This window comes from Lycium barbarum, chromosome 9 (assembly GCF_019175385.1).
Source record: "Lycium barbarum isolate Lr01 chromosome 9, ASM1917538v2, whole genome shotgun sequence".
Taxonomy (NCBI): Eukaryota; Viridiplantae; Streptophyta; class Magnoliopsida; order Solanales; family Solanaceae; genus Lycium; species Lycium barbarum.
The window spans coordinates 35,878,791-35,950,879 of NC_083345.1; the positions used below are offsets into that span (position 1 = coordinate 35,878,791).

Below are 72,089 nucleotides of genomic sequence, written 5' to 3' on the forward strand. Positions count from 1 at the left end.
CAGCGCCTATAACTCACCGCACGATACCAATACACCGCCTTGTCCCATCAATGGCCGACAACCCCCCAAGACCTGCGCCACCGCCGGCCTACTACGGGCAAGCAGCGGGTCGTCATCGGCGTTATTCGTGAGAACACGCTGGTTTCTAAGCATGGACAAGCCATGCTAGAGAATCATACAAAACCCATACAACCCCAATGTGCACATTCTAGTGTACAACTCATCTAATGCATTCACAAATGACTTATAAGTCAAGCGGGATTACCCACTAAGTTTAAGCATATTAATAAGGAGAGCTCTCAACCAGAGGAAACTCTAGTGGAGGCCCGCAGCGATACTAACGTGCAAATTGTTCGTCTGACTTGGGTATAGGGGCGAAAGACTAATCGAACCGTCTAGTAGTTGGTTACCTCCGAAGTTTCCCTCAAGATAGCTAGAGCTCGCGTGCGAGTTCAATCGGGTAAAGCCAATGATTAGAGGCCTCGGGGGCGCAACGCCCTTGACCTATTCTCAAACTTTAAATAGGTTGGACGGTGCGGCTGATTTGTTGAGCCGTGCCACAGAATCAAGAGCACCAAGTGGGCCATTTTTGGTAAGCAGAACTGGCGATGCGGGAAAACCGGAAGCTGGGTTACTGTGCCAAACTGCGCGCTAAACTAGATCCCACAAAGGGTGTTGGTCGATTAAGACAGCAGAATGGTGGTCATAGAAGTCAAAATCCTCTAAGGAGTGTGTAACAACTCACCTGTCGAATCAACTAGCCCCGAAAATGGATGGCACTTAAGTGCACGACCTACACCCGACAGTCGGGGCAAGTACCAGGCCCCAATGAGTAGGAGGGCGCGACGGTCGCTGCAAAACCTTGGGCGTGAGCCTAGACAGAGCGGCCGTCGGGGCAGATCTTGGTAGTAGTAGCAAATATTCAAATGAGAACTTTGAACGCTGAATAGGGGAAAGGTTCCATGTGAATGGCACTGGAACATGGGTTAGTCGATCCTAAGGGTCAGGGGAACCCCAACAGATAGCGCATTTCACGCGTACTCTGAAAAGGAATAGGGTTAAAATTCTTGAACCGGGATATGGCGATTGACGGCAATGTTAGGAAGTCTGGAGACGTTAGTGCGAGCCTTGGGAAAAGTTGCCTTTTCTGTTTAACAGCCTACCCACCCTGGAAATGGCTCAGCCACAGGTAGGGTCCAGTGGCTGGAAGAGCACCGCACGTCGCGTGGTGTCCAGTGCGCTCTCGGTAGCCCTTAAAAATCTAGAGGACCGAGTACCGTCCACGCCGGGTCGTACTCATAACCTCATCAGGTCTCCAAGGTAAACAACCTCACACCAATGACATCAAATGTTGCGCGTTGCTGCCCATGCCAACATCGCAAGGCCAAATAAAAAACGTAGCGCCACTTCCACCACTGCTGCCCCCATCTCATCACGTCCCATCGAAAGAATGGAGTGTAAAGCATTGAAAATCATAGGAGAGAACGAAGAATTAATGGCTTCGTTCTTTCCCACACTTTTCTTCACAAAATTAATCCAAAACGCCGCTAAAGGTACAATCCCTGCATTTTTTTTCTTCAATTTATAGTTGTTAAGATGTAAACAAAGCCGTTGATTCTATTTTCCTTTGATCATGACCATTTAAAGTTTAGATCTGAGTGAGACTTGTGAAAAATCGTGAGTTCCACATCGGTTGCTCAGGGATTAGATTGCATTTTGGGGTTTTATAAATAGAACCCTATGTTTTACACAAAAAAAAGGGAAAGCGATGGAAAACCAATATCAAAAGCTAAGATTGAGTTTACTCGAAATTGAAGCTTTTACTAGTATAATTTTAAATTAAGAGGGTTTAAAACCCTTTTTAGTCAAAATTTTATTTTCTTTGTGTCTTTTCTTGTATTCTGTGGATCGAGTTTGAGGTTTGGAAGCAAAAGAGGGCTCTAAGTTCAATTCTTGATTCGGCTGCGCATACAAAAGGTAATTTCCTATCTTGTTGTTAACTTTTTATTTTTAGTAATTTCTATGAGTTATTTGTGATGTTATATGGTTAATTTTCTATTAATGTTATTATGTTAGTCATAATTTCTTAATTCTTTAAGTGTTTGGTAATTTATGTTATTTATGTGATCCTTTCTGGTTAATGCTATTATAATTTAGGATCATCATGCCTTAATCTTGTTTAGCTTAGATCAGTTTTTTCTTTACAGTTTAATTCTATGTTATATAGTGTTAGTATAGATCTATATTGGGTGTTTGGGGCTGCATTGATTAGCTATATGTTCAATCTTAGAATGGTAGTCTTATTAACCCCTTTTGTGTGAATAATTCTGTTTAAATGATTAGTTTAGTCCATGAGAGTTCGTTTTTACCCTGGTGTAAGGGATCGTGTGCATTTCCATTCTATAATTGCCTAAGTATGAGCTACATGTTTAATGATGACTAATTGTCTGCTAGTTCAGACTTGTAATGGCATAAATATGCTATATATGCCCATTATAGCCTAATCATGTATCAACTAGGTAATATTTCATTTAATCATACCTTTGAATGCTAACTATGTGAAAACCTTGATCCACCATGTGCTGCAGTGTTATTTGATCCAAATTAGTTTTGCCTTAAGCCTGATCTTGCGATGCTGTGCTATGCAAGTTTGATACAATACTACATTTAACTACCTATAGTCCATACAATTAGCCTTTGGGCCAGTCTCAATAATGTAGTATATTAATCCGGTCTGCATGATCAATTTTGTCTATGATTAGTCAAATCCATGGGGTTTAATCTTGCCTTTGTATGGTCAGTCTTGTGCTATTCCACCTGTGATTACCTAAGTATGGCTTACATGTTGATAAATGGTCAGTTATGTGTTGGTTTAGGTCTTCATTTGTTTAATTGTGCTACACATGCTCAGTCTTAACTAATTTATGTGCCCATGAGCTTGTACTTTGCTTGATCATACCTCTGAATGCCAGCCATGCAATAGTCTAGGCTCATTGGACTCATGTGACACTGTTAGTTGATGTCTGATTATCACTAAAGTTCAGCATTGTCATGTCTGGTTGTTTTAAAGGCTTTTCCAATTCAAATTTTGTTTGGTAAATGTGACTTTGTGTGAATATGTGTCCTGCTTCAAGTTTGGAGTCTCTTTATTCCTGTCTAATGTGAGTATATTTGCATCTAAATGATATTTTGGGGTTGATAAATTTAGCGTTAATGTCATCTTTAATACAAGTTCCACCACACACTTAGGCCAAATAATGGTTTGTATGCAACTACAAGAACATAGGATTAGGTAAAAGATAAAATATGATTTTGAAGTGTTAGTTGTGTTTACTATTTTTCCACTGGTTGATTGATGAGGAACGAAATTAGGAGTGTTCTAACACAAACTCTAAGCCACATGACTTAAGGAAGCCTTTTTAAAAGGCACCTTGGGGTGACGATTAGGGAGATCAAGGAAACTTAGATCACAACACCCTTTCCTCCAAATAAGAGGTGCCATGGCATGCCTTGTGGTCTGTGAGACATGTGAATTGCATTGTACATTTCTCTGTTTCTCTCTACCATCAATTATTAAATGACTGGAAATCATGGGGAAAACCTTTTGAGTTCCTCATATTGCCACCTCTGTCTCAGGATTCTGCCTTTATTTAGGAATATAGTTGTTGTTTCCCTTTCTATGTTTTATTACCCTGGCATCAAATCATGATCTTACTTCTTGTCCACCCATGGCTATGAGTTATGATCCTTCCTTTGTTGTTTCATGACCATTATGCAACTGCTCTTTGTCTACCTTGACTATATGACTTGTCTCTGCTTACTTCATATCCATGTACTGTGGTTGTTCTCTGTCTACCTTGTGGTCATGTGTTTTAGCTCTTGCCTCTACTTACACTATACTTGTTACTTCTACTTGCTGATAGTCACACTGTATGACAATTTATGTTAGTTTTCTTAGAGGTCCTATGTTATCCCTTCCTCCCCTTCTGGTTATGGTGGTTTGGGAGTAAAAGCAGTTATTTGAGGCCTAGTCTTAGCCCTTCCCTGGTGTCCTGCCATGCGGGAGGTTCACGAAACCTCTTGGATCTTGTGTGGCATCAGGCATATAGGGGGTGACAACTTTCCCCTTTTACTACTTAAATTCCTACCAATAAAAGCCCAGTGGCAGATAGGAATATGATAGCTACATGACTTGTAGAATAATTTCGTGTGTACATATGCACTTGTATAGTTATAAATATGGTAAGTTCAGTAAATATAAACTAACCGGGTCCATTTTTCCTTTTCTCCCTCCTCACCGCATGACCACTCGGGTCAAGATCAGCCTACCTATTGGGCCCCAGGCCCAATAGAAAAATTCTTTTTTTTGAAGCTATTGAGTCTGTAAAGATGGAATTAAATAGCTGGCGCACAGAAGGCCCAGTCATGGGTGAAAATGGCCAACTAGGGGCTTGGTACGCCCGTAGTCTTCCTCTATCCTTTGTTTTGTTCAATCTTCTTAATTTGAGCCTTGCTTGTATTTGTACAAAACTTGTAAACAACTCATATTATACTAGTGGAATCTTTATGTTTATGAACTAGCCGTCTTAGGATAACGTTACACATGCTGTTTAGATGACTTTAGGTCCCCAAACGACTTTTAAATCACAATTAGTATAAACTTTTTCCAAACCCGAGTGTGTGATAAAATAAAATGGTTTTTGACATCAGTTTTATAAATACTAATAAAGGGACGAAAAGGATTTTTAAAAGGGGATTTCATTATTTACAAGTATTATGACACTTTTATCTCAATCAGCCCTTTTAAAACAAAACTTACAAAGATTTAAGAATTGAATTTTGAATTGGACTAAAGATTTGGTATCAAAAACAGGTTTAAAGATATAAAAGGAGATTTTGGGTTGAGGCCCACTTAAATGAAAACTGGTTTAAAAAAGTGAATTTTTCAGAAAAAACTTAGAATTCTCTTTGGGACATGGCTGGGCAGACTTTCTTGTTGTCATAAGGCTAATGTTATAATTTCAAAGTTAAATTCAAGACCAAGTCTTCAAGTTTGTAATAATAAAATGCACCTTCTTAAAAACAAATACATTTCAAACAAAAAATGTTTGTATATGCTAAGTCTTAGACAATGCATTCTAAACGCATTAAACAGACCAGCCCAAACCAAGTATAAGTTAAGAATGGACCAAAATTATGTATACTTAAACATAACAATTTTACATTCTTTATAGATAACATGTATAAAAGGACAAACTTTTATACTCTCTGTACAAATAAATTATACCATCCTTATATATAAAGGGAGGTTATTCTTATCCGGATATTATACATCTGAATCTAAGTACCCTATATATAAAGGGAATAAGTTCAAACTCTATTTCTCAAAATGATATGCAAAAAATGACAGATTTTCAAAATGGGGGAATAAACACTAAATAAACAGTTCATGCAAATACTCATACATTGGAATTCGAAGGCCAACCGTATAGTACGGATCCTTAATACTGGGGTGCCTAACACCTTCCCCAGGGGATCATCAGAACCTTTACCTAGAACTCTGGGTTACGAAGGATTTTTCACTGTATTTGAATAAACCCTTCACCCTCGGTTTTCCTAATTTCCTAAAAAATTAGGTGGCGACTCTTTTAAAACAAAGTCCGAAAGAGCACCAACAAGTTCTTAGTAGCTTTATGAGCGCTAACCCCACCTGCGAAAAGTGAACCATAACAATGGGTATCATTAGTCTCCATTTCTGATATAGAATGCATTGTTCAATAGACTTCAAATGTTCGAAAACTATACGGAAGGGTAAGGCTCGTGTTGGATAGTTCGTTGCATCCACTCGATATCGAGGTAGGTTACATTTTACCTTTCAGTTAGACTCTAATTAGTCTGATACTCCACATAGATGACATATTTGATCGGCTTCTGGGTGTGTCGGCTTTCTCTAAGATCGACTTTAGGTCAGGGTATCACCAGTTGAAGATTCGAGCAGAGGATATTCTAAAGATAGCCTTTAGGACCCGTTATGGTCATTATGAGTTTCTGGTTATGTCTTTCGGGCTTACTAATTCCCCCACAACGTTTAAGGATTTAATGAATCAGATCTTCAAGCCGTATTTGGATTCGTTCGTGATTGTATTCATCGATGACATCGTTGTTTATTCATTAAGTAAGGAAGATCATGAGAAGCACTTGAGATCTTGCTTGGTCTATGAAAGGAAAAAAAGTTGTATGCCAAGTTTTCTAAGTGTGAGTTTTGGTTTAGTTCTATGGCATTTCTGGGCCATATTGTGTCTAAGAACAGGATTATGGTTTATCCCAAGAAGATCGAGGCTATTAGGGATTGAGCAAGGCCTATTTTAGTTATTGAGATTCGTAGTTTCATGGGCCTTGCGAGTTATTATCGTCGGTTTGTGCAAGGGTTTTCATCAATTGATTCACATTTGACTTGGTTGACTCAGAAGAATATTCCTTTCCAGTGGTCCGACGAGTGTGAAGAGAGCTTCCAAAAGCTTAAGGCTCTGTTGACTTCAACCCTGATTTTGACATTGCCCGTGGAGGGTAAGGACGGATCGTAAATTGTGATGCGTAGAGGGCAAAGCAATCGCATATTCTTTGAGAAAATTGAAGATTCATGAGAAGAACTACTCTACTCATGATTTGGCGTTGGCAGCAGTAGTCTTTGCGTTCAAAAATTGGAGGCATTATTTGTATAGGGTTCATTGTGAGTTGTTCACCGATCACCGCCGTCTTCAGCACGTATTTAATCAGAGAGATCTCAGTTCGAGGCAGCTTAGATGGATGGAGTTTCTTAAGGATTATGATATCACCATTTTTTACCATCCGGGCAAGGCAAATGTGATATTTGATGCATTGAGATGGAAGGCGGTGAGTATACGTAGCTTACCTCGTTTGGTTGTTGAGGAGCGTCTTTAAGCCACGGAGGTTCAGAATTTGGCTAATATCTTTGTGAGATTGGATATTTCGGAACCTGGTAAGGTTTTTGCTTGTGTTAAGGCGAGGTCGTCTCTTTTGGAGCAGATTAAGGCACAACAGATCGATGATGTGAAGTTGTGTAAGATTCGGGATAAGGTGTTGAGTGGTGAGGCCAAGTAGGCCATGATTAATAGTAAGGGTGTCTTGAGGATTAAGGGCCGCATTTTGCATTCCTCATGTGGGTGGATTGATTCCGTTGATATTGGAGGATGCTCATAGTTCCGATATTTTATTCATCCTGGTGTAACAAAGATGTATCGTTATTTGAAGAAACACTATTGATAGGGTAGGATAAAGAGGGACATCTGACGGTTCGCGTTTTTGCGGGCGGGGTTAGCGCTCGGAAAAGCTACTTCGAAATCGTTGGTGCTCTTTTGGACTTTGTTTTAAAAGAGTCGCCACCTAATTTTTTGGAAATTAGGAAAACCAGTTTTGAAGTGTTTATTCATACGCAGTGAAAAATCCTTCTGAATCCAAAGTTCTAGGTAAGGGTTCTGGTGATCTCGTAGGGAAGGTGTTAGGCACCCTAGTATTAAGGATCCGTACTATACGGGTGACCTTCGAATTCCAATGTGTGAGTATTTGCATGAACTGTTTATTTGTTGTTTATTTCCCGTAAAAGTCTGTCATGTTGCATATCATTTTTTTTTTAAAGAATTGAATATATCCCCCTAACATATAGGATATTTAGGTGCGGATTTATAATATCCTGATAAAATTAATTCCTTTTACATATAAGGATAATATTATTTTACAAAGGCAACACGTTTGGAGTAAATGAAATTCGTTCATGCTTAGACTCATACATGGTCCGGGTTAGTCCGCTTAATGGATACGTTTTTAGAACACCTTTAAAACTTTACTCGTTTTAAGAAGATTAATTGGTGCAGGTTTAATAAAGCTTAGGTTATAATCAAATTTATAATCTTGACATTTTATGACATTTTATCTTAAAATCTGATTTGCTCTTAATAAAAACCATTTGTCACGGGATTAGGCCCAAATCACACCTTTTTTTATAAAATGATTTAGGATTTCTTAGTTCTGGCCAAGAATCTCTTACTCCTTTCTTCAGTTTCTAACCTAAACCCAAATCATATTTGTTTTACTTTGTCCGAAAAAAATTGGTTAAATGGGGCCTGAAATATGTCCTTCGGGTTGGGCCTTGGCCCTTAAACTCTGTAATATTTCCTTAGTTTATTTATAGAAAACAAAGTGTACGTGCTTCAGTACAAGCGAATTTATAAATATACATATATGCCTATGACTATTTATTATTGTTATTGGGTTCGTCTGATTTTGGTTTTTTAAAAGGAAAGCAGAACTTATTTTCGTAAGACATCTCATTTATACAGTTCCAAAACATACTTTCATCTGATTTAATTTAAAAAGAATAGAACTCATTTTTTTTGTAAGGCGTATTTATTCAAAACAGTTCCAAAGACCACTTCTTCGCCCGAACTAAAATAGGATTTTTTAAAACTTATCTGTGAGAGGCATTTTTCTTAGTTTTGCGAAGATGAAATCTTATTTGGTGAAAAAGTGATAACAATACACTATTTCTTGTAAAGATGGGATTGATCCTTTTATTTACTACTTTAGTCGTTTTATTTCTTTTTGGAAAACGTTTATGCTGATCCGGGTTTTAAAATCGCATTGGGGCCTAAGGTCTAACTAAACGGCATATGCACCGTTCACCTAAGATGCCTAATTCAAATATAAAGATTCCAATAATAATGTGAGTTTATACAAGTACAAAATTTCACATAAAAGAACAGATTGACATGCTGAAATTAAGAGGAAAGAAGTGAGTTAGGGGGTGTACCAAACCCCCTTAAAAAATATTTTTATCCATGGTTGGGCCTTTATAATATTAGCTTGCAGTTTAGACTTACTCAATTTGAAAGAATGTAGGCTGGCTGGACTCCGGCCCAAGTGGCTGTGCGGTAGGAGGAAAAGGAAAAGGAGTTGAATTAGTATAGGCCCGGATGGATCTAATCACTATTAGGATTATACATTCATATACATAAATATACATGCATGTCCCTATTTATTAAACCTATGTTTGATGGACCTGATTTTATCATATTCATGCACAATATATGCATATATATACACATATCTCCCCATATGATCACAAGTGCACAACCAAAGACTCAATCATATACCATTGCTCCACTAGAAAATTTCAAACCATGATATACCGATGGGAAAAGGTTGTCATCACCCTTTTTCCCGACATTGCACAAGTTCCAAGGGGTTTCATGAACCCCCAGCATGACTGGATATCGGGGAGTGGCTAGACCTATCCCCAAAATCCTTCTCAAACTCCCAAACGAACCAGTGTGGCCACATTAGATAATCATAGTCTCAAAGTCGTGCACAGGTATCAAATTGTAGGAAATATTTTGAATACAAGTGGCTTTTAAATGAATTCAGAATCGAGATGAGAGACTGGGACGAGTACAGTAATGTAATAACATACATTCAATATATATAACACTTTCAGAATTCTTGATTAAATAAATGCTTCTTTTATTCACATATGTATATTGCCCATAACCAGCCTACTTTCCTTATAGGTATACACATAATATATCCTTCCCGTACACATGATATGTGTATACCATGTGTATACTCCCCTTAATTTCAAGTTTAGGTAGAGTCTATGTTTAAATTCTATTCTTACAAAATCCCAACCTTAATCTCCATGCACATTAAAGATAATGATTTGTCAATTCATATATTTATAGAAGGCCTTGGGATAGAAGATTAAAACTTGTTTAAAATGATCACAAAAGCACAATAAAAGGGTACAAACAAAGGGGAAATTCCATAACTTGTAATCCTCAAGAGATAGGACTGTAACATCATGCAGCCTAAATAACAACACCAAATGAAACTGGGACTGTCCAGTTTTATGTTCCCAGAAAAGACTACAAAAAAATCTTTGTATTAACAGCGCAGATACATGATCATGTTACAACAAAGCCTCATAAAAATTACTACTTAAAATGGACAGGGACAGAAATCGATTGCATATGCACTAAGTGATCTGAAAATAAAAATAATGAAGTTCAAGACCCAATCTTCACATTATCATATTCCTTTAAACTCCTAGCAGATGACACTTACTACCTACTGTAACGACCCGTTTCGTCGTTACTGTCAATTTCGAAGGAAGACGACTACTATGGCCCCTTAACAATGTCTCCGCCTCGTCACATCCTGGAAACCTGTTAAGCCAAACCAAGATCATTGTACGCATCGCATAAGGAATAGAAACTTGGGTGACCAGACTAAATTTGACCGCTATAGCGGTTGTGTTGATGCTACAGCGTTGACGCTGTAGTGGTGTACTAACTGCCATAACAGTAAGTGGACAGGACCTCAGAGTCGCTATAGCGGCATATTAGCAGCCCCAGCGGTACTGCTGTAGCAGTGAACTTACCGCAGGGGTGCTGTCGCACAGTGAATTTCCCTATTTAGGGGATCATTTCGGGAATTGTCCCATTTTTCAAAAACCCTAAATCTCAGCCGCCCAGTTCAGTGGGAAAGCACAAAAATGAGATTTTACTCATAATAAATCCTTCTAACATGCTCCAACCCTCTTTCCACATAAGAAATTACTCCTAAACATATTCACCTAGAGAATCATCAAGTGGGTTTTCAAGTAATCTAGAGTTGGAAGAGTGATGAGGTAGCAACATCTCCCCCTAAGTTCTCTCTAAGCCAACTCCCATGTTCTCCACCTAAAATGAGCTAATAACCTAGATCTCTACACTCTATATCCCTTGAAAATAGATCCTGTATGGATCTTGGAAATGGGTTCTTCCCAACTATAAGCTTGAAAATAGGAAAATCTCCTAGCATTGGTATAAAAGAAAACTAGAGATGGGTTAAGACCCCCAAACCTCCCTATTAATCCAAATCTCTTATGAAGGATTCAAGTGGAAAGCATTAATCTTGGGTAACATGGTTGTCTCTAAACTATTTCATGCAGATTACGATGTAGCGATCGATTGGAAGAATCAATGGATGTTCGTGGCACCCGCTCGGCCATGAGGTAGGTTATGGCTTCCTTTCGGTAGACTCTGGTTAGTTTCCCGTATTGTTGTGTTAGAAGAAACGGAGAATGCATGCGTAGGAAATCGAAGATTCGGGATGGAGTTCTATGATGGTATTGTGTGTGATTTGTTTGTTCGGGCTTGTGGCCTGTAGACTCCTTAGGTGTTGATGTGATTTATTTCTTGATTGTCGGCAAACTTATGTGACATGGGAGTAGCGGACGAATCTAATTGTGCCTAACGATGAAAATTTCTCATAACACATGATTACTTGTAGTGAACCTAACTGCTAAATAAGAGGACGAAATGTACTATGGTTGTGAGTGAGTTCTAGATAAGTTGTGTCGAATGACTCGAGTGTAGGGTGAGATTCTTGTTCCAAGTTGATAGGCTGATTTAGGGAAATAGTAATAATGTACATTAACTAATTGATCTGTTGTGTGTTGGGACTAGCCACCGAGTTATGTGTACTTTGATTATTCCATTGTGATGGTTGATGCCATGGGTAGTCGGCAGATATTAAAATCTATGTTATCGTCTTGATTGAGATAGAATTGACATACCGTTATTGTTACTTGAATTATGATGCATTGTTGGCGTACGCGCTGTCGGTACTTGTGTATTGATATATTGTTGGCATAGCATTGTTGGTATTGTGATATGATACATTGTTAGCGTGCCCCTTCGTTGGGACTTGTGATATGGAACTTGATTGTTGATAATTGATAGATGCATTGCACGCATTCTCACACATTCATGATGCATGGCCGATACCCGGTGATGCTACAGTATCATTGATGAAGTAAAACTGATATTTCGATAAACTCTTTACTCGGGTGATGGTGAAAAGACCGATCTCCCAAGACCAAATCCAGAATCGTTGATTGTATGAAATTGATATTTGATAAACTCTCTTACTTGAGTGATTGTGAGAAGGCCGATGTTTGAGGTTCAATTCTAGAATCGTTGATTTGTGAGATTCATATTTAACACTTTTTTACTTGAGTCATTGTGAGATGGCTGATGTCCGATGATCTATTCCGGCATTGTTATTGCATGGCCAATTCTGATGATATCCCAGAATCGTTGTTAGACTCCGCGGGTCCCCCAGGGTGGTGCCGGTGAGACTCCCCCTGTGAGCCACTAGCCAGGGTCTCGTCTGTCTGTTGGGCAAAGATCCGGAACGGGTGGCACTTAGACTTCGCGAGTCATGCTAGGTTGTGCTACCGAGACGTCGATATTTTCGTCTGGAGTACATGTGTACACCGCATTTACACGGCATTGCATTGCATTCATACCATTATCGCATTGCACTGTATTATGATTCGATCTTGAGATGCTTAGTGTTGTATTTGTGATTGAATGCATTGGAATGGATGTATTCAAACTTGGAAAGTTGTGGATTAGAAGTGTGATGACATGTAATTAGACTCGATTATATGTGATTTATATTGTTGACTTATAATCCATTAGAGAGTAGTTGTGGCCTAAGGAATATATATGTTGTGATGTACGGTATATGGATGTGTGATGTGATGTAGTGATTATTATCGTTATTCGTGAATTCTTTTACCAATACGTGTCACTAACCATTGTCGGCCTATGATAATTACTCAATACGTGTGGGTTGTACTGATATTGCACTTGCTACACTCCTTTTTGGGGTGAAGATTATTTCAGGTATTTGATGGATATGAATCAGAACATGTGGTGCCTATCCGAAAGGCCTCCTCCCACTTCATTCCAGGATGGAGGTTGAGTCGTAGAATGTAGTAGTAATCTATGTCATTGGTTGCTCTTGTACTAGTGTAGACCAGGTCATGGGAAGTCGGATTGAGTCTGTAAATTGGTATTGTTGTAAACATATAAACCTTTGTGTTTATTGAATATATAAATGGAATTCCATTGTATTTTACTTATATAATGCTTTTAAATGATTTGTTGCTTAATTGATGTGTCTATGCATGAGAGGGTTTGCCTACCAAGGTGGGATGGGTAGGTGCCCGCACGGTCCCGAAATGGGTTGTGACAAGTTGGTACCAGAGCCTAGGTTACTTACTGGACTACTAGGTCAAGAGCAATGTCTAGTAGAGTCTCGTGGAATAGTACGTAGACGTCCGTACCCTTCCACGGGAGGCTATAGGGCATCTAGGAAAAATTTCCCTTTTTTCTTTCAAGTCGTGCTACTTCGATCAAATTGGTATCTCGACGATTCCAATTGGTATCTACGCGCGAAAAGTAAGCTATATTTCAGGATTAGATCTAGCTGTGTTGGAAGAGGTGAGTTAAACCTCAGGTGCGAGAGAAATTCGGGCATAGCATGATGCCATTGCCAGGCACAGCGCCACGACGGTCAGTGCACCGCTACGGCGATGCTGCTACAACGGAAGAGCAACCGTTGAAGCGATGAAGCCAAGTCCTTCTTGGACCGCCCCTACAGCTCCCATGCCGCCAAGGCCGCGATGGCGGTACTGCTAGGTTCAGAGACGTGAACCTTCCCCTGTTTTCAGCCTGTGTTCCCTATTTTAACCATTTGACGGATCAGATAAAAACAGCAACTTGACCAACCAATAGTAGTATAAATATATGCCCGATAAGGGCAAGAACCACTCAAAGCACTACTACGAAACCAACTACCATTACCAAAAGCAAAGAAGCTAAATAGTTCCACATCCAAAACAAAATTATCCAGACATTGGCCATAAACCAGGCCAACCAAAAATAAAATTATCCAAAAATAAAGAGGCAAACCAACAAAAGATTATCCATAAATAAAGGCTTTACAAGGGCAACCAAGCAAAAAAAGGGACATGGGGAGAAGGAAATCTCTAGGTTGTCTGTATGCTAGTCGCGCCATCATCATCATAGTCGCCACCACCGGCATTATCTAACCCGCCCTGACCGCCATCCTCTCGGGGACCATTCTCGAAGGGGTACTGCTTAGAGTCATCATTATCCTCCACCTGTAGCGGCAAGTTGGGGAACATTTTACCCCACATCCCCTTAGAAACCCTCGAAGACCTGATGTGAAGCTTGTCGCGCGCCCTGTTCTTCATCTTTTCTCTGTCAAAATTAGCGCGAAGCTGACCATGGTTCTTAGCCAGGGTGGTATAGGAAATCTGGAGGTTGGTGAGTGGCTCACTCATCTGCGTCTGGGTATCAAAATACCCCTTCATCTCTTGCTGGGTGGGGTAGTTGGCAGCAGCACCTGCTGAACTAGAACCAGCAGAAGGAATGGGCATCGACCGGAACATGGCCTCTATATCATCAAAGCGCGTATCTATGCCCTCAAAGGGACCCTAGACACGAGGAGCCCCAGTCTCGGCATCATCCCCCTCACCAACGTCAGCCTCAGCTCTGCTTTCCCCTTCGCTCACATCATCCACCATCCACTTATTTCGACTGAAAATCGCGGTCCCATAACCCTTCGCCTTCAACAAATGGAAAGCAGCCTCAGGCTGGACCCAATCGTCATCATCCTCCTCTAGAACCTTAGCTTTCTGGCAACAAAAGGTGATCAAAGAAGGGAACATCAAGCTTCCCCCACCTTTATCCACAAACCTCTTCCACTCCTCAACGACTTGGACCCCACATTTACAAGTATGTCGGCAAGGACGCAAGCAATAACAAGGGCATCGGCATAGGAAACATCATGGCTGTTTGAGGAAGGGTGGACCGGGCAGCTAACAATATGCAACCATCTCCTAGCCTCAGCAGTAAAGTGGTCACTATATATCTCTCCCCTACCACGAGCCCAAGGAAACTTCGCAGCATCACTCGCCGGTACCAACTGGGTGGCTAACCACATAAAATCCCTTTTCGTCGCCTTCTCCTCATAGGGCTTCACGCGATGATCATCTAGTCAGTAAATCCGGTTGATAGCCCTAGACCCCACTTTCACAGGAGTGCCCCTTATTATGATCACCAGGCTAGGGACATCCCAGTCAACCGAAGGCAGCATAGCATAGAACTCCCTTACCCAAGCCTCATTGCAATCTCCTGAGTTTCGCACCAAGCAAGTCCACTTGGTCGACACCGGCCTGTTCCAGAAATTTGGAGCCCGCCTTTCCAAATGTGTCATGTCAAATACCCGCTCCAATAATAAAGGAATGGACCTCTGGTTCAAATGCAAAATTTTACTCTAGCGAGTGGGGAGTTTGTCGTAAACGGGCACTTCCTCGATTTTGGGGCATCGCCCCTTGGATTTCTAGTACTTGCTCCTCATTTTCAGCCATTGTGCCTGTAAGGGAATTAAAAGTATGTCATTTCCTAAGCCTTATCAGTTGCATGTCATTCTAGAAGGAATCAAAGCGAAAAATAAGTAAAACAGTGCCTGACAGCGAACTGCACAGTTGCAAAATCTGCGGTAACCGCCACAGCGGCCTGCAGACCACTATGGCGGTACCGTGATGGCAGAAAGAAGACCGTCACAGCGGTCACTAAACTTTCTATATTTCACTGCCACAGCGACCAACTGAGTGCTACAATGGCACCGCTGTAGCAGTCAGTGAACCGCTGTAGCGATATCACCTTACCCGAACAGTAACCCAAAAATTTCCAGATTTCAAACCCCAATTTTTGGATTAAAAACTTGTTTTGAAGTACGGATCGGGGAGAAAATCAGTATGCATGAAGTTTAAAACCCATTGGGGTGCTATTCTAACAATAAACTAGCCCAAATTTTCAGAAAAACTCTAGAATCTATTTCAAGAATTTTTCTTTACTATGATCAAGTTTTACGTCTCAAATCTGTGTTATAATCACGCCAAGTGCGAAGGGAGGACTATCCTAACGATTAACTAGTTCAGATTACTTAAAAAAATCGTCCAAATTGTGTGGTTACCTAAAATTTTAGAAACCCAACTTGTGGTACTAAAAAATCCCAACCCCTAGTTGTTATTTAGAGTGCAGTGTTGTTGATTAACTATGGAGCAAGGGGGAGAAGAAATTTAAACTGACCTTGTAGCAAAGTAGTTAATAAAGATGGATTCTTTGCTTTAGCTCCTCTTCTGACTCTCCTGCTTCTTTTTCTCTTGGGTAAGAGAAAGTGGGTGTTTGGGGAGGCTAATTTGTGTTAAGTAAGGAGAGGGGATAGTTGGTAGAGTTTTAATGTGATAAGGAGTGAAATGAGAGTAGGAGTTATAAGGAATATTGAGAGGTTTTCGAATTGGTGGGAAGGGATAATGAAGAAAAAGGGACTGCTGCCTCTTAATATTCTGCCAGCGGCACCACTATGGCGGCAATATAGTCGCTGCAGTGGCTACGCCACGGCGGTAGAGGGACCGCTATGGTGGTGCCTTAGGTTTCTTAGGAGACCGTCCTAGCGGTAATAAAGCTGTTGTGGCAGTACCGTCCTAGTAGTAATACAGCCGTTATGGCGGTATCCAGTTCGGTCTGTGAAGTCTTTGATACATTAGGGTATACTCAAGCCATACATCCCGTAGTGGACCTCTTACAAATCACCTTGGCATTTGAATTCCCCTTGCCTTGATACCGTGCGAAGATTTTAGGATTCAACTGACTCATAACTTTCTCAAATTTGTAATACGAGCTACAAATGGTAATGATCACCGGTATAGGGGGCACGTAAAGCCGGAACGCCATGATAACCAGGCGATTCCATGGAGTTATGTCTAAGAAACGCTAAGTCACAAAGGGTTCCCCGACTATGTTATTTGCCCTTTTACTTCCTGTTGGACTCGAAATACAAGGGTAAGGTGGTACTAGTACATCCTGGCTATTGGACGCGTCACCCGTCAGCATTAGTTCATTCCCTTACCGTTCAGAGATGAACAGTTGTTCAATTGGTATCTGATGTAACGACCTGCTTCGTCGTTACTGTGAATTTCGAAGAATGATGACTACTATGGCGTCTTAACAGTGTCTCCACCTCGTCACATCCTAGAAATATGTTAAGCCAAATCAAGATCGTTGTACGCATCGCATAAGGAATAGAAACGTGGGTGACTAGACCGAACTAGACCGCCATAGCGATTGTTTTGACACTACAGCGGTGACACTGTAGCGGTGTACTAACCACCATAGCGATAAGTGCACAGGACCTCAAAGTTGCTATAACGGCATATTAGCCGCCCTAACGATACCTCTGTAGCGGTGAACATACCGCTGAGGCGGTGTCACATAGTGAATTTCCCTATGTGTGGGATCATTTCGAGAATTGTCCCATTTTGCAAAAAACCCTAAACCTTAGCCACCTAGTTCAGTGGGAAAGCATAAAAAATGAGATTTTTAGTCCTAATAAATCCTTCTAACACCCTCCAACCCTCCTTCCACCTAAGAAATTACTCCTAAACATATTCACCTAGAGAATCATCAAGTGGGTTTTCAAGTAATCTAGATTTGGAATAGTGATGAGGTAGCAACATATCCCCCTATGTTCTCTCTAACCCATCTCCCATGTTCTTCACCTAAAATGAGCTAATAATCTAGATCTCTACACTCCATTTCCCTTGAAAATAGATTCTTGTATGGATCTTGGAAATGGGTACTTCTCAAATATAAGCTTGAAAATGGAAAAATCTCTTAGCATTGGTGTAAAAGAAAACTAGAGATGGGTTAAGACCCCAAACATCTCTATTAATCTAAATCTCTTATGAAGGATTCAAGTGGAAAGCATTAATCTTGGGTAACATGGTTGTCTCCAAACTATTTCACGCGGATTACTATGTGGCGATCGATTGAAAGAATTAATGGATGTTCGTGGCACCCGCTCAGCCATGAGGTAGGTTATAGCTTGCTTTCGGTAGACTCCGGTTAGTTTCCCGTATTGTTGTATTAGAAGAAACGGAGAATGCATGCATAGGATATTGGAGATTTGGGATGGAATTCTAGGGAGGTATTATGTGTGACTTGTTTGTTCGGGCTTGTGTCCTGTAGACTCCTTAGGTATTGATGTGGTTTATTTCTTGGTTATTGGTGGATTTATGTGACCTGGGAGTAGTGGACAAATCTAATTGTGCCTAACGATGAAAATTTCCTGTAACACGTGATTACTTGTAGTGAACCTAACTGCTAAATGAGAGGACGAAATGTACTATAGTTGTGAGTGAGTTCTAGATAAGGTGTGTCGAATGACTCGAGTGTAGGGTGAGATTCTTGTTCAAAGTTGATAGGCTGATTTAGGGAAATGGTAATAATGTATATTAATTGATTGAACTGTTTTGTATTGGGACTAGCCACCCTGTTATGTGTGCTTTGATTGTTCCATTGTGATGGTTGATGCCATGAGTAGTTGGTAGCTATTGGAATCTGTGTTATCCTCTTGATTGAGATAGAATTGACATACCGTTGTTGGTACTTGAACTATGATGCATTGTTGGCGTACCCGTTGTCGGTACTTGTGATATTGATATATTATTGGCATAGCATTATTGGTATTGTGAAATGATACATTGTTGGCGTGCCCGTTCATTGGTACTTGTGATATTGAACTTGATTGTTGATAATTGATATACGCATTGCACGCATTCTCACATATTCATAATGCATTGCTGATACTCGGTGATGATCCGGTATCATTGATGGAGTAAAACTGATATTTCGATAAACTCTTTACTCGAGTGATTGTGAAAAGGCCAATCTCCGAAAATCAATTCCAGAATCGTTGATTCTATGAAATTGATATTTGATCAACTCGTTTACTTGAGTGATTGCGAGAAGGCCGATGTCCGAGGTTCAATTATGGAATCGTTGATTTGTGAGACTGATATTTGGCAGACTCTTTTACTTGAGTGATTGTGCAATGACCGATGTCCGATGATCTATTCCGGTATCGTTGTTGCATGGCCGATTCTAATGATATCCCAGAATCGTTGTTAGTGCATGGACTCCGCGGGTCCCCCAGGGTGGTGCCGGTGAGACTCCCCCTGTGAGAAATTAGCCAGGGTGGCACTTAGACTTCACGAGTCACACTGGGTTGTGCTACCGAGATGTCGATATTTCCGTCCGGAGTACATGTGTACACCGCATTTACACGGCATTGCATTGCATTCATACCATTATCGTATTGCACTGTATTATGATTTGATCTTGAGATGCTTAGTGTTGTATTCGTGATTGAATGGATTGGAATGGATGTATTCAAACTTGGCAAGTTTCGGATTAGAGGTGTTACGTAAGTGATGACGTGTAATTGGACTCGATTATCTGTGATTTATATTGTTGACTTATAATCCATTAGAGAGCAGTTGTGGCCTAAGGCATATATATGTTGTGATGTACGGTATATGGACGTGTGATGTGATGTAGTGATTATCATCGTTATTCGTAAATTCTTTTACCAATACGTGTTACTAACCATTGTCGGCCTATGATACTTACTCTGTACGCGTGGATTGTACTGATATTGCACTTGCTACTCTTTTTTGGGGTGTAGATTGTTTCAGGTATTTGATGGATATGAAGCGGAATGTGTGGTGCCTATCTGGAAGGCCTCCTCCCACTTCATTCCAGGACAGAGGTTGCGCTAGAATGTAGTACTAATATGAGTCATTGGTTGCTTTTGTACAGGTATAGACCGGGTCATGCGAAGTCAGATCGGGTCTGTAAATTGGTATTGTTGTAAACATATAAACCTTTGTGTTTATTGAATATATAAATGGAACTCTGTTGTATTTTACTTGTATAATGCATTTAAATGATTTGTTGCTTAATTGATGTGTCTATGCATGAGAGGGTTCGCCTACCGAGGTGGGAAAGGTAGGTGCCCGCACGGTCCCGAAATGGGTTGTGACACCTACCGATTCAGAATAGTTTTTTTACTAGACACACTAAAGACTAACTTCTTAAAATGATCTCATTCATTATTCCTAGTCTCCTAGGTGCACCTAGACCCTTGATCATGCTAAATTTCCTAACCCTTTTTACCTTGAGGTCCTATTTCTTTATTGAAGATGGTGGGATTTAAGGAAATAATGTCCCTTTAAGACAAGGATATCCCCCATGGCATATAGACTAGTCATGACACCCCTCATTTAGGGGTAGATACTATGAGTCAAGCTGAGCTTGGCTCTTTTCTGCCCCTCTTGAGGTGTCTTGAAAAGACCAGTCTAGACCAAGTGGCCCATACTGTCCTTAGGAGTATTTGACACACCTCCATAACCAACATCAGTGCCACTCCCATTGAACACCATTTATTGTAGCATAAGCATAATAACACTAGTCATTTCATTCTCCTAATTCTGTGTTTAATAGGACTTTAAAATACTAATGATGCAGGACTAATTATTGCTAGGCAGATCACAGTTCTTATTTTTTAGTCTAGGTTATACTGCAGTTTTCAGTAAAGTCTAGGTGACACTATTTAGTTCAAGAAGTGAAAAGTCTTTACTAATTTAAGATCAGTCAAATGTTCATTTCTAAGTTTAGACTCAGTTAGGTGTCTTCAAATGACCACAGTCCTCACATAAAAAAAACCATACCAACCTTAAAACTCATCCCTCTGAAGGGCAAGCAAGCAACCAGACAAAGAAAACCTCAGATAAGAAGAGAAACACGGATGCAGACACTAGAAAAGCAATTCACCTCTTTAGGACTCAGTTAGTGGAAATTCAACCTTTCTAATCATGACAAGGACGCCTACTTTTGTTTCAAACTTAGTTTTGGACAATATAAAATTCAAAAGTCCCCATGGCATGACAAAGATATAACAAGTGATTGTCCCTCTATTCTGATTTAGTTTTAGACAGTAAGAAATCACAAGAATTTTCCCCAAGGCTGGGCAAACCATTCTTGGCCAATTATCAACTCTCACTCAACTCCCATAGTCATAAGAGCAAGGCCTAAGGAGTTGAGGAAGCCTTAGGGTCTTGAAAGAAGGGCAGGATAGGGTGAGGTCATCACTTCCCCATCCCTTTCCTGCACCTTACTAATAGCAAAAAGGGATCCCAGGTTCCACTGGTCATTACCTCCAGCTCATACCTAGGCTCACCTTTTAATCTCCCAAAGCAAACCCCAAACCCTCTACCACACTTTCCTGCCAAAGGCCAACCACCAAACTCGTGGACAAAGATGGTTTGCCACTACCCACCCTTTTAAAACTGAGCCTTACCTAAATCCTAACTAATCATATGAACCAAACAGTTTCTGGTCCACTTTAGTTTTAAACCCATACCATAGGAAGCCTCATTGAATACCTTTAGTCATTAATACTCAAGAAAGTGGGACAATTAAGTTACTTAAGAGTTCTAACCAAAATCAAGTTAAATATCAAATTTCAGGTTCAAGACAATTCCAACTCCAGCTGCTCAATCATTTCTTTAGACAGTTAAATACACATCAAGACTTTAAATTACCTTTTAAATCTATCTTAAACTCCCTTTCATAAAATCAGACATGAAACAGAAAGAAAATAAGGTAATATGAATGCAGAGCCCAAATTCTACTCAAATGAAACCAAACATGACACTTAGTTATGTTAATGGCACATGATGTTCCCTTTTTTATTTCAAAGCTACCTCAACAGCTTCTATAGACTTTCATTAACTCCTAATAGGCCTTTAACACCCCATTATCTTATGAATGATCCTAAATTCCAACTTCATTTTAGACTACCCTGCCCAACTCTAAGATGTCATTTTCTTTAATGTTACCTTTTAATTCACAATATACCACTATTCAGAGTCACTTGACCATCTTAAAAAAATTCAAACAGACCTGGGGAGACCCCAGACCCACACAAATATAGGCAAACAAAACTCCAAATACCTTAGCCAATTGCCATAGATTTCTTATAGACATGTCCAATTCTGCCAAGTTTGTTTTAGCCTAGTTATGATCTTTCCTAAACTTTATACCAATCACAGACTCATATCAATTAGTTCACAATCAAACAAGCAAACAAGATCTCAGAAAAAATAGACTCAGAAAGAAAAGAGTCACATTCTCATTCGAAAAAAGGAAACAATCACTTCAGAGTCTCAAAAATAAACACCACAACACTATGAATGTTCTATTACATTTAGCAGGATCTGTATCAGTTTGAAAATTTCATCAAACTATCACAATTTATGTGATCATGTTCTTGTCAGATTCAAGCATTTGGACATCAAGAAAGTGGCCTTCAACATGCATAACTGCACTAAGCCTGCTGCAGGATATTCATGGAGTCTACTCTGGGCTATTTAAACATTCATTGCATTGTTTAAGCATACACATTCAAACTATTTCGAAAAGACCACTTGTTAATGTCAGACATGGCTTAAAAGGTAACAAGTGACAACCTTCATATCTTCATCCTAACCCATGCCTATTTAGCATATAAACTTAACTAAACCACAGGCAAATCAACAACCAAACCTCATTAACAGACTATTAACATGTAGACTAATATCGAAATAAATAAGCAGGGTAGAGCATTACCTTTTTTTGGCGCCGCCTGATCAAAAATGAATTTGAAAGCCTTAAGTGCTTCCAAATCTCACAACCCAGCCTCACAGACCAAAAAGAGAGAAAATAAAAGATTTTGACTCAAAGACGACCTCACAACTAGTGCAGCCTTAAAATATTACTAAAGGGGGCTTAACATTCGAAATTTTGCCTCTCCTTGGATTTCTCCAAACCTTTCGAATTTCCGAAAACCTTTCAAAATATTTAAACTTGAAGAAAATCAGATTTTTTCTCTCAAAAATCCCTTTTCTCCTTTCTACTTCTTTTTTTCGACCTTATTCCAAACTTGTTTTTGCAAGGGAGTTGGGGTTCTACTTATAGAACCCCAAAAATCACCTAAGACTTTCAAGTAGACGATGTGGGACAAATGCAATCACCAGAAAAATAGCTTTCAAGACTAGATCTACGCTTCACACAACTTCTCAAGCGTATGGATGATCAGATCTAAACCTTACCTGGTTCGATCCGACCTTTTCCAACTCGACCAATAAGATTTAAGCATTGTACAACAATAATATGGGTAATTTCAGCATAACAAAGTACAAATAAAGTAGAAAATTTGATTTATTACCACGTTTGTGATTTAAAATCGTGAATTCGAGTGCCATATTAAACGCTTTCATCAAAATGGACACAATAAAGATGCATGCAACTGCTATATTCTACAGATTTGCCATTTTTTGCATGGAGCGAGAGAGAGAGAGAGAGAAAGAAAAGGAGGCGGCGATTAGGGTTTATTAGGAAAGGGAGAGGAGAGAGAGAGAAGCGAGGGTAGGGGCGGGTACTGAAAAAAGAAAAATGAAAAATGAGGGGTTGGGTTGGGTTGGGTTGGGTGTTTTGATGATTTGAATTAAAAGGGATTTGGGCCGGGTCACAGCCTGGCTTGGGCTGGACTCGGTCCAAATTCGGACTTTAAATTACATGGGGCCTTGTATACATGTATACATATGTATAACTAATATAAAAAACAAGTAATTAGAGAAAATATCATGATTGAAAAAAGTTTTAATTGTGGGAAAAAATTAGGCCATAGTTATTTTATTAAAATAATTAAAGAGAAGTCGGTCAAATTACTAATGGGTCTAAAATTTCCATAATTAATTAACTGGCATAATTGTTTCAAATAAACATTAAACTATATAATTAAAAAAATTGAAATTAAATTATACCAGTTATTTGAAATAAAACATTAACAGACTTATTTTTTAAGATAACACTAATTTCTGTAAATCCTGAGCTGGCTAATTTAATTATGGCCAAGACAAAATATATTTATATAAAAAGGATCAATTTTGCCATAATTATCACTTAATTAACTAATTAGCCTAATTAAAACATTAATGAGCAACTACGCCTATTTTTTGACAAATCATGCATATTATACAAAAATCATAAATTTAAAGGGTTAAATTGTTATTCACTTAAATTATTTAAATTTGCTTAAACTTCATGAATTTAAAAGGAAATAAAGTACTTGCAAAATTTTGATAATTTAAATAATTAAAATAATAAAAACCCTTCTCTGTCTTCCCTTTTTTTTTTCTAATTAATTAATTAATTCAATAAAATCCCATATGATGCATGAAAATCCCTTTTATCAATTTAAGGGAGTTAGATATTGACCTGGAAAATTTACAAAAAATCATTTAAAGCTTTCAAAATGCCCAGTTCATTTTATTTATTATTCGGGGACTCTACGTGTTTGAAATAAATTATAAGAGGTCAAAAATTAGGTGTCAACAACTGCCCCTTCGGTGTTCGGGGATGGCGGGAGCATCCCTGAGCAATGAAATTTGACTAACCCTAATTTTTGACTGACCCGGCTCCTTTTACCCTTTGTTTCCATGCAATTTTCACATAAAAATTTTTGAGGTCCCCTAAAAATTTCTTCCCCAGTGTACGACTTTACTTTGTCCCTTTCTTTGTTGACTGCTTCTGGTTCCCTAAAAAATTCTTCCCTAGTGTAGGGTTGGTACCGTTTAGTTCTCGTACGGACCCTCACAAGCCTGATTTTCTGGACTTTCTATTTCACTGTCTCTGAGGTTTCCTAGGAATTTCTTGGTTTTTCTTTTATGATGACCGAGCTCGAGAGCCCCTACGAATCCTGTCACAGTAGGAATTCAAGTGGAATGTAGTTCGGAATAAAGTAATTGAGTTTTGGTTTTATTAATAAAGCGACCGGGTCCAGTATGGACTGCCTACGTATCCCATCGTGGGGGAATTTAGGTCATTGCGTAGTTCATTACATAGATGAATTATTTTTCTCCTATTCTACCATGATTTCAAGCAAAATGTATGATTAGAAAGAAAGTAGAAATGCGAGTACAAGCAAATAGGATCCTAAACGTAGTATCTCTTGAGCGCATCTGTGTTGATGGCCTTGGGCCACTTTTGTCCGTCCATCTCGGCTAGGACTACGGCTCCTCCTGAGAGTACTTTCCTAACCATGTATGCTCTTTGCCAGTTTGGCGCGAACTTCCCTTTATATTCCTCTTGGTGGGGGAAGATTCGCTTGAGCACGAGTTGTCCGATTTGGAAAAGTCGAGTTCTGACCCGCTTGTTGAAGGCTTTAGACATTCTTTGTCTGTACAGCTGTCTGTGCCATACCGCCACCATTATTTTTTCCTCTATCATGACCAATTGTTCATAACGGTTCTTGACCTATTCTGCAGCTTTCAGCTCTGCCTCTTGGATGATCCTGAGTGAAGGGATTTCCACTTCTACGGGTATGACCGCTTCTGTACCGTAAACGAAGAGGTAGTGTGTTACACCTCCAAACAATCCTCCGTTGTGGTCCAAGTGAATGGACCCGCGAGGAGTATGAGTATCCAATGTTTTCATGAGTAAGAAATAACATTTGACGACCCTAAGTAAGATTCCGAAGGCAATTGCAATAATTGATAGGTTATGCTCCATAATGAATAATTATAGGTTTTGGAAATGTGAAAAGTTGCATGTTTGCATTCGGGTCAGTTGGTCGTAAAGTAAAATACGGGCCGTAAAGTGGTATACTGTCCGTAAACTGCCATGTCGTATTTTGGCTTCCAAAACTTCAACTTTCTGCCAAATGATCAAATGGTTAACTATGACCTGAAATACGGACCGTAAAGTGGTTTACGGCCCGTAAACCGTGATCGTAAATCACCATGTTTCAGCCTGAGTTTCTGGTTCTGATATGATTAAACACGACCACGAAGGACGGTCCGTAAATTGGAATACGGACCGTAAACAAAGTTTACGACCACTGTGTTGTTCATTTAAGATCAGATTTTGAGTCATTAAATAAAGGGACCAAGGTTATTTCATTTCACTTCTACTCCACACCCCTTCTCTCTAAAACATCTCTCTACATATATTACATAAGAATTCAAGGATATTTGGTGATCAACAACATTAAACAAGTGAGTCAAGTGTAAGTAAACCCATTAAGGATCATTCAACTCAAGAAATCTCATGGAGATAAACTAGGGTTTTTTCTCAAGTGGAGTATTATCAACTAAAGCTTGTTCCTACAACATCAAAGGTAAGATTTATGGTAATTATATGTTGTTTAAGGTATTCGAGAGTTAAAATGCTTGGACATTAGATGAGTATAGGAAAATGGGTCATGAATGATGAATAGTGACATTTTGAGAAATAGTTTGAATTGAGTTATGAGTTTTGATGTATTGTGATGTAAATATGCTATAAATGATGTTGAGAACATGAGATGAGCAATGTACGTGAATGGACATAGTTGTGTGTCATAGCCACGGATATGAGTAATTGAAAGTAAGTCTAGAAATGAGGATAATGTGGGTGAATAATGATTATTGTTATGGTATTGTGAATGCACTATTGACGTTTGGGAGTTGATATACGCTATAGAGGAATGTCGTATAAATAAAGGAGATGTTGTTCGATTTTCTCTAGTTTTAGCCATGTGTGCTAGTTGTCGATTCTAACGATAGTATGACTTTAATGAAGGCATAAACGCAACTGTTGAAAGAGAACATGCAAGTGGTAAATGGTCGAACGCAAAAGGTATGTAAGGCTAACCCTTCTTTCATAAGGCATGGTTCTTTGGCCAATCATGTAAATCTTTTACGAGCTTATGATGTTCTCCAAATGCTTCTATCTTTAAAGCTACTAAGCTTATGATCCTTGATATGCTACGATTGTACTAAATTCCTCGAATGACGAGTAGACCCATTAAGGATAATGTGACGAATGACGATAATGATGACGATGATGATAATGATGTTAATAGAAATGATGCTTATGAGCTAGTATATGTATGTACCTATGTATGACTATTATGGAACGCCGAGCTTATGAGGCCGGGTATGATAAGTAAATAAGTATGTATACGATTATGAAACGTGCGCACACCTCTGTAGATGGTACGGACAACCCTGAAGCCTTGATAGGGCCAGGTAGATGTAACCCTGAAGCCTCGGTAGGGCCAGGTATGAGTAACCTTGAGCCTTAGTTGGCCAAGTATGTATGAAACACTGATCCTACGTGGTCGGGTATGCTATGTATATGATATGATTATGTATATGACGTGAATATGAATATGATATGACTATGTATATGAATGTGAATAAGGGCATGTATACGAATCCGAGCACAAATATGGTACGGGTAATATTATGGAATACAGATAATGATATATGTACACAAATACGCATTAGCAACGGAAAGTTCCTATGAAAGACAAGTAAGTGAATATGACGATGATATTGCCATTTCTTATGTTGCTATTTATGCTTCTATATTGATATTGATCATGGTTTACATACTCAGTATATTTTTCGTACCGACGTCCTTTTGTTTGTGGACGCTGCGTCATGCCCGCAGGTGCACAGGGAGACAGGCTTTATCCATAGCTGCTTACTCAGAGATTACATAGCAGAGCTCCATTTCATTCGGAGCCATAACTTTTGGGTACTTATTCTTTTGTGTACATAATTATGGGCATAGCGGGGTCCTATCCTGCTCATGTGATATGTTATACTCTTCTTAGAGGCTCGTAGTCACGTGTATATGGTTAGATATGTCTGGCCTTGTCGGCCTATATTTTGTATATCTTTTTGATTGCCTTGTCGGCTCATGTACGTTGATGTGGCATAGATGCCAATTATTATATAAAGGCATTGTCGTCCAATGGGACTAGAATGATGAATTAATAGAATTATGTGGCTCACCTAGATGTAAGCATAAGCGTGAGATAAGGGGCGCCCGGGTGGGCTAGCACCGGGTGCTCGTCGCGGCCCTCTAGACGGGTCGTGGTAAAAGTGGTATCAGAGCGGTTCAGTCTTAGGGTGTGTCTACGAGCCGTGTCTAGTAGAGTCTTGGTTATGGGTGTGTTGCGCGCCACACTTATAAACAAGAAGCTGCGGACATTTTACGAATAAATGACCTTCTTTCTTCATAAGAAATCGTGTGATAGAGCTGTGATATAAGAAATTCTTGTTCCTTAATCGTGTGTTGTGTATTTCAGAGATGCCTAAAAAGAGAAAGGCTACAGCAGCCCAAAAGGGCAAGACGGTGGCAGAAAATCGGGCTGAAAGAGCACCGCCACCGGTAGTAGAGGAAAGTGAGTCCCAGAGTGCGGCTCAATCTCAGTCCTCCTAGACAGTGCCTATTACTGAGGAGCGTGAGGGAGCCTCAGCCCCAGCTCTAGCACCTCCAGCTCCTCCACCGGATGCTTCGGGCCAAGATGTGAAAGAGGCCATACATTTGCTTACTCAGTTGGTTGCAGCCCAGACTCAGAGGTAAAGTTCAGGGCAAGGTGATAGGGCTGTTAGTGCAAGGACCCGTGACTTCAATACTTTGAACTCTCCGAAATTCTTTGGATCAAAGCCGGAGGAGGACCCTCAGGATTTTATCGATGGTATGTTGAGGACGCTCCGATTGATACACGCTTCGAACACCAAGTCGGTGGAGCTAGTGTCGTATAGATTGAGAGATGCCTCGATCCAATGGTATAAGGTATGGATAGCTTCACGGGGAGCCAATGCACCTCCCCCGGTATAGCAAGTGTTTGTTGATGCTTTCCTCCGACACTATATGCCTCCAGAAGTTCGACGGGCTAAGGTCGATAAGTTTTTGAACTTGAGGCAAGGCAGTATGAGTGCCCTAGAGTATAGTCTCCACTTTAACTCCTTGGCTAGGTATGCTTCAGCCATGGTAGCGGATATGGGTGATCGGGTACACCGATTTTTGAAGGTCCTAGGGCCACACTTGATGGATAGATGCTTGATTGCGTCCCTTTAGGACAGTATGGATATTGCGCGCATTCAGGCCCATGCTCAGAATTTAGAAGAAAGCTTGCAACAACAAAGAAGTGAACGCGAGCAAGATAGGGGCCATGGTAAGAGGGTCAGATCTTCAGGTCCAATGAGTGAGTTTAGAGGTGGCCACAGACAGCAGTTGTCCAGGCACTCAAGCTATTATGTGACTAGTACGCCCCCGCGGTTTTCAGGCCAGAGGTTCGACAAATCTACTCGTTCCGGGCCGAGTCAGAGTTATTCGGGGTCTCAGTTTAGAGATGATTCGGGTCAGGCAAGGCCACCCGTATTACGATGTTCCCAGTGTGGGAAGTTACATTGGGGTCGATGCCGATTGGGTTCGGATGTTTGCTACTCATGTGGTCGACCAGGCCATATCATGCGTGATTGCCCCTCAGTTCATGGTAGAGGTAGGACCTAGCCTTCAGGGTCGATAGCTGGATTTTCAGCATCTGTACGCCCTATGGGGCCAGGTTCACATGCGCTCGTCGGCCATGGTAGAGGTAGAGGGAGAGCTCCCAGTTCCAGCGGTCCTCAGCACCGTGTTTATGCTTTGGCTGGACGCCAAGACCTTGAGTCTTCCCCTGATGTGGTTACAAGTATAATATCAGTATTCTCATGATGCATATGCTTTGATTTATTCGGGCTCCACCTTGTCATATGTTACTCCGTATGTTGCGGGTCGATTTAGAGTCGAACCGGAGTCGATTAAACCTTTTGAGGTGTCTACACTCGTGGGTGAATCGGTAATAGCTAACCGAGTATATAGAAATTGTGTAATTATGATTTGTGATCGTCGTACCATGATTGATTTGCATGAGCTAGAAATGGTGGATTTTGATATTATCATGGGCATGGATTGGTTGGCTTCTTACTATGCCAATGTTGATTGTAGAATGAAAATTGTTCGTTTCCAATTTCTGGGAGAACCAGTTTTAGAATGGAAGGGGAATACGGCTTCACCAAAAGGTAGGTTTATTTCCTATCTAAAGGCAAGGATGATGATCACGAAAGGTTGCATCTATCATCTAGTTCGGGTTCAAGATGTAGAAGCTGAATCGCCGACTCTTCAGACGGTTCCCGTAGTAAACGAATTTCCAGATGTGTTCCCGGAATAGCTTCCAGGCCTTCCTCCTATGCGGAAGATTGATTTTGCTATTGATGTGTTGCCGGGCACAAAGCCGATATCTATTCCTCCTTATAGAATGGGTCCCGCAGATTTGAAAGAGTTGAATGAGAAATTGAAAGACCTGCTTGATAAAGGCTTCATTAGGCCTAGTTCATCCCCGTGGGGAGCACCCGTATTGTTTGTCCGAAAGAAAGATGGCTCCTCGATAATGTGCATTGATTATCGGCAATTGAACAAGGTGACGATTAAGAATAAATATCCTCTTCCGAGGATTAATTACTTATTTGATCAATTGCAAGGTGCCAAGTGGTTTTCAAAGATTGATTTGAGCTCCGCGTATCATCAAGTGAGAGTTAGGGAGAAAGATATCCCTAAGACAGCCTTTAGAACAAGGTATGGTCATTTTGAGTTCCGGGTGATGTCATTTGGGCTAACTAATGCGCTGGCGGCATTTATGGATCTGATGAATAATGTGTTCAGGCCTTTTCTGGATTTATTTGTGATCGTATTTATCGACGACATCTTGGTATATTCTAGATCCGAGGCAGAACATGCGGATCATTTGCGTACCGTCCTCAGAGTCCTTCAAACTCGAAAGTTGTTTGCAAAGTTTTCCAAATGCGAGTTTTGGTTGAACTCAGTGGCATTTTTTGGGCATATCGTTGCAGCCAATGGTATTCGAGTAGATAGCCAAAAGATTGCGGCTGTGAAGACTTGGCCACGGCCCACGACTCCTGCGGAGGTTCGTAGCTTTCTGGGCTTAGCAGGATATTACCGAAGATTTGTTGAAGGTTTCTCTTCTATTTCAGTACCACTCACAAAGTTGACCCAGAAATCAGCAAAGTTTCAACGGACGGATGCTTGTGAACGTAGCTTCCAAGAGTTGAAAGATAGGTTGACTTCTGCCCCAGTCTTGACACTTCCAAAGGGATTGGAAGGATATGTTGTATATTGCGATGCTTCAAGTGTTGGACTAGGCTGTGTATTGATGCAACATGGTAAGGTGATTGCATATGCTACAAGGCATGTACAGAAACATGAACAGAACTATCCGACCCATGATTTAGAATTGGCCGCAGTGGTTCATGCGTTAAAGATATGGAGACATTATTTATACGGTGTCCATGTGGATGTTTATACGCATCATAAGAGTCTACAGTATATCTTCAAGCAGAAAGAGCTGAATTTACGGCAACGACGATGGTTGGAATTGCTAAATGATTATGATATCGATATTTTGTATCACCCTGGAAAGGAAAATGTTGTAGCTGATGCTCTTAGCCGCAGATCTATGGGAAGTTTATGTGATGCACGACTAGAGAGAAGAGAAATGGCTCGCGAGCTCCAGCGATTAGCTAGCCTAGGAGTTCAAGTGGTGGACTCAGGCAGCGGGGGAACTACTATTCAGAATTCAGCGATCTCGTCGCTAGTAGCAGAAGTGAAAGAGCGACAATATGAGGATCCCATGCTAAGGCATTACAGAGATACACTCTCTCAGAAAGAGGAGTCATCATTTCAGCTTTCGGGAGACGGAGTTCTCCGATGTTGAGGCAGATTATGTGTTCCCAACGTGGCAAGTCTAGCCACCAGATATTGAGAGAAGCTCATTGCTCCCGTTATTCTGTCCACCCCGGAGCGACGAAAATGTATCATGACCTTAAGTCTATATATTGGTGGAATGGAATGAAAAATGATATAGTGGAATTCGTAGCTCAATGTCCAAATTTCCAACAAGTGAAAATTGAGCACCAAAAGCCAGGTGGATTGTTGCAAGCTATAGAAATCCCAACTTGGAAATGGGAAGTGATTAACATGGACTTCATTTCAGGTTTACCCCGTTCTCGACGTAAGTATGATTCCATATGGGTGGTTGTGGATAGACTTACCAAGTCAGCTCATTTCTTACCGGTCAGAACGACCTATGTGGCAAAAGATTATGCAAAGCTTTATATTAAAGAGACAGTGAGACTCCATGGTGTTCCAGTATCTATTATCTCAAACAGAGGGACTCAGTTTACAGCCAACTTTTGGAAGTCTTTCCAAGAGGGTCTAGGGACCTAAGTGAACCTTAGCACGGCACCTCAACCGCAGACTGATGGACAAGCCGAGCTTACCATTTAGACTCTTGAGGATATGTTACGGGCATGTATGATAGATTTTGGAGGAAATTGGGATGATCATTTGCCACTCATTGAATTTGCTTACAATAACAGTTATCATTCTACATTCAAATGGCACCGTATGAAGCTTTATATGGGCGAAAGTGTAGGTCCCCAATTGGGTGGTTTGAAACAAGAGAGACTAAATTGATAGGTCCAGACTTGGTCCAGCAAGCTGTAGAGAAAGTCAAGCTCATACAAGATCGGTTGTTAGCAGCCCAAAGTCGTCAAAAGTCCTATGCGGACAATCGTCGAAGAGACTTAGAGTTTCAGGTGAAGGATTGGGTATTCTTGAAAGTGTCACCTATGAAAGGTGTAATGAGATTTGGCAAATAGGGGAAGCTTAGTCCCCAGTACATTGGGCCTTATGAGATTGTGCGCAAAGTGGGCAAAGTGGCCTATAAATTAGATCTACCTCCAGATTTAGAGTCAGTCCATCCAGTCATCCATGTCTCGATGCTTCGGAAATATGTAGGAGATCCTACTAAGATTGTGCCAATAAATGATGTACAAGTGACGGAAAAGTTGACTTATGAGGAAGTGCCTATTGCCATACTAGATAGGCAAGTACGGAGGCTCAGAAACAAAGAAGTGGCCTCAATTAAGGTTCTAGGGACAAGCAGTAAACAAGAGGAAATGACATGGGAAGCAGAAGAAAGTATCCGATCCAGATACCCGCATTTATTTCAGCCCGTGGAAGAAATCCAAGATGAGACGTCATGATTTTAAGGTATATATGTTTCTTTTTAAGCATTTTGGGTCGTGTGTGGCCAAATTTGTATGCTATTGTGTTGTGGCCCTGTGAGGCATCGATATTATGGGTTGTTGTGATAGGATGGTAGTGTCATATTATAGGGGAGACTCTGGTGAAATTTTTATAGAATCCCCGAAGACTTTAACATTCGAGGACGAACGATCTTAAGGGGGGAAGAATGTTACACCTCGGAAAAATCCTCTGTTGTGGTCCAAGTGAATGGACCCGCGAGGAGTACGAGTATCGAATGTTTTCATGAGTAAGAAATAACATATGACGACCCTAAGTAAGATTCCGAAGGCAATTGGAATAAGAGATAGGTTATGCTCCATAATGAATAATTATAGGTTTTGGAAATGTGAAAATTTGCATGTTTGCATTCGGGCCAGTTGGTCATATAGTGAAATACGGGCCGTAAAGTGGTATACTGTCCGTAAACTGCCATGTCATATTTTGGCTTCCAAAACATCAACTTTCTGCCAAATGATCAAATGTTTAAATACGACCTGAAATACGGACCGTAAAGTGGTTTACGGCCCGTAAACCGTGATCGTAAATCACCATGTTTCAGCCTGAGTTTCTGGTTCTGATATGATTAAACACGACCACGAAGGACGGTCCGTAAACTGGAATACGGACCGTAAACCAAGTTTACGACCACTGTGTTGTTCATTTAAGATCAGATTTTGAGTCATTAAATAAAGGGACCAAGGTTATTTCATTTCACTTCTACTCCACACCCCTTCTCTCTAAAACATCTCTCTACATATATTTCACAAGAATTCAAGGATATTTGGTGATCAACAACATTAAACAAGTGAGTCAAGTGTAAGTAAACCCATTAAGGATCATTCAAGTCAAGAAATCTCATGGAGATAAACTAGGGTTTTTGCTCAAGTGGAGTATTACCAACTAAAGCTTGTTCCTACAACATCTAAGGTATGATTTATGATAATTATATGTTGTTTAAGGTATTCGAGAGTTAAAATGCTTGGACATTAGATGACTATAGGAAAATGGGTCATGAATGATAAATAGTGACATTTTGAGAAATAGTTTGAATTGAGTTATGAGTCTTGATGTATTGTGATGTAAATGTGCTATAAATGATGTTGATAACATGAGATGATCAATGTACGTGAATGGACATAGTTGTGTGTTATAGCCATGGATATGAGTAATTGAAAGTAAGTCTAGAAATGTGGATAATGTGGGTGAATAATGATTATTGTTATGCTATTGTGAATGCACTATTGACATTTGGGAGTTGATATACACTATGGAGGAATGTTGTATAAATAAAGGAGATGTTGTTCGATTTTCTCTAGCTTTAGCCATGTGTGCTAGTTGTCGATTCCAACGATAGTATGACTTTAATGAAGGTATAAACGCAACCGTTGAAAGAGAACGTGCAAGTGGTAAATGGTCTAACGGAAAAGGTATGTAAGGCTAACCCTTCATTCATAAGGAATGGTTCTTTGTCCAATCATCTAAATCTTTTACGAGCTTATGATGTTCTCCAAATGTTTCTATCTTCAAAGCTACTAAGCTTATGATCCTCGATATGCTACGATTGTACTAAATTCCTCGAATGACGAGTAGGCCCATTAAGGAAAATGTGACGAATGACGATAATGATGACGATGATGATAATGATGTTAATAGAAATGATGCTTATGAGCTAGTATATGTATGTACCTATGTATGACTATTATGGAACCCAGAGCTTATGAGGCCGGGTATGATATCTAAATAAGTATGTATACGATTACGAAATGCGCGCACACCTCTGCAGATGGTACGGACAACCTTGACGCCTTATTAGGGCCCGATAGATGTAACCCTGAAGCCTCGGTAGGGCCAGGTATAAGTAACCTTGAGCCTTGGTTGGCCAAGTATGTATGAAACACCGATCCTACGTGGTCAGGTATGCTATGTAAATGCTATGTATATGATATGATTATGTATATGACGTGAATATGAATATGATATGACTATGTATATGAATGTGAATAAGGGCATGTATACGAATTCGAGCACAAATATGGTACGGGTACTATTATGGAATACAGATAATGGTGTATGTACACAAATACGTATTAGCAACGAAAAGTTCCTATGAATGACAAGTAAGTGCATATGACGATGATATTGCCATCTCCCATTCTATGCTATTTCTTATGTTGCTATTTATGCTTCTATATTGATATTGATCATGCTTTTCATACTCAGTACATTCTTCGTACTGACGTCCTTTTTTTTGTGGACGCTGCGTCATGCCCGCAGGTGCACAGGGAGACAGGCTTGATCCATAGCTGCTTACTCAGAGATTACATAGCAGAGCTCCATTTCATTCGGAGCCATAGCTTTTGGGTACTTATTCTTTTGTGTACATAATTATGGGCATAACGGGGTCCTGTCCCGCTCATGTTATATGTTATACTCTTCTTAGAGGCTCGTAGTCACGTGTATATGGTTAGATATGTCTGGCCTTGTCGGCCTATATTTTGTATATCTTTTTGATAGCCTTGTCGGCTCATGTACGTTGATGTGGCATAAATGCCAATTATTATATAAAGGCATTGTTATCCAATGGGACTAGCATGATGAATTAATAGAATTATGCGTTTAATTATGTGGCTCACCTAGATGTAAGCATAAGCGTGAGATAAGGGGCGCCCGGGTGGGCTAGCACCGGGTGCTCGTCGCGGCCCTCTAGACTGGTCGTGACATAGTGGGTTTCCCCGGTCGAAGTTTTGGTTGTTGTTCTGTATCCCAACAGAGCATAAGGCAGCTGCTCGTGCCAATTCTTGTACTTGTCGACCATCTTCCTCAAAATCCTTTTGATGTTCTTGTTGGCAGCTTCTAGGGCTCCATTTATCTGCGGCCGGTAGGCGGTGCAGTTTCTATGAGTGATTTTTAATTGTTCACTAATGTCCTTCATCAAATGGCTGTTCAGATTGGCACTATTGTTCATGATGATAGATTCTGGCATACCGAAATGACAAATCAGATTGTTCTTGACGAAGTCAGCCATGACTTTCTTGGTCACTGATTTGTGGGAAGTTGCCTCTACCGATTTGGTGAAGTAGTCTATGGCGACTAAGATGAAGCGATGCCCGTTGGAGGCCGGAGGCTCAATGGGTCCTCTGACGTCCATTCCCCCAAGCTATGAAAGACCACAGAGAACTCATCTCATGTAATTCTGTGGGTGGAACCTTGATCAGATCCCCGTGTATCTGACACTGATGGCACTTTTGCACGAACTTACAAGAGTCATCCTTCATGGTCATCTAGTAATATCCTTTCCTCAGGATTTTTGTAGAGAGGACAAATCCGTTCATGTGGGGTCCGCATATCCCTGCGTGCACTTCTTTTAGCAATTTTGTGGCCTCTTTGGCATCCACGCATCTGAGAAACCCGAGATCGGGGGTCCTTTTGTATAGTACTTCTTTGTTTAAGAAGAAACCATTGGCCAATCTCCTGATGATTTTCTTTTAATTTGCCGAACTCTCTAGGGAATACTCTCATTTTTCCAGGTAGGTTTTGATGTCGACGTACCATGGTTGGCCATCTGGCTTAGCCTCTACATGGGCGTAGTGAGCCTGCTCTTCCCTCAGTGTGATCTCCAACAGATCAATATGGGCGCTCTCAGGATGTTGGATCATAGACGCTATTGTGGCCAATGCATCTGCGAACTCGTTTTGGGCCCTTACTGTATGTCTGAAATCAATACTCCTGAATCTTCCGCATAATCTTTGTGCTAGATTCACATATGGGAGTATTTTATCATTTTTGGTCGGCTAATTTCCTTTTACTTGATTGATGAGCAAGTCGGAGTCCCCGATTACCAACAATTCATGTATGTTCATATCCAGCGCCATCCTGAGGCCTAGGATACATGCTTCGTATTCCGCCATATTATTGGTACACCTAAAGTTGAGCTTTGCGACTATCGGATAATGTTGACCTATTTCCAATATCAACACGGCTCCGATGCCTGATCCTTTATAATTGACTGCTCTATTGAAGAACAATCTCCAGGCCGAATATGGTTCCACTACTTCTTTCTCCATGGCCATCACCTCCTCGTCTAGAAAGAAAGTCCGTAATGGTTTTTGTTCATCGTCCACGGGACGTTTTGCCAGGAGGTCTGCTGGGGCTTGTCCTTTGATTACCTTTTGTGCCATGTACATGATTTCGAATTTGCTCAGCAGCATTTGCCATTTAGCTAATTTTCCTATGGGCATTAGTTGCAAAAAAATGTATCTTAGCGGGTCCATTCGGGAGATGAGGTGACAGGTAAACACTGATAGGTAGTTCCTTAGTTTTTGGGCGATCCAAGTTAAAGCACAACATGTCTTCTCCACGAGTGTATACCGTGCTTCACAAGGGGTAAACTTCTTACTCAAATATTAGATGGCATGTTCTTTTTTTGCCTTCTTCATCATGTTGGGCGAGCATGCACCCGAAATCTTTCTTTGATACCGATAGGTATAGTAACATAGGACTCCCTGGCCTGGGTGGTACAAAGACGGGAAGATTGGAAAGGTATCTCTTGATCCTGTCGAATGCCTCTTGGCATTCTTCTGTCCAATTCGTGGGAGCGTCTTTCTTGAGAAACTTGAGGATCGGCTCTATAATCATAGTTGACTGGGCTATGAATCATCCGATATAGTTCAACCTTTCCAAGAAGCTCATGACTTATTTTTTGGTTTTGGGAGGTGGTAGCTCTTGAATTGCCTTAATCTTGGTGGGGTCTAGTTCAATGCCCCTACGACTGACTATGAATCCTAGCAATTTACCTGCAGGCACTCCAAATGCGCACTTCGCGGGATTTAACTTGAAATTGAACTTGCGAAGTCTATCGAAGAACTTACGCAAATGCACAGCATGCTCTGAATTTTCCCTTGATTTTATGATGACATCATCCACATAGACCTCAATCTCTCGATGCATCATATCATGGAACAGGGCAGTCATGGCTCTCATGTATGTGGCGCTGGCGTTCTTGAGGCCGAACGGCATTACCCTGTAGTGGTAGATTCCCCAAGGGGTGATGAAGACTGTCTTTTCAGCATCTCCTTCGTTTATGAGTATCTGGTGATACCCGGCAAAACAATCCACGAATGACTGCAACTTATGTTTAACGCAGTTATCAGGATGTGGATGTTTGAAAGTGGGAAGTTGTCTTTTGGACTGGCCCAGTTGAGATCTCGGTAGTCCACACAGATTTGAATCTTTCCGTGCTTTTTGGGTACTGGTACTATGTTGGCCACCCAAGTCGGGTAAGATGTCACTTCTATTATCTCGGATTCAATTTATTTCTCCACTTCGTCCTTTATCCTAATACTTAGGTCAGGCTTAAACGTCCGAGTCTTTTACTTGACTGGCGCGAAGCCTTCTTTGATAGGCAATATGTGAGCTACAATTTCCGTGCTCAAACCCGACATATCTACGTATGACCAGGCGAAGAAATCCACATATTCCTTTAATAGAGTCACGAGCTCTTCTCATTGTGGAGTTCCCAAATGAGCACTGATGCGTGTCTCCTTGATATCCTCTTCGTCACCGAGGTTAATTACCTCAATTTCATCCATATTGGTTTTTTCTTTTCCTCCAGCTCTTCCAATTCTTCTGCCAGTCCCTTTGGCATTATTGTTGATTCATCATACTCCTCATATTCCTGCGGTTTGTTTTTCTCGTTCATTTCACGACACGTCATGACGTTTGTTATTGTTTTATTATAGTTACTACTGAAAAGGTGAGGCAGAGTAAGGTTAGGTTTATTATTACCTATTATGCATATTTAGTTAGAAAACCTTTATTATTATCATTATCTGATAAAGATAGCCATTTTGTGAAAATCCAGGCTTTTAATTAATTCAAAAGCACTTGGCTACAACCGTGGTCCTGGTCCGGAACAACGTCGGACCATTTTCCTTTTTATACAGTACGAAGTAATTTAGGAAAAAGGTGATCATTCGGGCCTCAGCCGATGTCACCATTTTTAGCAAAAGGTTTTAAGGGAAAAATCCATCATCTCTACCGAGGAACTAAGAGGGTAGTGGACGTCTAATTATTCAGGCGCTCTCCTGGCCTTAGACTGCGTGCGCCGGATGTCTCCTGGTTTTCTTCAATGATCGCGTAGCATCCCTCTTCTTGAAGTAGCGACTCAAGACTCCCATCTATTTCTTCTTTGTTCAGCGTCGACATCGTTTTGGGGAATGGCTGTTACAGACCCGGAATCGGATGAGGCAAGTTTCTCATTTTAGGCTTTTTTTTTATCGCCCTTGTGAGCTCGTCTTCACTAAGAGTATACCCCAGACCGAAGTGGTGGTTTTCTTTTGGAATTAGGACAGACTCTATTATCCCTCTGAGGCCTTTTCCCAGACTTTTGCCTGTTTCGAATCCGCACTTTAGCAGGTTAAAGGCAATCATTTTGTAGATAGCTGGCATGTGCTTACCAGCCTTTTCCTCTAGATGAGTGGCCCCAACATATTCCACCACATGAAAGTTCAGCGAGTGAGGGCTCCCTTCGATCATAGGAATGATGTTATGGGGGTATTTTTGAATATCCTTCTCAGCCGTCACAATAATTTCCCATCCTTGCCATTCAAATTTTATAGCTTGATGTAGAGTTGACGGGATCGCACCGACAGAGTATATCCATGGTCTCCCCAAGAACATATTGTAGTTGGCAGTGATTGCCATGGCCTGGAATTCTGCAGTGAAGGACGCGGGTCCAACCTGGATCTGTAGGTCTATCTCTCCAAGGGAATCACCGAGAGACCCGTCAAACCCTCTGACGTTTGTTACACTTTGGCTAATCTTGCTTACATCACAACCGAGTTGGGTTAATATGGTGATAGGGCAAATGTTGAGGCCTGAGCCATTATCCACCAGCACCCTCCCTATTGTTTTACCGTGGCATTCCATGGCGATGTTAAGGGCTCTGTTGTGAGCGGTTCCTTCTGCCAGCAGATCCTCTTTGGAGAAGCAGATCTTGTATTCTCCAATGATATGGGCTACTAGTACAGCTAGGTCCTCACTGTTTGTACCGACTGGTATGTGTGCTTCGTCCAATACTCTCATGAGAGTCTACATGTGTGATGGGGAGCTGGCTAGCAATGACAACACCGATATTGGTGCGGGTGTTTTCTTTAAGTATTCAATAATGGAGTAGTCTTTCGGCTGCATACACCGCAAGAAATCCTCAGCTTCTCCTTCAGCTATCGCTCTCTTCTGGGTGTTTTCCTTTCTTGCAACATTCTGAGATAATTCCTCAACAGTGTAACATCTTCCGGAACGGCTCACGTCTTGGGCCACGGCTGCTTGCGGAGTAATTGGCTTTGTGGGAGCGTCTGGGTGTGCCACCTGAGCCACCACGGGTGCTGGGATCAGGGCTTTGAATCTTGACGTCATTGCCATAGTTTCTGGCATTAGGACCAGAACCTCGAACTTGGGTGCTCCTGGAGTGTGAGGGAGGCCACTGTGTGCTCCAGGAATTCGACCTCTTTGGGGATTAATGCTCTGCAAGCTTCCCAATCCTCATTCTTTTCAATCATGTGGACTTCGTTGTTTTCGTGGTTGGACAACGGGTTTGTGTTCACATTAGGAGTTACGGTTTCCAAGACGATTTCTCTTTTATCAATCAGATCGTAGATTTTGTGCTTGAGGTTTATAAAATCTTCAGTGCTATGCCCATTTCCTCCTGAATTATAGGCACAGGTCTGATCAGCCCGATAAAATCTATTTCCCGGCTGTGCTGGCATTGGTGGAACCTTCTGAATCAATCCCGTGACCAATAACCTTTCGAAGTGAATTCCCTTACTGGCCTCTTGTCAAAAGCAGGACATGGAGCATTGTATGTTAGGGGTGGCAGTTGATATTTATAATTTTGGGGTGGTTGATAGGCTTGTGGTGGGTTATTTGGGAGATAATTCTGTTGGGGTGGTGCTTAGTAGGTGGGAGCGGACACACGGACACCGGGTGGAGCCGTGTAAGCAGGTACAGTGGTGGTAAAGTTGGGTTGTGCGTAGTACAAAGGTGTTGGATAATTTATGAGGGGTGTAGCTATGTGGTGGATAGTAGTTCTTTTGGGCTTAGATTTGGGGTATGGGACAAGCTGGCCACGTCCTCTTTCTTCTTGCGGAAGGCTCCTACAACAGCTTGCCCCGATGCCTTGTTAAAGACACTAACTATTTTCCCAAATTTGAGGCCATCTTCTATAGCCTCTCCCATCTTGCCTAATTCAGCAAATGGTGTTTCGGCCATAGACAGCATTCGGTCGTAGAAATCAAGTTCTTGGGACCCGATGGATACAGAGACTAGCTCTCCTTCACACATTGGAGGCTGCACAAGGGCCGGACCGCTATTACCTTGAAAAGGTCAAACAAAAATCGATGAAACAGTGCCAGACCGCTATTACCTGGCACTGTTTCGACGTTGAAGCAAAACCTTTCCATGAAGGACTCTACAATGTCCTCCCAGGTGTGCTGCTGACACATATCTTGAGTTGTGAACCATTCAACGGCTTCTCCGGTTAGACTACGACTGAATGGTTGCATTATCAGAGGTTCATTTTTCTTTACTCCAACCAATTGGTAATAGTAGGATCGGAGATGTGCCTTGGGATTCCCTGCTCCATTGAACCTCTCAAATTTTAGGATTTTGAATCCATCTGGTAGATCCAGATTTAGATGCATGCACAGATCGTCATACCTTAAGCCCGTAGCCTTTCTTGCAGACCTGTTGGATTTCTCCAGTAATTCCTCCATCTTTTCTCCATATCTCTTTCTCGCTTATCTTGTTCGGCTCTCTAAGCCCTTTCCATTTCTTTGTAATGGTCTAGTTCCTTGTGCCCCGGAGAGCATTCACTGGGGATGTTGGGAGTGAAGAGCGAGACCTGGTAGGCGGTATGGTTGAGTGGGGCAATGGCGGTTTGCCTAGGTTGCAGAGCTGGAGCACGCAATTGGCCTACTGGACAGAATGAGAAACCTGGTAAGAAGGACCTGAGTAGGTGGTCCCTGGGACTGGGGTGGGTATTTTGCTGGGGGAGAAGTGCGGTAAGAACTTCCAACATGATTCGGGTTGGTAGAGCTTAGTGGAGGTGGGATGGTTCCTGGCGGGTATATGGGGAAATGATCAGGTATTGGCGAGCTCAAGGAAGGAAATAGATGAGGAGGCCTTATTTCCTCTGTCGAGGCATCCTTGCCTGCATTCGTTGCCTCATTCCGGGCTACCTTTTCTTGTAGAGCCGTAACGGCAGTTAGCAGTGTCGCGATTACATCTTCCTGGGATGATACCCCTTGCGGATCTTAGGTATCCTCATCACGAAGAGCGAGCTCAGTTTCGTTCTCGGGAGTACCAGTCATTTTCTCTTTGCTTTGTCTATGAGGGATGCTAACGCGGCTTTTGATCTTTTAAAGTATCCCAGCTTTTAGTGTTACGCTAATCGGCCTCGTTCTATAAGACAAGAATAACTCAACGGTAGATAATGTAAGTTACTGGTCAGAAAGTACAAAAATAAGATATCACAAATTGATATTTAAAGTGCACATAACACGTAAAGTCACATAATAAGCTTGAACACTTTTGACCCTCTGTCTTAAAGGCTCGAATATTTGTGGGCTTTTGATGTTTGGGTGGATCTTGGTCTAATGGGCTTCATGGCTGACTTACCATGCCAAACTCTCCCTTGTTATATAAGTTAAACAAATGGGGGGAGGGGGAGGATTGTAATTTATATTATATAGGGGGTGCATCTTACGTAGACTCCCTACATATTCCACCAAGGGAAATCAGGCCCTATCCTAGTTCGTTTTACAAAAGAAGGATATATATATATATATATATATATATATATATATATCCAAGATATCCTTTAAACTAAACCTATCTAGAGACATCCCCAGACCAGGCCTGGCTAGGGCTTCCCGCGCATCCCTCCATAGGGAGGTTAGGTCGGCGTGGTTCCTTATAATATTTATAGGGAGGGGGTAACCTTTTATGTTCAAAAATGGGGACACCTATTATCTACCAAAAAATACAACTCTACGAGTCGCTGTCCTTACGAACTCGCTCTCTCTTGTTCTCTTTCCTTCTTAGCACTGTGGTGGTGAGATGACCAGAATCTCTCCTGTACTGATCTTGTGTTCAAGCTCGAGCTTGAAGGCGTAGCACTCTTCTATGTCATGCCCCATAGCTCCTGTATGATACAGACAAAACTTGTTGCTGTTAGGCCCTAATGGTGCGGGCATGTGGGCAGGTTCTACGAGTCTAACCTTCCTTAGACTGGCCAGAGTCGAGAATATGCGGGCATATGATTCCTCGAAGATTATGAAATCATACCGCCAGATCTGAGTGGTAGCGGTGACTTCTTTTCCAGGGATGATAAGATCATGGACTAGTAGGGTGTGTGGCCCCCATAGAGTCCCGATGATCCTATTATCAATCAGATTGCAAATTCTTCTTCTCTACCCTAAACACTCTTTTACGGTGTGACCAGCCTGGTTGCGGTGGAACAGACATCTCTTGTATGGATACACTAACTCGGGCAGCGGCAACCTAACCCGGGTGGTGCAAGGCACTCCTGTGGCGACCATTCTTCCGAACACCTCCTTACAGGTGACAGGCCGTGAAGCTACTCTGAATGGGGAGGAATGGGCTTTGAAGGCAATTCCTCACCAAGCAGGTTCTGAGGGGCCTACCCTCCCAAAATTCTTAGATGCCATGGTGGAGGTGGCAGACACCATTGTGGGCGATGGTGCATAAAAGTCAGATCCCTCGTTGGTCGGGGCATAGTAGTCAAATTCTTTGTTTGCCTTATTCTCAAACTTTATGAACACAGGGAACATCTCGAATGGTTCTTCTTCTCCCCCCCCCCCCCTCGCTTTCACGACAACGGGCTCTGATTCCTCCCCTTCCATATTCTGAGGATCTTTCTCTTTTTCTTCCGGCTCTTCCTCCTCAACCGGTTCAGAGGCTTCCTGTTAAGGCTTGGACTTCTCTTTTGGGTCTGTCACCCAATGATTTGATCCAGCTACTTGGCTTTCCTCCCCTCCTTTTGGAGTCCCTTCTCTAAGAGTCATGGGCCTCTTCTCTAGAGGTATATAGTTCAGTACTAACTCTCTTACTTCTTCCGGGATATTCCCATAGTACTGTTCTTGGGGCATGCCCTAGGGTGGGTTTCCAACCATCTCTAGCAGTCGGTCCACTTCTTCAATTTTCCTCCCTATCACTAGGAGGTGCTTCTCCATTTGTATTACTTTGTCTCTTAACATTTCAGTTGTTTCTCCCAGAGTCCGCGTCTCTGGTTCTCCTTGGTTTTCCATGGCATGTCAACCTTTTAATGGAGATAAATTTGGGTAAGTTTTAATATTTTGGTTTTCCCTTTGGTAAGTAGTTTTAGATCATCGGATCAAATGTATTTAAGCCTTAATACATGATAACACACATATCAAGCAGGTATGTGAAAACATATAGCAAGCAGTCATGTAATTTTGGCAGATATTTATACTACTCACGTTCCTAAAACCTTTTTGAGTTACGGCTATACTAAATGATTGAAGCATGCAGGTGTCATTTGTGAAAGTGAACCAGTGCCCCGAAAAATCATCATATTATAATAATAATAATAAAATATCTTCCCCGAAGGAATTACAAAGATGATGAAGCCGAAAAGGGCTCAATATAAAGCAATAAATAAGCAAGGTTCTCCTACAGCTGCTGATGTCGAGGCCTGGCTTGTTTTGGCTTTCTTTACCCTCCGAATGGTGGTCTGAATCCGCAACCGTTCTTGGTACATCTCCATCCTGACTATCACCGGATCAGTTTCTCCTAGGATTCGGGCTAAGTGTTCTTCTGTGTTTTCTAGACATTCTTTCAAATGATCTTCTGCTTGAGTGTCGTGAGAAGGTGCGGGTCTTAGGATAGCTGCCCGTGCCAGGTGTCCCTGTATCCACTCATGATACCCTGGGTCACACCCTGCTTCGAATCTGTCTGGAGCTAAACTGTCTGGACCCCAACTCACGCGACCATTCCATTCTCTGAGGATTACCCAGGCGTTCTTGATCTTTTACCCCGTGTGCTCAATGATGAATTGCTCGGGATTTCCTACCCGAGGTATCACTTGCTTCCTACTGAATTGCCTCAAAACCCAAGACGGATAATAAGGACGAATTTCTCTAACCCCGGCTAATGGCACAAAAGTATAATTCTTATGCCGAACCACCACATTTTCTGATATGAAGTCAGGAAACATCCACTGGATTCTACCATCAAGCAGTTCTTCGAAAAAGTCAGCCCATACCTCTTTAGACATGTAACCAAGGTTTGGACAATAGTTTGTGAGACGGTCTACCCTGTTGTGGTTGCTCAGATATTGGAATTCCTTAGTCATGTTGATGTGTTTGATAATCCACCATTGTAAAAACATGCTACATCCTTGGAAATATCGAAAACCACTTCGGCATTTGTCCAACGCCCAGAAGATGTCTGCTAGAATGATGGGTGCTAAATAAAAGTACCTCGTATCTTGGTCCTTGGTTATACCATGGAAAATAGCATGGGCTAAGTAGATCACTCGGGTGTCTATGGCCATCGAATCCCCTTGTGGGAATACCATAATGCCTAGTAAAGCTATGGCGAATGCCAAGGGTCTAACAGCTTCCCACTCCTCCCTACTCTTGAACTCTCTCTGGTATAGAGTATATCCCGTGGCATCCCTGAATCTCCGATACAAATCCCTAAAGGTTACAGTAGGTCCTCGCGCCCAGGGCAGCTCAGTTAGTGCAAGAAACTTCATGATTTGGCCGATTGTGGGCCTTTGCGGAAATAACAGGTGGTGGTCTAGTTTGTGTCATCCCCTTAGACAAGTTCCATTGGTGTCCATGGCATCCCTAATCTCTTCTAAGGTTGGAGTCATCTCAATTTCACCGAAGCGAAATAACATTTCCTTATCGTCCCAATGTCCCGTTAATACCTCTATTAATTATAGACGACCTTTCATCGTCATGATAGCCGGTAGATGGCCTAAAGTGCAGCTAATCGTCTTCTTGTGAGCATCCCCTAACCATGGCCACCAAATCCTCAACAGATCCGAAGCCTCGATGATTATGTCAAAACGGATGTGTTCTTCCATCTACAAAATAAAACACCGTTAGGATTCTCCCATCCCCCACAGGGTTAATGGCTCATCACATAGGCACTAAACATGCTTCCACATAGCATATAAATGAGATGCTGTGTTCTTCGGGTCATAGACCGTCCGGACACAAGATGGTCTTCCTTAATGAGCTTTAGGTAGGTCTGAGATACCCGAAGCACGTCTAGGTATGAATGCTCTAGTTCAGCAGGAATTTGTCTTAGCTCTATCCTAGTTTTACTAGAGTGGTTTTTTCACAAAAGATCGAGAACCCGAGCGGACAACTGGGGCTGAACCGTCAAGGCTGTTGGACGACCACGAACTAACCCCGCCTCATAACAGTTCCAAAGGATGTATTTGATTTTTTTAGTGAAAGACGACCGCGTGCTCCACGATGTCGCCTCTGGAACAAAATGTAAAATAAATGCCAAGAGTAGCAGAGTTATGATATGCATGCAATGACAGTCGATAATTGCGGGAAAGTAAACAAAAAAACAGTTAAAGCAAATATACCCACATTATATTGGAATCCTTATGTTTAGAACCTTTAAGTCCCAGCAGAGTCATCATCTATGATGGTTGGCATTTTCGCGGATGAGGTTAGCGCTCGGAAAAGCTCCTTCAAAATCGTTGGTGTTCTTTCGGACTTTATTTTAAAAGAGTCGCCACCTAATTTTTAGGAAATTAGGAAAACCAATTTTGAAGGGTTTATTCATACGCCGTGAAAAAACCTTCTTAATCTAAAGCTCTAGGTAAGGGTTTTGGTGATCCCCTAGGGAAGGTGTTAGGCACCCTCATATTAAGGATCTGTACTATACGATTAACCTTCGAATTTCAATGTGTGAATATTTGCATGAACTAGTTATCTGGTGTTTATTTCTTGCAAAAGTTTGTCATGTTGCATATCATGTTTTTTTAAAAAAATGGAATATATCCCCCTTAAATACATGGTATTTAGGTTCGGATTTATAATAAAATTTATAATCTTGACATTTTATCTTAAAATCTGATTTGCTCGTAATAAAAACTATTTTTCATGGGCTTAGGCCCAAATCACACCCTCTTTTATTAAATGATTTAGGATTGCTTAGTTCTGCCCAAGAATCTCTTACTCCTTTCTTCAGTTTCTGGGCTAAACCCAAAACATATTTGTTTTACTTTGTCCGAAAAAAATTGGTTAAATAGGGCCTGAAATATGTCCTTCGGGTTGGGCCTTGGCCCTCAAACTCTGTAATTTTGCCTAAGTTTATTTCCAGAAAAAACAACGTACGTGCTTCAGTACAAGCAAATTTATAAATATACATGTATGCCTAAGACTATTTATTATTAATATTGGGTTCGTCTGATTTTGTTTTTTTAAAGGGAAAGCAGAACTTATTTTCGTAAGACATGTCATTTATACAGTTACAAAACATACTTTCGTCTGATTTGATTTAAAAAGAATAGAACTCATTTTTTTTTGTAAGGCGTACTTATTCAAAACAGCTTTGAAAACCACGTCTTCGCCCGAACTAAAACCGGATTTTTGAAAACTTATCTGTGAGAGGCATTTTTCTTAGTTTTGCAAAGATGAAATTTGACTTGGTGAAAAAGTGATAACAATACACTATTTCTTGTAAAGATGGGACTGATCCTTTTATTTACTACTTTAGCCGTTTTATTTCTTTTTGGAAAACATTTACGCTGATCCGGGCTTTAAAATCGCATTGGGGCCTAAGGTCTAACTAAACGGCATATGCACCGTTCAAATAAGATGCCTAATTCAAAGGTAAAGATTCCAATAATAATGTGAGTTTATACAAGTACAATATTTCACATAAAAGAACAGATTGACATGATGAAATTAAAAGGAGGACAGAAGTGCGTTAGGGGGTGTACCAAACCCCCTTAAAAACCATTTTTACCCATGGCTGGGCCTTCATGCCATTCTCACCCATGGCTGAGCCTTCGTAATATTTGCTTTCAGTTTAGACTTACACAATTTGAAAGAATGGTCCTGTTGGGCCGGCTGGACTCTAGCCCAAGTGGTCGTGCGGTAGGAGGAAAAGGAAAAGGAGTTGAATTAGTATAGGTCCGGATGGATCTAATCACTATCAGGATTATATATTCATATACATACATGTACATGCATGTCCCTATTTATTAAATCTATGTTTGATAGACCTGATTTTGTCATAATCATGTGTAATATATGCATATATATATACACATATCTCCCCGTATGATCACAAGTGCACAACCAAAGACTTTATCATATACCATTGCTCCACTGGAAAATTTCAAACCATGATATACTGATGGGAAAAGGTTGTCACCACCCTTTTTCCCGACACCGCACAAGTTCCAAGGGATTTCATGAACCCCCGGCATGGCTAGATATCAGAGAGTGGCTAGACCTATCCCCCAAAACCTCCATCAAACTCTCAAACGAACCAGTGTGGCCACAGTATATAATCATAGTCTCAAAGTCATACACAACTATCAACTTGTAGGAAATATTTTGAGGAAAAATAAGTGGCTTTTAAATGAATTCAGAATCAAGATGAAAGACTGGGACGAGTACAGTAATGTAATAACATACATTCAATATATATAAGACTTTCAGAATTCTTGATTAAATAAATGGTCCAAACAAGTCATATTCTTTTATTCACATATGTATACTGCCAATAACCAGCCTATTTTCCTTATAGGTATACACATAATATATCCTTGCCATACACATGATATGTGTATATGATGTGGCGTGATTTTATGCCACAATCGATGCTTTTTAACTATAAGTTTTACTTGTTTTTAAGCAAGTCTATGTCATTTTGCGTAGTTTTTGTCATGTTTCAGGTAATACGAGGTCCCTAGAGCCTAAGTGTGGAAAACAAGCAAAAAAGTTGCAAAACTGGAATTTACTGGAGGTTCTGGAAAATATCGTGGAAAAATACTCTGCGCGATCGCGCCCACGCGGGAAATGTACTCCACGCGATCGCGCTGGAATTTAACGCGATCGCGCCTACGCGCGTTGTTAATTCCACGCGATAGCACAGTATCGACACGCGATCGCGATGAAGGGAGCAGTGGAAGCTGACGTCATCCACGCGATCGCGCAGACACATGGCGCGATCGCGATGAAGGATTTTCGGCAATTTCGACCAGAACTCGGATTTTGACGATTTCTTCCATCCCAATTCATATAAATAGAAAACTAAGGCAAAATATCAGATCATCTTTGGCAGCTCCCACAAGTTGGAAGCTAGGGTTCCTACACAAATTGTTCTTTCTTCTTTTTAATCCTTGTTGATGGAAATCTCTTGGTGACAATTAAGATTGACACTCTTGTTGTGCTTATTTATTCATTTGCATTGTTCTTAATCAAGTAAGTTTTTGCTATTTTAATTATTCTTGTTCATGAATGTTTTCAAGGGATTAGCTAACCTTTGAACTCGCCCATTTACTTTGTTTGAAACTCAGAAGAGGAAAAACGGAGTTGGGATAGGATAATTAACATGAATTTGGGGCGTTAACCCTCATCTAATGGAAGTTGACCTAGGAATAGGCAATACCACTTGTAGCCATATTCGGGTGTTCTTAATGCTCCTAATTGCTTGAGGGATCTTCAATTGGGTAGTCTAGTTAATCTTCGGAAGAAGTTAATTTAGAGTCATTATCCGAGGCTAAATAACATAAACTTGCTATTATTTACAATTCGTGAAATAGATTGGATCGTTACTTGAGAAGTAGTTTCCCTCCTTCCATTCTTGTTGCCATTGATCAATTTACTTGCTTTCTAGATTAGAATTTATATTTCCGTATTTTATCAAAACCTTATAAAAAACCACCATTGATGCGTTCGGGCATAGCTATTGTTAGTGATAATTCCTAATCTGCTTAAATCACCTACATATTGTTCTCTGTGGGATTCGACCCCGACTCATAGTTGGGTAAATTATATTTGCATACGACCGTGCCCATTCTAATTAATAGGGTGGATTTGGACGTTATCAAAAAATGGCGCTGTTGCCGGGGAACAATTGGTGTATTTTGGCTAATCTAGGAAATAAGCTAACTTGCTTTGAACCGAACCCGTAAATATTTGTATAAGTGTTTTCTGTGTTTTATTATATATAAAAAAAAAAAATGGCATCTTGGAATGAAAATGGGTTTGATGGTTGTAATCCATATTTTGATGACCCATGTCCATATTGTGGAGGACCCCACTTTTGGCAAGATTGTGAATATGCTCCCGGGAGAGAGATGTGTGCACCGTCTCAATCCTATGATGAGAGTATTTGTAATATATGTGGTGGTCAAGGTGGACACTGGGGTGATTGTCCCAATTATTTCACTTCCCCTCCCCCTAGTTGTTCTAACGAAAATGCTAGTTGTGCTTTTGAGTTTGATAGGAACAATGATATGGCAAACGAAGGGCAAAGTACCGAATATGAAGGTATCATGGAATTGCTCCAAGCATACTTTGACCGGGAAAGGGAGGAGGAGCGAGAACTCGTCGGGCAATCCATTTTGGAAATGAACAAATCACTTGAGGATGAAAAATTTTCAATTTCCATGGATGTGCCTATTCCTCAAAATGAAGTAGTTGAAGAAGAGATTTCAAATTTACAAGATGAGCCCGGAAATTCTTGTGACCACAACGAGAGTTGTGAAATTGAAGAAATGGTTCAACTTGAAGAAAATGAGCTAAGTCATGAAGAAGAAATTTCCAATTCTCGAAAAGAGGAAATTGAGGAAATGTTGAATGGCATTATGGCGAGAAATGAAAAATATGGGAAGATTGTGGCCAATTGGTGGGAAGTAGTTCAACATGGAGATGATGAAACTGTCCAAAACATGGATTTCTCCATGTTAGGATTTTTACAAGCTTTGGACGATTCTCACCATGAAGAAAAACTTGACAAAGAGGAAATTTTGAGCCAAGATTGGCTAATGAATCAAGCTCAACAACTTGAAGCCTATGAAAATCACCGTGAAGGCTTTTCACGGATGATGGAAGAATATCTAAAAATGCATGTTGAGCAAAGTCAAGAAATGGAGTCACTTGAAATTGCTATCCAAAAATTGGAGGCCGAATTGAATGCAAAGATTGAGGAATGTAACACTCAATATCAAAAGGCCATGGATAGTAGTTTTAAGTTGGTTTCCAATGAAGAAGTGGCCACTATTGATTTTCAAGGGCTAATCATAAATTACCAACCACCAAATCCTAGAATAGTGAATGATGCCGAGATTGAAGAAATGATACTAGAGTTGCATAAAAAAGTTCATGACATCGTTTTTGAAGACTCTAGTTCATTAATGGGTAAGAATGTCAAAATTCATGCAAACTTGGAATTTGAGCGCGTTGGACCACATTCGAGCCATTTTTCAACATTGTGCTTGGTTGATGATATGAAAGTTGAACTAACCGAGCCAATAGAGAATTTTGGATATGAAGAAGAAAGCGTTTTTATTTTAAAGTTTGCTATGCCAAGAAGACAAAATGGCATTCCTCACTCAAAGGCCAAAAAGTGCAAAATGAGACATCCGAGAGTTGGCCTATTTGTTTTTCTGCCACCGCCCCATGAGCGTCATCATAATCTTGATTCAAAGTTGGGGCGCAAATTCATAAGCTCCAAATGGCGAGAAAAGTGGTAAAGTTGGTATCCGTCGTGCCGCGACGTTAACTTAAGCGCTTGGTGGGAGGCAACCCATCGTTTTTAAATTTTTTAATCATTTTTGAAATTTGATTTTTTAGAATTGTTTAGTTTATGATTTGTGACTAATCTGCAAAATTTCACAATTTTTGGAATTGTTTTGAATAGGTGGAGTTTTCAGAACAGCCACAAATCAGTAGCTGCTGGTTTCTGTAATTTGTTAGACTGGTTTCTGTGCTTATTTTCTGAATCTGGAAAAATTTGGGCGAATTTTACTCTTCGCGATCGCGCAAAGAACCCACGCGATCGCGGTGAAAAAAAAAAAGAATAGAAATTACTCTACGCGATCGCGCTACATCACCACGCGATCGCGCAGAGGCGCGTTTTCAGTTTTCAAAACAGAGTAAAGAAAGGCAAAACGGTAGAAACCCATCATTTCCTTCACTTTTTCTCAAAAATTCTCTCAATTTTCTCTCAAATTCAACTTCAATTTTTAAGAAGAATTCTTCAACTTGCAACCACAAGGTATGTGATTCTTTCATTGTCTTGATCCTAGGGTTGTTTTTATCATCTTTCCATGTTAGAAATTGTGAAAGAAAAATTTTCTTCCACTTGTTTAAGCATGAATATATGATAAAATTGTTGAATTTCTTGTTATATAAATGGTTGTTTGTTGTTGAGTGATGTGAGTTGAGAGATGGGTGTTGATATGAAGAAAAAATGGGGCAAAATACAAGCTTAAAATCGTTGAATCGAAGCCCCAAAAATCATGCACGCCACCTGTTTCTCAAAATGTTTCTGAGAATCTGAAATGACTCAGCGCGATCGCGCTGATAATAGACGCGATCGCGCTGAATAAATGGCTCAAATTTGCGCGATCGCGCCAGTTCCTTGCGCGATAGCACTAAAGGAATATCTCAAATTGGCGCGATCGCGCCTGGTTGCCACGCGATCGCGCTGAAGGAAAAATGGCAGTGCCCAAACATAATGCTCGCGCAGAGCTGCTCAAAACTTGGGGGACCAATTTCCTTAACCCAACTCCTCATTATACATCATTGTAGGTGTTCATATGCATTGTGTTTGTTTTGTAGGTACTTAAACTTTAAAAAATGGCTTCATCATCCAGTGCTGCCCAAGTACCCTTGATTGAATATTATGACACCACCACCTTCCAGTCAGCAAAATGTTCGAAGTTGTATGATAGGCTGCTGGGAAAGAGCTTCATTGAAGAGAGGGGCTTTGTAACAGAAAATCTGGAAGAAAAGATGCCCGAGTTCTATGGAAGGTTGGTAACAAGTGGCTGGATACGCTTTGCAGATGAACCAATCAGGGCAAACCATACCCTTGTGCGGGAATTCTACGCAAATGCTGCAGAGGCAGACATTACACATAGGGCAATTGTCAAAGTCAGAGGTGTGGATGTCCTGTGCAATGCCTCAAGAATAAATGCCTATTACAATCTGCAGGATGGTGACAACAGCGAGATGACACAGATGTATGAACAACTGCGGCAACAATGGTTTGTGACCCACCTCCACGGTGGGGAGCAACCAAAGTGGCTGACAACAATGCAGAGAAAAATTGACTCTGCAGAGTTCACTGCTGAGGCCAAAACTTGGCTTGATATTGTCGCATCCAGGGTGTTGCCTTCCAAACATGAGTCAGACGTGCCTATTGAGAGGACCAAATTAATTTGTGCTGTGATGGAAGGGTTGCCTGTCGACGTGGGGAGGCTCATTATGCAAGAAATCCGGGAGGTGGTGCTTGAACGGACTAAGAGTCTATTCTTCCCGTCATTGATCACTTACCTGTGCTCCACTGATGGAGTGCCCACAAGGCCAGGTGACAAAGAAAAGGGGCCTGGGGGACCAATTCATCCTTTGAAAAAGAGAGGGTCTGTTGCTATACAAAAGAAAAGGAAGATTGATATAGCAGGCTCGTCATTTGGGCAGTTTACATCTACTGCATCAGATTCTACTGGTGGGGCATCTGCTCCTCCTATGGCTATACCAATCCTACCACCAATACAAGAAGCAGCCAGGCCTTTCCAATATATCTCCACCCAGGTCCATGGGATGGACAATCGGCTTCAGCAGCTAGTGGCTAGTCTCCCTGCGGGCTCACATGGAGAAGGAACATCTACAGCTCCCTCTGTTCCTATTGGTCCAACATTAGCAGGTATTGTGGAGGACATGAAGCATATCAAAGAAAAGCAGGGAAAAATAGAGAGGAGGCAGAAAAAGGCAAGGGAGCACGCCAAGAAGCAAAGCAAATTCCTGAACAAAATGATGAGCATTCTGAGGAGTGTATGCGGCGCACAACATGAAGAGGAGGAAAATGAGGACGATTTTGTCCTGCCAGAGCCCAGCAGCTCCAGTTCAGAGAGTGAGCAGAGATGACCATAGCACGCAGTGCTAGGAGGTATGAAAAAAAAAAAAGTTTTTTCTGTGTTGATGTACTGCAGTGAGGACACTGCAAATTTTTTGGTTAGGGGTAGGAACCTCCTCGGCTTTTCTTTGCCAGAGTTCTTTTCCTGGGGGGAGTTTTATTTTGTTGAAACTGGCATGTTTAGGATGTTGCTTAGGTTGAATAGAATAATTTTGTTTTATTTGGTACTACTTGATAACTAATGGCATGTATTGTGTTTGTTGAAATTTTTGGACCCCTCGAAAAATTAAAAAATGCATACTTAGAACAGTTATTGTCTGACATGATTGATTCTTTATATGACATTGTGATTATTGGGGTGTTGTGTGTGATGAATTACTACCTAGGAGATCACAAGTGTAAAATTTATTGTCCTTATGCCGATGTGTGTGTGAAGTGTTAGTTTGATTCTGTTTATGCATGTATAATCTAGAACTTGCCCGGTTGGTCTTGTTTGAAATACGAAAGTTAGTTTGGTTGTGAAATGATCTTAGGCTTTCTTTGGGTAAATAAGTCACTGTGCCTAAATAAGCCTCTCCAAAAGCTGAAAATACCCCTAGTTTCCCCTTTTGAGCCTTTTTGACCTTTTTCTTGGCTAGCCAATTATGAAACCTTACCCTTTGTGAAATTAATTCATCTTCACACCCGTTCCCTCCTTGATGCTATTAATTAGATGAGGCAAAATGTCTAAGTTGGAGGTGAATTAAATGTGGAGTACATGTTCAAAACATAAGTTGGGGGTGGTGGAGTTTGCTAGTGAAGATTCGATGTGGTAGCTGCATATATATATATATAAAAAAATAAAAAATAAAAATAAAAATAAAAAAAAATAAAAATCAGAAGACTGTAACGCAAAAAGAATTCTAGGTTGGTTAGAAGTAAAACCACATCGAGGTTGAAAACTGAAAGAAAATAAAGGGGTGGAAAGAAAAGAGGCGAACTAAGGTGAAAAGATGTTGTAGTGTTCAAGGAGGGTGAGTCACTAATATCCAAAAAGTATCCGACCCGTCCCTAAACCTACATTACAAGCCGAAACAAGTCCTAATGAGATCACAACCGAACAATCCTAGGATGAGAACATAGAAAATAAGGGCAAGCCTATGGTATTTGCATGTGTAAATATGAATTTTCTTTGTGAGTGTGAGTGTTTTTCTCTTCTCTTTCATCTTCGTCCCATTCTTGTCGTATATATGTGTGTTGGGACATTCTTTGGTCTATGTGAGGGCATAAGGATGAAAATTGAACAAAATAAAGTGACCGCCTAAAGTAGCGTTTGTGTGCACCATAATATGTTCGATAATATGATGTCATTCATTGAAGCTTCATGGTTAGTCGTAGTGTTCTTGAGTTATGCATATTGTTTTAAAGTAGAAAGTTGGGGTGGTCGTTTAAAGGAAAACATGCATGCCGGTAGTTCAGAGTCAAAACCAATGTAGACATTGTTATTCTATAATATCTAGGTGTTAGATTGAGTCATGGTTTTGTATGACTTGCTTGAGGACAAGCAAATACTTTAAGTTGGGGGTGTTGATGTGGCGTGATTTTATGCCACAATCGATACTTTTTAACTATAAGTTTTACTTGTTTTTAAGCAAGTCTATGTCATTTTACGTAGTTTTTGTCATGTTTCAGGTAATACGAGGTCCCTAGAGCCTAAGTGTGGAAAACAAGCAAAAAAGTTGCAAAACTGGAATTTACTGGAGGTTCTGGAAAATATCGTGGAAAAATACTCTGCGCGATCGCGCAGAGTACCCACGCGATCGCGCCCACGCGGGAAATGTACTCCACGCGATCGTGCTGGAATTTAACGCGATCGCGCCTACGCGCGTTGTTAATTCCACGCGATCGCGCCTACGCGCGTTGTTAATTCCACGCGATCGCACAGTATCGACACACGATCGCGATGAAGGGAGCAGTGGAAGCTGACGTCATCCACGCGATCGCGCAGACACATGGCGCGATCGCGATGAAGGATTTTCGGCAATTTCGACCAGAACTCGGATTTTGACGATTTCTTCCATCCCAGTTCATATAAATAGAAAACTAAGGCAAAATATCAGATCATCTTTGGCAGCTCCCACAAGTTGGAAGCTAGGGTTCCTACACAAATTGTTCTTTCTTCTTTTTAATCCTTGTTGATGGAAATCTCTTGGTGACAATTAAGATTGACACTCTTGTTGTGCTTATTTATTCATTTGCATTGTTCTTAATCAAGTAAGTTTTTGCTATTTTAATTATTCTTGTTCATGAATGTTTTCAAGGGATTAGCTAACCTTTGAACTCGCCCATTTACTTTGTTTGAAACTCGGAAGAGGAAAAACGGAGTTGGGATAGGATAATTAACATGAATTTGGGGCGTTAACCCTCATCTAATGGAAGTTGACCTAGGAATAGGCAATACCACTTGTAGCCATATTCGGATGTTCTTAATGCTCCTAATTGCTTGAGAGATCTTCAATTGGGTAGTCTAGTTAATCTTCGGAAGAAGTTAATTTAGAGTCATTATCCGAGGCTAAATAACATAAACTTGCTATTATTTACAATTCGTGAAATAGATTGGATCGTTACTTGAGAAGTAGTTTCCCTCCTTCCATTCTTGTTGCCATTGATCAATTTACTTGCTTTCTAGATTAGAATTTATATTTCCGTATTTTATCAAAACCTTATAAAAAACCACCATTGATGCGTTCGGGCATAGCTATTGTTAGTGATAATTCCTAATCTGCTTAAATCACCTACATATTGTTCTCTGTGGGATTCGACCCCGACTCATAGTTGGGTAAATTATATTTGCATACGACCGTGCCCATTCTAATTAATAGGGTGGATTTGGACGTTATCAGTATACCAAGTGTATACCATGTGTACTCCCCTTATTTTACAAGTCTAGGTAGAGTCTATGTTTAAATTCTATTCTTACATGTCCAAATGCTATGCACAAGGCAAAGTTAATCAAAATCCCAACCTTAATCTCCATGCACATTAAAGTTATGATTTGCCAATTCTTATATTTATAGCAGGTCTTGGGATAGAAGATTAAAGCTTGTTTAAAATGATAACAGAAGCACAATAAAAGGATACAAACAAAGGGGAAATTCCACAACTTGTAATCCCAAGAGATATGACTGTAACACCATGGAGCCTAAACAACAACACCAAATGAAACTGGGACTGTCCAGTTTTATAATCCCACAAAAGACTACAGAAAAAAATCTTTGTATTAATATAGTAGATAAATGATCATGTTACAATAAAGCCTCATACCAATTACTACTTAAAATGGACAGGGAGAGAAATCAATTATAAATGCACTAAGTGACCTAAAAAGAAAATGAATGAAGTTCAAGACCCAAATCTTCACAATATCCAATTCCTTTAAACTCCAAGCAGATTTTACTAATTTAAGATCAGTCAAATGTTCATTTCTCAGTTTAGACTCAGTTAGGTGTCTTCACATGACCACAGTCCTCACATAAAAAAAAAACCATACCAACATTAAAACTCACCCCTCTAAAGGGCAAGCAAGCAACCAGACAAAGTAAACCTCAGAAAAGAAGTGAAACATGGATGCAGACACCAGAAAAGCAATTCACCTCTTTAGGACTCAGTTAGTGGCAATTCAACCTTTCTAATCATGACAAGGACGCCTACTTTTGCTTCAAACTTAGTTTTGGACAATATAAAATTCAAAAGTCCCCTGGGCATGCCAAAGATATAACAAGTGACTGTCCCTCTATTCTGATTTAGTTTTAGACAGTATGAAATCACAAGAATTTTCCCCACGGTTGGGCAAACCATTCTCGACCAATTATCAACTCTCACTGAACTCCCATAGTCATGAGAGTAAGGCCTAAGGAGTTGACGAAGTCGTAGGGTCCTGAAAGAAGGGAAGGATAAGGTGAGGTCATCACCTCCCCATCCCTTTCCTGCACCTTACTACCAGCAAAAAGGGATCCCAGGTTCCACTGGTCATTACCTCCAACTCATACCTAGGCTCACCTTTTAATCTCTCAAAGCAAACCCCAACCCGTTACCTCACTCTATTGCCAAATGCCAACCACCAAATTTATGGACAAAGATGGTTTGCCACTGCCCACCCTTTTAAAAATGAGCCTAACCTAAATCCTAACTAATCATATGAACCAAACAGTTTCTAGTCCACTTTAGTTTTAAACCCATACCATATGAAGCCTCATTGAATACCTTTAGTCATTAATACTCTAGAAAGTGGGACAATTAAGTTACTTAAGAGTTCTAAGCAAACTCAAGTTGAACATCAAATTTTAGGTTCAAGACAATTCCAAATCCAGTTGTTCAATCATTTCTTTAGACAGTTAAATACACATCAAGACTTTAAATTACCTCTTAATCTATCTTAAACTCCCATTCATAAAATCAGACATGAAACAGAGAGAAAATAAGGTAATATGAATGCAGAGCCCAATTTCTACTCAAATGAAACCAAACATGACACTTAGTTCTGTTAATGGCAAATGATGTTCCCTTTTTTATTTCAAAGCAACCTTAACAACTTCTATAGACTTTCTCATTAACTCCTAATGGGCCTTTGACACCCTATTATCTTATAAATGGTCCTAAATTCCAACTTCATTTTAGACTACCCTACCCTACTCTAAGATGTCATTTTCTTTAAAGTTACCTTTTAATGCACAATATACCACTATTCAGAGTCACTTGATCATCTTAAGCAAATTCAAACAGACCTGGGGAGACCCCAAACCTACACAAATATAGGCAAACACAACTCCAAATACCTTAGCCAATTGCCATAGATTTCTTATAGACATGTCCAATTCTTCCAAGTTTGTTTTAACCTAGTCATGATCTTTCCTAAACTTTATACCAATCACAGACTCATATCAATTAGTTGACAATCAAACAAGCATCAAGATCATAGAAAAAACAGACTCAGAAAGAAAACAATCACATTCTTAATCGAAAAAAGGAAACAATCACTTCAGAGTCTCCAAAATAAACACCACAGCACTATGAATGTTCTATTACATTTAGCAGGATCTGTATTAGCTTGAAAATTCATCAAACTATCATAATTTATGTGATCATGTTCTTGTCAGATTCAAGCATTTGGACATCAAGAAAGTGACCTTCAACATCCATAACTGCATAAAGCCTGCTGCAAGATATTCATGGAGTCTACTCTGGGATATTTAAGCATTCATTGCATTGTTTAAGCATACACATTCAAACTATTTCAAAAAAAGACCACTTGTTAATGTCAGACATGGCTTAAAAGGTAACAAGTGACAACCTTCATATCTGCATCAAACCATGCCAATTTAGCATATAAACTTAACTAAACAACAGGCAAATCAGCAACCAAACCTCATTAACAGACTATTAACATGTAGACTAATATCGAAATGAATAAGCAGGGTAGAGTGTTACCTTTTTGTGGCGCCGCCTGATCAAAAACGAATTTGAAAGCCTTAAATGCTTCCAAATCTCACAACCCAGCCTCACAGACCAAAAAGAGAGAAATTAAAAAAAATTGACTCAAAGACGACCTCACAACTAGTGCAGCCTTAAACTATTACTAAAGGGGGGCTTAATATTCGAAATTTTGCCTCTCCTTGGATTTCTCCAAACCTTTCTAATTTTCGAAAACATTTCAAAAAATTTAAACTTGAAGAAAATCAGATTTTTTTCTCTCAAAAATCCCTTTTCTACTTTCTACTTCTTTTTTTTCGACCTTTTTCCAAACTTGTTTTTGCAAGGGAGTTGGGGTTCTACTTATAGAACCCCAATAATCACCTAAGACTTTTCAAGTAGACAATATGGGACAAATGCAATCACCAGAAAAATGCCTTTCAAGACTAGATCTACGCTTCACCCGACTTCTCAAGCATATGGATGGTCAGATCTGAACCTTACCTGGTTCGATCCAACCTTTTCCAACTCGACCAATAAGATTTAAGCATAGTACAACAATAATAGTGGAAATATCAGCATAAAAAGTAAAAATAAAGTAGAAAATTCGATTTATTACCATGTTTGTGATTTAAAATCGCGAATTCGAGTGTCATATTAAATGCTTACATCAAAATGGACACAATAAAGCTGCATGCAACTGCTATAATCTGCAGGTTTGCCATTTTTGCCATGGAGAGAGAGAGAAAGAGTGAGTGTGAGAGAGAGAGAGAGAGAGGCAGCGATTAGGTTTATTAGGAAAGGGAGAGGAGAGAGAGAGAAGCGGGGGTAGGGGGCGGGTACTGAAAAAAGAAAAATGAAAAATGAGGGGTGGGGTGGGGTGGGGTGTTTTGATGATGTGAATTAAAAGGGATTTGGGCCGAGTTACAGCCTAGCTTGGGTTGTGACTCAGTCCAAATCCGGAATTTAAATTACATGGGGCCTTGTATACATGTATGCATATATGTATACTTGCTGTATACATATGTACATCTAATATAAAAAAACAAGTAATTAGAGAAAAAAACATGATTGAAAAAATTTTAAATCGTGGGAAAAAATTAGGCCGTAGTTATTTTATTAAAATAATTAAAGAGAAGTCGGTCAAATTACTAATGGATCTAAAATGGCCATAATTAATTAACCAGCATAATTATTTCAAATAAACATTAAACTATATAATTAGCAATTTTGAAATTAAATTAAACCAGTTATTTGAAATACAACACTAACACACTTATTTTGCAAGATAACTCTGATTTCTGTAAATCCTGAGCTGGCTAATTTAATTATGACCAAGACAAAATATATTTATATAAAAAGGATCAAGTTGGCAGTAATTATCACTTAATTAACTAATTAGACTAATTAAAACATTTATGGGCAATTACTCCTATTTTTGACAAATCATGCAAATTATACAAAAATCAGATGATTAAAGGGTTAAATAGTTAATCACTTAAATTATTTAAACTTTATCAAACTTCATGAATTTAAAAGGAAATAAATTACTTGCAAAATTTTGATAATTTTAAATAATAAAAACCCTTCTCTCTCTTCCCTTTTTTTCTAATTAATTAATTAAATTCAACAAAATCTCATAAAATATCATGGATATACTCATTAATTTCTAAATAAATTTATGATGCACGAAAATCTCTTTTATCAATTTAAGGGGTGAGATATTTACCTGGACAATTTATAAAAAATCATTTAAAGCTTTCAAAATGCCCCACTCTGAGTGTTTGAAATAAATTACGGGAGGTCAAAAATTAGGTGTCAACATGACATAGCGGATTTTGTTTCTCAGTGTTTGAATTTTCAAAAAGTTAAGTATGTGCACCAGAGACCAGGTGGTGTGCTTCAGAGGATGTTCATTCTCGAGTGGAAATAGGAGAGGATCACTATGGATTTCATGGTTGGTCTTTCAAAAACCTTGGGTAAGTTTGATTCGATTTGGGTTATTATGGATAGGTTAACTAAGTCTACGCACTTCATTCCGGTTCAAAAGACATACGATGCAGAGAGGTTGGCACGAATTTACATTAGAAAGATTGTCCGATTACATGGAGTGCCTATTTCCACCATCTTAGATAGAGGCACTCAGTTTACTTCCCATTTTTAGAGGACTTTGCATAAGAATTTGAGTACTCAGTTGGATCATAGCACCGTGTTTCATTCTCAGACCGATCGTCATTCCGAGAGGACTATTCAGGTGCTTGAGGACATGTTGAGAGTTTGTGTTATCGACTTTGGTGGTCATTGGGACCAGTTCTTACCGGTAGCAGAGTTTTCACACAACAACAGTTATCACACGAGTATCGACATGGCACCGTTCGAGGCTTTGTATGGTAGGAGTTGTCGTTCTCTGATTGGGAGGTTTGATGCTTTCCGGGTAAAACCTTAGGGTACGGATTTATTGAGAGAGTCCTTGGACAAAGTGAAGTTGATTCAGAAAAACCTTCTGGTAGCTCAAAGTAGGTAAAATGAGTATGCGGACCAGAAGGTTCGTGATTTAGAGTTTATGGTTGGTGAGCAGGTTCTATGAAAGGTTTCACCCAAGATGGGTGTGATGTGATTTGGAAAGAAGGGCAAGTTGAGGCTGAGGTTTATTATCCCTTTGAGATTCTCTGTCGTATTAATGATGTGGCTTATGAGTTAGATTTACCACCAGGGTTGTCAGGTGTTCATCCGGTATTTCATGTTTCCGTGTTGAAGTGTAATTCAGCGGTTCTTATATTATTCAATGCGATTAGGTATTGTTCGATCAGAATATGTCCTTTGAGGAAGGTCCGATGGCGATTTTGGATAGCCAGGTGAGGAAGTTGAGGTCCAAGGAGATTGCTTCAGTAAAGGAGCAATAGAAGAACCGATTAGTTGATGAGGATACTTGAGAGACCGAGGAAAATATACGAGAGAGATATCCCCAGCTTTTCACCGACTCAAGTACCTTTCCTTCTCCGTTTGAGGACGAACAGTTATTTAATTAGTATCGGATATATCGAACCGTTGGTCGTTATGTGTGTTTTGCCCTATTAACCCTCTTTCACCCTTCCCCTAGCCCCATTAGAGTGCCTTTGACTCACAGGGATGGGTAACACGATTCCCGAGGTCATCGGGCAAATTTTTATAGGATTTGAGGAAGTTAGAACCTTAAAGTGAGATATGTTTGACTCACTTTTGGGTAAGAATACCTTTTTAAGAATTTGGTTGATTCCATGAGGTTTGGAGGGTCGATTATGACTTGGTAGGATATTTGGTTCGATTCTCGAGGCTTTCGCATTTTGTACCCTTGGTTGGAAACTTGGTTTTGGTCGTCTGGGGTTGACAAGGTCAAGGTGACCTCCGTTGGAAATTTTGAGGCCACGATTGAGTTTGTAATGCATTTTACATGTGTCTGCATGCTAGGTTTGTATCCGGGAGGTCTCGAGCGCATGTCGAGATTTTGGGTGAAATTTTGTGAAAACCATATTTTCTTGTTTTCTGGTGTCCCGCTTTGACAGGAGTGTCTCCTCCTCTGCGGGTTCGTTGATGCAAGACTTGGCCCGCGGACACGAGAGCTGAGTCATTAAATGAGATCCGCCTCAGCAGACGGTTATTCATCGAGGCGGGATCATGTAAGCGGGTCCTGCACCTCGTAAGCGGGGACCGGTGAACAAAATTCCCTTATATTTCCCAATTTGAACCTTTCTACTCCCATCCATCAAATTGAAACCTAAAGAGTTCTAGAGGCGAGTTAAAGAGCATTTAGAGTTGAATCATCTTTGGGTAAGTTCCCCATGACCGTAATTTATGTTTATTTATTGTCTAAGTTAGAATCTATGATGAATTAAAGGGTTTAGTTGGAAAGTAAGTTGTAAACTCTAAGTAGGCGTTTTGCCATGAAAACTAAATATTTATCACTTTAATTGGAATTTTGAAGTTGGAGTTGAAGTTGGAATTAAAGATGGAGTTGTGTTTTGTTATAGTTTGTGCAAAGAATATTTTGTTGTTTGAATGTATTGAAAGTGAAAACAACAGTTTTGGTGTTTTCCAATTTCCAAATACAACTTCAAGTTTTATTTGTAATTTTATGGACAAACATTGATTTCCAAATAAAGTAAAATAATTTTTCAAAAAAAAGTGAAAAATTCTCATGGCCAAACAGGTCCTAAGTTATTCGTCCTGAAATCTTATGCTTTGGAAATGGGCTTTTTGTGGTAAATATTGTTTAACCTAGTCATGAATTCTTGGTTTGACTAGATACTACGTCGAATCATTCTAACATTCTTGGTTTATGAATATGGAAATTTAGGGTTTCTTCCTAAATTGGGTTTTTGATTAAGGGTTGAAATTGATGATTGATTGAGTTTAATTGGCAATTAAGGGATAGTATTGAACTTCCTAAGTATGGATTAACCGATTTTTACCTAAAATTCCTACTTTGCCCTTGTGGGGCCCTATTTTCTCTTTAAAGAGGGTTGTTTTTGGTTCCATTAGTATCGTATCTTTATGGGTATCATTACTATCCATTTCTACTATAGAATATGTTATTGAAAAGACTTCGAGCTCTCTGGAAGGGCAAGGCTCGTGTTGGATAGTTCGTGGCACCCGCTCGGCATCGAAGTAGGTTACGATTTACGTTTCTATTAGACGCCAATTAGTGAAGCATATAGAAGTTAGATATTGATGGGGAAAGCATACTAGGCCTTCGGGTATGAAGTTGGGATGGAATTCTATTAGGTTGATTGTTGTTGTTTGTGGGCTTGTCGCCTTGTTGTTATGATTGGGCTTGTCGCCTTATTTGCTATGTTATGACTTGAGTATGCATTCATCTCTCTCTTTTTATGTTACTTATCATCGAAAAAAAGGAAGAATCGTGAGATTAGACCTATATTATGATGTGTGCTTATGATAAGACATGGATGAGCTTGTGATTAAGATTTATTGTTGATTATGATAGCTTGCAAGGAATACACTCTCATTTCATATGATGCATTGATATGAATTGTGACTTGGTACTAATGATGATAAGTAAGACAAAGGAACATCTGAGGTCTTTTCCGGATTGTGTAAAAGAGAGATGAGAATTCGTGATCCATGGTTGCTACCGGAGTGTAATGTGTTATACTCGCTGCCCGAGATTTCTTGCCGGGATGAGGCTGCACATGGACTTCGCGGGCCCTCCATGGGTCATAACTATTGAGACGTGGAGGTTTTCGTCAATAGCATGTGTGCATATGTTTGAGGTATTTGGAGAGTGGATTGGATTGTATTACATATGCATTCATTCTCCATTATTGATTTGTACATGGCATTGATACTGAGTTGATCCTTCGTTGATTTATTTCACGAATATTCTTGATTGCTTACATGTCTACTTGTTGATTCTTACTTCATATATATGAACTAATTGTTGTCGGCCTATGATACCTACTAGTACATAGTATTTGTACTGATACTACCTTGGTGTACTCTTTTCTGAGTGCAGAGTTTGCTACTATATCCACATCAGCACCTCGTGAGTGATTCCCGAGGCCGCTTGTATGAGTTTCTAGGGTGAGCCATGTAGTAGATCCGCAACCCGGAAAACTCTTCTTTTATGATATATGTCCATATGTTCTGAGACAGTATTTCAGACTCTTATATAGTTGTTATTTTCAGACTTATGTACTTATAGTGGCTCTTGTACTGTACTTAGACCAGATTTTGGATATTTTGTATTAGTATTCTTCACTTAGTAGTTATCTATATATTGAGACTACTTAAATGATTCTATTTCCTTTTTGGTATGCTTACAGTCAATGTTGGGTAAGGGAAGGGTTCGCTCACCAGGAGGGTTAGAATGGGTGCCCGCTCGACCCACAAGTTGGGTCGTGACAGCAAGGGGCGCGTTTGCAGATTCACTTGAGTTTGAAGACCGTGATATAAAGGTCATATTTGGCAAAAGACTTGTTTTTTATGTAATATACTGTGGTTGCTTGATATGCGAAGACTTTTGGGTGACCTAAATATGACGTTCTTGGTGGTTATGATGTCGGAAAGTGAAGAAACTAGCAGGTTGCCGTGAAACAAGGTAACTTTATTTATGAGGTAGGTGTTGATAAAGCACAAATTGATCGAAATATTTAACTACACCTTAGACTACTGGAGTAGAGAGGTTAGACTAATGAGATGGTTCTAACAGTTAACAAGTGTGTAAATTTATTATTTAAGGTATTATCGAGCGTTTCACGCAATTTTGGAGAATGGATGTCGGCATTAAATCTATTGCCTAAGAATTTGTGATTTCTACACTCACTATTGATATAACTCTTTGGAGTAGGAAAATAGAAGGGGATAATCACATGATTTACTGGAGGTGTTCTAGTCTGGCACAATAAGCAAGAGGTCATAGTTATAGGCAAGCACAGCCTACGGACCCTTGAGAAAGGTGCCAGTCAACAAGGAAATTTGCATCAATGATAGGTGTTCACTAATTCAAGGTACGAAGTGCATTTTATAAATTGACTGAGGATTGGTAATATCAGTTGAAACCAAGAGAAGTGAATACACTATGAGAAATTTCAGGAATCAATGTTGGGTTGATGAACTCATAACCAAGATAGAAAAAGGATTCCTTAGTTAAGGAATTCTGACAAGGATACTTGTATGGGTTAATAATTGCTCTACATATTTTGAGTTAGTATAGTGGTGATTTGGGGTATTATATTGATAATAATAATAATAATAATAATAATAATAATAATAATAATAATAATAATAATAATAATAATAATAATAATCAATTTTGTTCAGTAACCAGGGCTGGGAGGTACTTCCTGGTCGACAAACTTCGTGAAGGATCTAGATGTGATGTGATTGATTTTGAAGGGTATTCAGTCTTAAGTTACGAGTGGTATACGCAAAAATATACAAATGCTAAAGACGGTGGTTTACTACTATTTCTGTGATTGGTTTAGCTACTTTACAAGACTTATGGTATCTCGACACACCGGGCCTCGAGTGGATTTGAATGATTTTCAATTGATAATGGTAAAAATGTTTGTAAATGTAATTAGACCAATGAGGAATCAAGATAAAAGCATTTTCTATCGATCTAGGCGAATTAAAGTTCATTTCAGAGTAAAAGAGTTGAATCTAAAACGATGTGATTTCTCGGGTTTTGTACATACTAGGTTCGGAACACGTGCAATGCACGTGTTTCTCATACTAATCAGTACAAGCAATTTATAATTATACAAATATTGTTAGAATATATTTGTGATGAGTTACACTAAATTTGAAGGGAGAAAATACAAGCTCAAATTAATGAAAGGTGAGCCTATTCGACTTGCGTAATTGTTGAATGTAAGATGGTTACATATTATTCGAACACCTAAATTTAGTCACGTAAATACAATTGTCATAAATACCAAATATTCAACTTGAAAATTTTCTTGCTTTCTTTTTTATGTTTCAACAATATATAGTTTACATGGGAATATGAGTAACGTCGGATATAGATGCAAATACTTCATGTGTAGATATTTTTGCCATGTGTTTAAGAAATTGTAGTCTTTATACAATCACATACATATCAAGAAGTTGCTATTGAGTAAAACTACTTGACAGTTTTAAGTGCATTCGTGTTTTGATGATTGCCAAACAGTTTTAGAACCAGATAGGACACCTAGTCTATAATCTGCTCTTTGTGCACCTTGCACTATCGCCAGAAATAGTTGTAAAGTTGAGCCACTTGCTACACACAAGTACAGCTGTGAGTTGGCCCATGCTTTAGGTCAAAATTGATGAGTGGTATCTTTTCACCCCACATGCTCCCACTATATATACAACATGATGGCAACATACTCGGTACCTTGAAAACATAATCTAAATCGTGCAGAATCTACCGACACAAGTTTTCAAGTGCTTTTAAGAACAAAGTCATCGACAAGCTGAAGAACCTGATCTAGACATAAGCTTTTATCTATGTTCTTTAGGTTGTTGTGAGTATTTGTTCACTTGTGCTTAAACTGTAAACTACCCTTTCGAAAAAGGAAGCTGCTTGTAGGTTTTCTGAATTCTCATGATTGCTTCTACAAGCTTTTAAGTGGTACACTAGGCTAGAGTTAGCTTAGTTGTATTGGTTGAATTCTCAAAGGTTGCCTGTTAGAAGAGTGTCTTCACAAGAACTTTGAGTGGCACACTAGGCTAAAGTTAGTCCAGGTGTATTAGTTTCTTTGGCTAGAGTCAATCAAGTGGAGGTGCTTGCAATCGGAAGAATTGTAAGGGTGGAGGGGCTACGGGGTTAGTTCCTAGGTTGCATAAGCGTTATTGTAAGGGTGACGGACTATGGGAGCTAATTCCTAGTTTATGATAGAGTTGCAACCTGAAGTTGCTCGTGTAGTGGAGTTGAAATCCTACTGGTGTTGTTCGTGGTTTTTAATCCCTTAAGCAAGGAGATTTTCATGGTAAAATATTACCTCCTGTACTTGTTGCATTGCATAAGGGAAGTGGTACTCAACCAGGTCCCTCTATATACTGTTTGGTGAGAGCACAGCCTACAACTAAGTGGTATCAGAGCAGGTTCTTTTTAAACTGTTAACACCGAGAAAGGATCGTTCAAATGGCTATCTCACCAAGCAAAGAATGAAGATAGAAGGATGTTCACATAAAGGAAACAATGGCAAAACTCCATCTGAGCAGGCCACGATGAATCTTGATGCCGAGTATAAAAAGGATAACGTACCTAAAAAGAACATAATTAAGGTGAACATCATTCTAAAAAGTCCCTGTAAGAGATCTGCTCCTTAACTAAAGTCATGGAGATATAGAATTCAAAAAGGGGAAATCCAACTCCCCTTGTTCATTAAACCATGGGACCCAATCTAGTGTGGAATTCCAAACTAGGTCAGTGATTATGTTGGAAGACTTGAATGAAAAAAAATGGGATTGGGAGGAAAATGAAATCTACCTTTCACTCAAGAGTTTCAAATGAGAGAATGGACGTATGAAAAGAAAATCATAAGCAAAATATCCTCTCATGTTTCAGACAATTAGAATGCAGCAAGGTTTTTAACAGGTGTAGAGTTGAGCCTCAACCCCAAGATATGCAGAATAAGCCAAATTGAGGACACTTGGTTTGTCCTATCCTTCTTTCTATCACAACTCCGAGTGTGGTGACTAATCGCTTGAAGAACCGGGTTGTTGACACTCTCCAAGAAATTTTCTTTGGATACTTTGTCCCTTCTCCATGGTTAGGATAAAGGAAGAGTTAAAGTCAGGCAAAAAAACAATTGGTGACATCTAACTCACTTTTACTGCTACAGGTCTACACACATAGATGTCTCAGAACAGTTTAAGCAAGGTGACCTAGCACATTTCAGAGTTATTGCTAGGATGACTTTTCGTTTTCAAACAAAATCAGCAAAGGAACCTGGTCTTTGCAACTCATGTTAGTCTTCCTTTCAGCACAAGTATAAAAGTGAAAATTGTCATATAACAAGTCACTGAAACCTTTTAAAAATTCTCTTCCAGACTTTACACCTTCCTTAAACTGACCCGACCCACTCGTCACCTGACTCTTCCATATACTCTTGATTACCTTTCCCTCTTTTCAAGTGATGTCGAAAATCCAACATGCGTCCTTACCTCTCATTTCCACATACAAACCTGATACATCTCTCACTCTCAGTCTCTATTCTCTCTCCTCATTTTCTTCTAGAATCAAACTTCATTATGTCTAGTGAAGGACCTATTTCTCAAGTCCCTATTGAAACAGACCCCTCTTTCATACTTTCCAAGGCTCAAAATACACTTGAATCAAGACAACCCATATCCTCTCCAAAACCCATCCTCCCATCGATCTAAAATGTGTCACCACTTTTTCAAAATCCTCTGTCTCCAGTAAATCTCTCAGTAGAACTGTACCTTTTTCAGCTATAACTGTCCAGATCGAAAAACCTGACTCTGTAAGTAGTGGTCATACCGTATTTGTGTCCAGATATTTTCAAAACACAAATGAAATGGAAGAACAATACAATGATGTAGAAGTTACCAGTCAATCTATCGAGAATACAGGGGATTCACATCAATCCAAAGAAAACCTGGTCTCCCAAGATATGCATGAAGAAAAAGTTGTATGTGATGAAAAGGAACAGACTTTAGAAGCAGGTAATGTACAAAGAGATAACTCTCATCTCTCTAATCTCGATAAAGGAACAGAGGAATCAACAGACGAGTCTTCCATAAAAGTGGATGGACCCATCTCTGGGATTAGTCAAGGACGTTTTGGTAGAATGGACAGTGATGCAGCCCTAATGGAAGAAATTTCACAAACTATGAGCACTATAGGTGATCTAGGTAGTCAAAAGAGCTCAGAGAAAATAAAAGAGAGACCTGATCCCTCAGTTCTGAGAACAACTGAAACTGAATCCAGGACATCTCCTATGTGGGACAAGACACTAAGGTCGCCCAGAAAGAACTTAGATCTGATTCTAAGACCTAAACTTGCTCCTCATGATGTCGCACCTGTTGCTGAGTTCTCACCAGAAAAGAGTTGTGGTCAAAATGCTTGTGCTGATGAATCTAATGAAGATAAGATACCTCTTGCCCTTAAAATGAAGAAGATGTTTAGAGATAAAGGAACCACAGGATCTATAGTTACTGAGAAAATCACTTCTGGTCTAACGACACCTCGAACCAGATAAAGTAAGAAAGTCGCAAAGGCAGTCCTGGAATTAGCTCTCCAGGCAAACAAAGCCAAGGGTAGAAAAAGGATCAAAATCTCTCAAGCAAACAGCTGCTTGACTGATGAGATTGAGCTAGTCGATGTGGATACTGCATCGTGAATTTTGATAAGGCAGTAGAAAGAGAAGGATGAAAGATGTCTCAATTGTGAAGAACAATTCAAAGAAAAGAAAGAGTAAAAATAATAAAGAGTCAAGTTCTTTGAAGAAGCTAAGGGTGAGCAAAGCAGTTGCTCTAAATGAAAATGAGAGAAGAGAAAATCTGAGGAGACAAAAGTGTTGCTAGGAAGGGTACTTGATCCGGAAATCGCAGAAAAATTTGGGATGAAAGAAATAATTGAAATAATTAGATTTCAGAGTTGGAGCTATTTGCTGACTCCACTAGTGCCAAGTTCTTATGAGGAACAAGTGTCTGAGTTCTTTGCAAACATCAACTACTCCGATGTTCTAAGCACCTTCATTGCATCAGTTGGACAGACTGAGTTTATGCTAACTGAAGTGAAACTGGGAAACATCTTGGGAGTTCCCACTGAAGGAATAAGAACCATTGATGGAAGCCTAGAAGCTTCAAGTGACTCAAAAACCATGATTGCTAAAAGGGGGGGGGGGGGGGTAAAAGATGCGGGTACAAGGGTAAGACTTAACAAGAAAGAGATCAAACCATAATTTCAACTCACTTTTGAATTGGTCAACACAGTGTTGCTTCCAAGGGCAGAGGGTCGTATTGTTTCTTCCATTGCAGACCTAGTGCTCATAGAAGCCCTAATCAACTACCAACCTATAAATCTTCCTGCGATCATGATAAAGCACATCATCAAGGTAGTGGACACGCCAGACGGGAAACATGGGCAGCCTAATGGGTTCTTCTTATCTACTTTAGAAGAGTGTGAACGCTTATGAAAGAAAGGTGGAAGTACTTCTACAATCTCCAATCTATTGCAGCATAAGAAATTGCCACTGCTGAACTGGAAAGGGTCAAAGCTGAGAATGTTACTTTTCAAGCTCGGCTTCTGTGAAAGATAAAGAGGTTGGCTCTCAAAGTGCTCTACACGCTGCAAAAATTATAATTGGGAAGCTTAAAGCTGAAAATGAGAGGCAGACAAAGAAAGTGGACGAGCTCAAGGACCAAATGCTTCAAGATCAGCGTATCAATAGTGACCGAGTGGACAGATTACACATAGCGCTGACTCAAAATCCCCAGAAGTCTCAAATTCCTTAAGTGTCCAAACCAAAATCCTCTCCTATGCGTTCCCCTATTTTTTTTTTCCTTTTTTTCGCTTCTCTGTCTCATGCCAAACTATGTGCTTCCTTGTATCTCTCACACCCATGGTTGTGTTTCCAGTATGGATGTCTGAAGTTCTTGATTGTGTCACTACCGAAACTGATGGGCCGCAACAAGTGCCCGACCATTGCTGGTCAAACACTCCTATGTCTGCATTTACCTCTCACTAACTATCCTGGGCCCATACACAATCTGTAACTGAGTTGTACTGGCTCCCGAACAATCAACATAAGAAACACCGTACCGGGAACTCACGGCCAACGCATACATATAAACATAAACACTGAGAAGAACAGCGTGAGCCGATTAGGCCGCCACCCATATATACTGTACAACAAAATAAGTGTTGACGGGGCTGCATAACAACACGACTACATATCACTGTCTACAGACCTCTATGGAGTACAAACTATAGAAAGGACAGGACAAGGACCTGCCGTACCCATACATATACGTAACCGAATAGCATACCAAAAGGGGTGTAGCTTCGGATCAAAGGAGCGTACTGGCTGCTGCTGAGGATAGATCCTACTACTGTGGATCGTCCGACTGGCTACTTGTTCCTGCGGGCATGAACGCAACGTCCACAAGAAGGGACATCAGTACGAGTAATGTATTAAGTATGTAAGGCATGAATGA

At 40.2% G+C, this 72,089-nt stretch overlaps 1 protein-coding gene across 1 annotated transcript; it reads right to left on the reverse strand.

Annotated features, from left to right (window-relative positions):
• Positions 1 to 40,868: 40,868 nt before the first annotated feature.
• On the reverse strand, positions 40,869 to 41,572 carry LOC132611864 (uncharacterized). The gene is made up of 2 exons (XM_060326227.1): positions 41,224 to 41,572; positions 40,869 to 41,173 (listed from the first exon to the last, which is right to left on the reverse strand). Exons 1-2 carry the CDS (start codon positions 41,570 to 41,572, stop codon positions 40,869 to 40,871), a joined length of 654 nt encoding a protein of 217 aa, XP_060182210.1.
• Positions 41,573 to 72,089: the final 30,517 nt, after the last annotated feature.

Excerpts from the sequence above, each read along its gene's own strand:
- LOC132611864 (XM_060326227.1), bottom strand. The coding sequence starts at position 41,572 with ATGGAGGAATTACTGGAGAAATCCAACAGGTCTGCAAGAAAGGCTACG. Across the intron at positions 41,174-41,223 it reads CAACGTCGAAACAGTGCCAG|GTAATAGCGGTCCGGCCCTT; the intron begins GTAATAGCGGTC and ends GACCTTTTCAAG.